Here is a 72089-nt window from a genome sequence, read left to right on the forward strand (position 1 = left end):
TTAGATATTGCTAACGAATATTTTGCTCTTGGTGAGAAACTTGAAGAGAATGTTTTGGTTCGAAAAATTGTTAGAGTTCTCCCTGATAGGTTTCAGACAAAGCTAACGGCAATTGAAGAAGCAAAAGATCTGGACAAAATAAAAGTAGAAGAATTGATGGGTTCACTTCAAACTTTTGAACTAAACCAACAAATTAGACAAAAAGGTAAGACAGAGGAAATCAAGGAAAAATCTATTGCCTTGAAATCGTCTAAAGAAAAGAAGGAAAGTTTGGATGATGAGATGGCTCTGTTGACAAAAAAATTTCAAAAATACATAAAGAAATTGGGAAACAAAAAGGCCATATCCAAAAATCCAAAAGGTAATTTTTCTAAACCCTTTGAAACTAATAAAAAGGGTATTCAGTGTAGGGAATGTGAAGGATTTGGACACATTCAATCTGAGTGTGCAAATACCTTAAAGAAAAAGAAAGTCATGACAGCCACGTGGAGTGATCAAGACTCTGAATAGAGTGATGAGGAGGAAAATAGTGTTGCCTTAACCTCTGTTCACAAAGGTATGTTTTTCTCTTCAGTTAATTGCAAGGATGTGTTATGCCTTAATAATTCTGTTCAGAATAATGAGAATTCTGACAGTGATTCTGATGATTCTGACTTAGATGAGGAGTCATTGAAAGAGTCTTATAAAATAATGTATGATCAATGGCTGAAAGTGTGTTCTGAAAATCGTGTAATGGCTAGCAATAAAAAAAATTGTTGAAAAACTTGAGATGATTATTGCTTGCAAAAATGATGAAATAAATTCTTTGAATAAAGAAATTGATTTTTTGCAAAAATGTGTCAAAATGCTTAATCCTAGATCTGGAATATTGGATGATATTCTTTCTGTAGGAAAAAAGGTTGGTGATTACAGTGGATTAGGATCTAATGGATCTGAGTCCTCAAGAAAAATGGTTTTTGTAAAATCTATGAATTATCCGTCTGTTGTGCCAACTAACCGTTTTGCAGGAACAAGTCACGCTGCTGAGAGCACAAAGTTGTCATCTGTTGCAACAGATCTACAACTAAAGAAAATTTCTCCAAAAAGAAACATTGAACAATTTGTACCAGTTTGTCATTTTTGTGGGATGAAAGGACACATAAGACCTAAGTGCTTTTCTCTGTTAAATTTGTTCAAAAAGAACTATGTTAAACACTTTGGTAGCATGAATCAATTCTTGACCAAAAGAAATTCAAAAAAAAAACAATATGGGTCAAGAAAGTTAACTTTGTTTGCTTAGCTACCTTTACCTATCATAAAATGCATGCATCTAGTTCATGGTACTTTGATAGTGGTTGTTCAAGACATGTGACAGGTAATGCCAACATACTTACCAACTTCAAATCCTTGAAGTGTGGAGTAGTAACATTTGGGGATGGAATGATAGGAAATATTTTAGGTAAAGGTACTCTAAACATCTAAGGGTTACCGAAACTGAAAAATGTACTTCTTGTTGATGGGCTGAAAGCCAACTTAATTAGCATAAGTCAAATTTGTGACCAAGTTTTTCTTGTTAATTTTTTGCATGATGAGTGTAATGTTTTAAATCAAAGTGGTGATATTATTCTCAAAGGTTCTCGTTCTTTGGATAATTGTTACACTCTCACACAAAAATTCACATGTCATGCATCTTCATCAAGTTTTAATATTACTGACTTGTGTCATGAAAAACTTGGACATATAAATTTCAAGAACTTGAAAAAGATTGCTAATGTAGGTCTCATCCGTGGTATACCCAAGCTGGGTAAAGAATCGCTTGGTAAGTGTGAATCATGTCAATTGGGAAAACAGTTGAAAATTCCCCATAAAGCATTATCCGATATTAATACTTCAAATGTGTTGGAATTATTGCATATGGATCTCATGGGTCATATACAAGTTGAAAGTATTAATGGTAAGAGATACATTTTTGTATGTGTGGATGATTTTTCTAGATTTACTTGGGTAGATTTATTAAGAGAAAAATCAGATACATTTGAAGCTTTTCAAACTCTATGTACAAGATTGAGAGTTGAAAGAAATTGTAACATTGGAAAGATTGTACGAATAAGGAGTGACCATGGTAAGGAGTTTGAAAATTCTTATGATGAATATTGTAAATCTTTTGGAATTTTGCATGAATTTTCTGCTCCCAAAACCCCTGAACAAAATGGGGTAGTGGAACGGAAAAATCGTACCTTGCAGGAAATGGCCAGAGTTATGGTTAATAGCAAAAAAATCTCAAATAAATTGTGGGCAGAAGCAATTAATACATCTTGATACACAATTAATCGTGTTTTTCTGCGTCCAGGTACAAATAAAACTCCTTATGAAATCTGGAAAGGTAGAAAACCCAATGTCAATTATTTTCATGTAATTAGGTGTCTGTGTTATATTCTTAGAGATCGTGAGAATCTGGGTAAATTTGATGCCAAAAGCGATATGGGAGTTTTTCTAGGCTATTCCACCAATAGTAGGGCTTATCGTGTCTATAACATGAGAACCCAAACTATTATGGAATCAGCTAATGTGGTTATAGATGATTTAAAAGATTTTTCTGAGTACTCCCATGAGGAGGAAATTGACAGGCTCATTGATGTTCAACATCACAAAGAAATGGCAGATCTGACAGCACAGCCTTCAGAGGGGACAACAGCCACTGCTGACATATCAAACGCCGATTCTGTTGAAACAACAACTGGGCAAACAGAGAAGGAAAATCCAGTTACTTCCTCTGACTCTGTTCAAAAAGAAACATCAACCAGAGTAAAAAAGAATCACCCTTCTGACCTTATTTTGGGAAATCTTGAAGAGAGTATGGTCACTCGAAAGAGGTATGTGAATTTGGTTCAATTTGTTTGTTTTACTTCTACTTTGGAACCAAAAAATGTGAAGGAGGCGTTAAATGATGAATCATGGATCAATGCCATGCAAGAAGAGTTAGATCAATTCACAAGGAATGAGGTATGGATTCTTGTCCCTAGACCGAGTCATACTAATGTTATAGGTACAAAGTGGATATTTAAAAATAAAACTGATGAATTTGGGACCATAATAAGAAATTAAGCTAGATTAGTTGTACAGGGGTACACTCAAGTTGAAGGAATTGATTTTGATGAGACATTTGCCCCTGTTGCAAGACTTGAATCCATAAGATTATTACTAGCTATTTCATGTGTTCTTGGTTTTAAATTGTTCCAAATGGATGTAAAATCCGCCTTTTTAAATGGATTTTTTAATTAAGAAGCTTATGTGGAACAACCCAAAGGGTTTGAGGATCCTTACAATCCTAATCATGTTTTTAAATTGCAAAAAGCTTTGTATGGGCTGAAACAAGCCCCACGGGCTTGTTATGAGAGACTAACTCATTTTTTTGTCTCAAAGGGGTACAAGAGAGGGGGAGTAGACAAAACATTTTTTATCAAAAATGTTGATCAAAATATTATGACAGCACAAATCTATGTTGATGATATAGTGTTTGGTTCTACTAATGATTCTCTAGTGCAGGAATTTGTGAAACAAATGCAGGAAGAGTTTGAGATGAGCATGGTAGGAGAAGTCAATTTCTTCCTAGGAATTCAAGTGAAGCAGTCAGATGAAGGAATTTTCATTTCACAAAGCAAGTATGCAAGAAGTCTAGTGAAAAGATTTGGACTCGATGCATCTAAACCTGCTAAAACTCCAATGGGTACTACGGTCAAATTATCTAAAGATGAAAATGGGAAGAAAGTTGATCCAACTCTTTACAGGAGTATGATTGGGAGTCTCCTTTACTTAACTGCAAGTCGCCCTGACATCAATTACAGTGTTGGAGTGTGCGCTCGTTTCCAAGGGAACCCCATGGAGTCTCATGTGACTGCTGTAAAAAGAATTATTCGTTACATCAATAATACTCTTGATTTAGGCATTCGGTACTCCAAAGAAACAAATTCTAACCTTGTGTGTTATAGTGATGCAGATTGGGCAGGAAACACTGATGATCGCAAAATTACAAGTGGTGGTTATTTTTACTTAGGAAACAATTTGGTCTCCTGGCATAGTAAAAAACAAAAATCCATCTCCTTGTCAACAGCCGAAGCTGAGTACATTGCTGCTGGAAGCTGTTGTACTCAACTTTTGTGGATGAAAAAAATGTTGGCAGACTATGGGTTTGATATTAAAACTTTAACCATTTTTTGTGATAATACAAGTGCTATTAATATCTCCAAAAATCCTGTTCAGCACTCTCGCACCAAACATATTGACATTCGTCATCATTTTATTAGGGAACTTGTTGAAAACAAAATATTGATTTTAGAATATGTTGAGACTAACAAACAAATTGTAGATATTTTTACTAAAGCCTTAGACACGGTCAGATTTGATTCCCTCAGGAAATCCTTGGGGGTTTGTTTTATTTGAAATTGCCAATAAATTGATAATCTTTTCTTTCATATGTGTTTGTGTAAATCTCTTGTCCTATTTGGAAGAAATTTGATGAGCATATTTTTTGTATTTTAGAAAATGATCGTTGTAAGTCCTATACTTTGTTGGAATAAAAAACCATATTTGAAAAATTATAGACCATCCAATTCATATTTGATTAAATCATTATCTTTGTATGAGCATTCCTAATCCAGTTTCTTTTTCAGGCTCCATTTTGGAAAAGAGCTACCTATACTGATGTGTGAAAGCCGACACTGAGTAAGTTGGTACCAGGTAATTAGCAATTATATTGGAGGATACTCTACCAGCGTAAAGGGCTACCATCAATATAAGAGTTATAGCCTCCATTATGGTTACAATTTGAAAAAGGCTAAAATCGCCAAATATGGGCAATGACCTTAGCTTTAAAAGGCCAAAAAGAAACGCCAAATTGATTACACATGCACACACATATGCATGTTGATTAGACTGTGTAAGATTGTTGTAAGACTCATACATATAATGAATTGATTCAAATATGTTTTGTGATTGGTATATTTTTCGAATTATGGTCTCTTAGTATTTGAATTATAACTCATTTCTCTAATTTGTGAAAAATATGGTTATCTTGTTTCTTTTGAACAGGACTTGGCATTTACATGGACACATATGGTATGGAAATTTACACTCTATTTTCGGCAATTTTGTAATAAGAAAAAAGTGTAAAATAAAATCTGTTTTGTACCATGTACTTAAAAAAGAAAAAGGAAAAAGGTTTGAAAAATTAATTGATGCAATTTATTTGTTTTATCTCAATATATTCTAAAATATTCTCCAATTTTGAGGTGCGAAAGAATTTGTTTTAAAAATGAGATATTTTGGCATTTATCACTTAAAATTTGGTTACCCATTTTTGAACTTGCCTCATTTGTGCACCGAATACTTTATATATTCAGATTCACTTTGGTTGTTTCATAATCAGTGTTTTCTTGTTGTATCTCTCACATATAACCGAAGTGTTTAGGGTTTTTTTCTTTGTGTGTTTCACTTGTTTCTCTCTTAGTAGCCATGAAGACTCGAGGCCATGGTTCATCTTCCAAGTCTGTGAAGTCTCAGCAAGAGACAATTCCTGAATCAGTTCCCACTGCCAATCCTCCAGTCCCCGCATCTATCCCTGCTGTCTCTCCCACTCCAGGCCGTCGACCTAAAAACCACAGCAAGAAAGAAGGTTCTTGCTCTTTTAGGTCCTATAGGATCTTCTGTTCTTGGAGCTTCTAGTAAAGGAGTTACGTTCCCAAACTTGGATGCTGAGCCAATCCTAGCTTCGGCGGTTTCATTTGCCTCTCCTGAAGGTCAAGTAAAAGCCAAACCGGCCTTGGGAACAAGTCAATCCAAATCAATTTCCACTGAAGCTGTGTCTGATCCATCTGATCATGACTCTAAATCCTCGCTATCTCCTGATGTGTTGACACCCAAGGCAAAGGGCAAACGTAAGACCAAAGGTGTTGGAACAAAGAAAGGGAAGAAGGCCAAAGTGGCTCCATCAAAAGGTACCAGCTCCATCTCTGATTCATCTCCTTTACCTCGTTTTAAATTGAAGGAAAAAATCAACCCACCTCCTTGCACCTCATCGGAGGATGTTTCTCCTGAAACGGAAGACTCTCAACCTGAGTTGGACCCTTCTTTGACCGAGCCAAATCCTGATGTTCCTCTTGATGATTTGGGTGAGGAGACTGAATCTGAAGAAGACCCATCCGAATCCTCTCCTGTTGCATCTGACCCAAAAGGCAACACCCTTTTGGCATTTCCCAAATTGTCTTCCAAACTCTCTAAACAAAAAGGTTCTCCTGTCCGTACCTCAGGTTCTTTCAAAGCCCATTCTCTTACTTTCTGTTTTAATGATAATGAGAAGAACATGCAATTTTATGACCATCGTCATTTTATTAGTAAGCAAAATTTTAGTTTTGCTCCTCATCGTATTTTTGGGGTATTACTTACTTTAGAGGAAAGAGGTTGGTTGCGTTCCTTGCCTGGGTTTGATGGGTTTGTTCCTCGGGTTGTTAAAGAATTTTATGCAAATTTGAATGATGAGTTATTAGACCAATCTTCTTTTATGTTTCATAAAGTGTATGTTAGGGGACATTGGTATAAGTTTTGTTCGTCTGAAATTGGTAAGGTTCTCAATCTTGTTCCTGTTGAGATTGATGATTCTGTTGAGTTGGCAAAGGATCAAGTTTTGTCTGAATTGGTTGGTCAAGCTATGGTGTGGGAACCAGGCACTTCTCTCCGTGTCTCGGATCTCACTCACTATTATGGTGCTCTTTTCAAGTTCTTCATGTTTAACTGGATGCCTACCACTCATTCCTCGACCATCACTCAAGACATGGCTTTTCTATTGTTCAAAATTGGGACTGGAATCACCATTGATCTTGCTGCTGTTATTTTTGACCAAATCATGTCTTTGAGTGGTGCCAAACGCAAGGGGCAACACTTGATGTTTCCACAAGTCATTTACAAACTTTTGGACTCTCAACGTCCTTTGAAGAAATCCCATGACCTTGACTTCTCCTTTGATTGGTCCCACCTATACTGTCAAAGATGATCATGCTCCGTCCACCGCTCGAAAAGTCAAAGGAATTAATCTGGCTGGTCCTGGTTCTGGCAATGTTGTGACTGACACTCCTGCTATCCCGACTGATCTCACTTCTGTCCAAACAGGAATTACAAGTCTTTCGGACTGGTTCTCTCTCATGGAGGAGACTCAGCACCAAATTCTTGCTTCATTGGCCATTCTCAATGCATCCAGCTCTCCGGCTCCATGATGGTCACAGTACCTTTGATCTATTTTTATTTTGCTTTTGTTAGATGTAAAAGAACACTTGATGTGTCTTTCTTTTGGTTTCATTTACTTTGTTCTTTGGCATTTTTTTAGACAATGAGGGGGAGAGAGAGTAACTCTATTTTTTGGTACATCGATATGTTGACTGACCTGTTGTTTCTTATTAATAGTTTTATCTTGTGCTTTGGTTATCTTTCGCAAGGGGAGTCATTTTGTGACTCTTATGTTTTTGAGCACTTACTTGTGTTTAGCAGGGTCCTTTTAAAAATAGATATTCTTTGTCTATAAAATTGCCAAAGGGGGAGATTGTAAATCCTATAATTGGCATTTTTATAGAAATATCTTTTTCTTAAAAGATAAATTGGTTGTTTCCCTTTATTATAATTTTCGGAATTAGTTGTTTCCCTTTATTATAATTTTTGAAATTGTTTGTTTCCCTTTATTATAATTTTCGGAAATCCACTTTCCCATTTTGTGAATTTTGGATAATTGTGAGCTTCCTTATTTAGCTTATATTGTCCCATTTTGTTTATAAAGGGAAAATTTATATTGCAAATATTCAGTACTTAACCAAAGTTGTTTCTAGTTTATTTGCTTATATATTTTCGTGGAGCTCAAGAATTAAAAACAGGAAACAGGTTCCTTAATGTCCTTAATTGTTGTTTCCTTTTTGAGCTTGTTTTTTATCCGACACAGGTCTAAGCTGTCCCCACCAAAATCATATCTGTCGGATCAGCATCTTCTAAAATAGGCAACTCTTCATCAATCAAGAATATCTTCAATTATTCTTGCCTTTATTAGAAGAATTCGTTCTCAGCCTTTATGAGCACGAAAAAGGACTCTATAAATAGGGCTCTAAAGGCAGTGAGAAAAGTGAACTCTTTGGTGCATTATTCATGAGAATAATTGTAATATTTGTGAGAGTTCCTCTTTATATTCAAGATCATAAGTATTCACGTGATCTTGTAGTAATATGTGTGTTTAGTTTTTAGTGGTGAGTTTATACCATGTTCATGAGTGAATACACATTGTAATTTGAACACAACATTTATAGTCTTCGGGAGAAGATTTTTACAAGCCTTGCATCGGGAGGATGCAAGCACTCGCTGGCCATTGAAGGGAGTTCAAGTGGTTGAGTGTTTCAATCTGTTTACCCTAATTTTGGTCAACTGACACGGAGTCAAAAATGCTTGATGTGGACAGATATGTTAGAATGGATATAATGACAAAAACAGTAAAGCACGCAAGAATTTATAGTGGTTCGGCCCCAGAAACTGGTAATAACCTACGTCCACTTGAGCTATTATTGATATAGGATTCAAAGGAGTGATCAAAGAACTAGTGTTCTATGAGTTTCACCAACCTCTGAAGAATAAACAATATATCGTAATGTAGAAGCTCTAATTCTCTCGTAAATCTATATTCTCAAGTAAGCAAAAAGCCAAAAAGTCCCCTCCTTGAACTATCTTTCTCTATTTATAGGCTCAAGGAGGATTACATCAATTTGTTACAAATATTCTGTCCTAAATAATCAGGTCATCAGGAATTATTGGAGACAATCTCGGGATTGACTTAGATCTTTACAAAATTATCTTGAGATATGCGGAGTGTACGACCAGTCTGGTCGTAAGAAAAGCTCAACCGTTATGCATGCAATATCTAGCTGGTCGATACTCTAACAGAATTCTGCCAGGTGTCAGCCACGTGTTCAGAAATCACTTGCCACGTCATCCGTGCCTGTTTTTTGGATAACATTTTCCCCCCAACTTTATTTATTACGAGCAATAAATAAACTTTAAGGAAATGACCCTTCGATTACCCTAGCAAACCTGTCAGAGGAGTTCGTGCAATCTTGGGAAAAGTAACCTACCCTTGTCTAATCATGACTTTTCGGTTCCCAAGTAACCTTTTGACGGCTATCACCCTTCCCCATGCCTCGAAAAAGAGGAAACTGATGATTACTCCCCTTTTATGCCACGGACAAAAATATATATAGTCTCTCCAAAGTCTTCTTTTCCTTTTTATGCAAGCTATCACTCTTTCAAGAAACCCTAAAATCAAAGCTTCCATTTTCTTCTGGAGACCATTTTCCAGCGTTTCAAGATTCAGTCCGTGAGCTCTCCGACGCTCGAAAACTCTCTCAAATCTCCACGGTCTTTTTTCTGGTAAGTCTCAAAACTTTTATGCTCTATATTTTTGCCGTGCCTGCTTCTATGGATTGACTGTTGAGTTCATTTGTTTTTGGGTTGAGATGCATGACAGTAGGGGGTTTAATGAGTGACACTATATAGGATGATATTTATTTTCCATCAAGGAGTTACGAGTTAGTTTGATAGTTGAGATCACGACTTTAGGACGTAAAACCGAAGTAAAAATTCGATTTTTATGCCAGTTGAAAAACCAAGTTTTTCCCGCCCTAAAAGGAGTTGAAAAAGCTTTTTCAAAAAAAAATTTGCTTTCACTTCTTGATCTGTTTCTCAAACTGTTCGTGTGAAAAAATTAGTTTTTTGTTAGAATGCTACTGTATAAAAGCTTAACTTTTATACTCGACCAGCGCTACTCTAAAAAACTTTCAAAATTCTTCATCTTCACCTCCCTATTCTTCTGTTCGCAGATTTTGATGCCAGATTTGTGGGGAGGTGAGCGACCCATCGACGACGATCTTCTTGCGCAACTACTTGAAGGCGAAGAATAACCAGCCGACCGAGTTCACGACATTCCATTTTCCAGAGTTTCTCCTAGACCTCAACCATCACCACCTCAAATGGCCCGTTCTAAGTCTCCAGGCAAGAAAAAACCAAACCCTGAAAACAATCCAAATTCACCTGCCCAGCCTGATTCGCGGGCTAGGGTTCCCTCGACTAGTGGTCGAGAAAACATTGCCCCGGGGTATTCAAGTTAGGGCTCGCCCTCGGTGTCAAAACCTTCCTGATGTTGAGTGGTATCTTTCTCCTACCAGCCAGGTGACTCCCCGGATGCTTGCCAATTATCTCAGGAAGTATCCTCTTACCGGGGTTAATCTCAAAATCCCTGAGGCTGACCAAAGAGCTAACCTGCCTGGGGGCATCTATAGCGCTTGGTCCAGGTATCACATAGAGGCGGGGGCTATCCTCCCTCTACATCCATTCTTCCAGGGGGTGGCCAACTACTTCGGTGTTGCCCCCTTTCAAATCACCCCAAACGGATATAGAATGTTGGCCGCACTCTATATCCTTTACAAACTCAAAAAATGGCCAGAGCCCACCCCTCATGAGGTCAACTTTCTCTTTGACCTTAAGTCCAACCCTCAACAATATGGGACGGGCTTTTTCCATTTTTGTCACTAGGAAACAAACCGAACGTTCCTGAGTGACACTACTCACATTTCCAACGTGGGGAAGTACAATCAAGAGTATTTCCTCACGCCGGACATGACTACGAACAACCTGGCCTTCGCTCGAGGAGGTAAATGTCACTTTTCACTGGTCGCTACTTTTCCTTCGCAAGTTTTTCTACACTTTATTAAAGTATATTGTGCCTTTCAGGACCATGGTTACGCCCGAACCCAACACCAGACATGGTGTTGAGGTCCAACGCATTGACCAGGATGGCAGACGCTAAAAAAAGCGTTAAGTCCCTGGTCACTAATGAAAATCTGAGGTTATCTAGCCTCCTGGCTCCTTGCCATGAAACAAGAGGACCCGTGGTGGCAGATGCCACTGCTGAGGGGGAACTCGAGCAGCAACCCCCAGCTTCTCCTCTCCGAAGGAGGCCAACGGGGGTTACGATCAGGGAACCCACTGGCGACCCTTTAGCAGAGAGGCCTTCTGCGCCCCAAGGCAAGGGGAAACAAAAGGCAACAGAGTCTATCATAGACCTGGATGAGTCTTCAGATGAAAATGGTATTGTTATCTTGCTTTTAGATAGCTTGCCAATTCCCTGTCACTTGTTTGACGGGGACGGAAATTTTACGTATACTCCAAATCTAGGGCTAGACTTCTTCGTGCCAGATAGTGAGTGTATGACTAATAGAGTCAGTAGTATAGCGACCAGTAGTTGTAGCTCGGGTATTAAACTTTGTGACCTCTTTTCTGATTTGCCATGATTTTTTATCTACCTTTGTCTTACTGCCTGCATGTTTTTCTTTATCTACAGAGATGGCTTCCCCCAACATTTTTGATCTGTACCAGACCCAGGAGGAAGAGGAGGTCCCCCTGGTCCGAAGGAGGAAATCAGCCAGGAGGCATGATGGCAAATCAAGCCAAGCACCCTCGGCCAAGAAGGGTCGAACAACTGATCCTTCCAAGGATGGGCCTACTGGCCAACCTTCTGACCAACCTCCTGCTCCTGCTGAAAAGGAGACTACCCCTGCTACCAACCCTTCGCTTGCGGTTCAAAAAGAACAGGCCCCGCAAGCAGTACTTCCCAGGGCTAAACTCTCGAGTCGTTCCCTGCGATCAGCTAAAGATCGCCTTGCTCATATTCTGACGCATGAATGTTGCAGGGAGGCAATGGCTGAAGCTGAGAGCATGGGGGTCGATCAGATCCTTAACAGGGCTCTTAACGAAGTGGCCAGTGTAAGTATTCTTTCTCTCGACCTTTATCTTTTCTTCTTGTAATATAGCCTAACTTTTATTCCTTGATTGCAGGCCATGCTGACCATGACTGCTGCTTGCACCCGCGCCACTGCTAGCATCGAGCAGTCCCGGGCAAAGGTTTCTAAGGAGCTTAAGGCCACGGAGGCTAGGCATGCCGGGGAGTTAGAGGTAGTCACCCAGCAGAGAGATGCAGCGGTAGCTGAACTGGCAGAGAAGCAAGCTTCTCAAGAAACTCTGAGGAAGCAAAGGGATGAATACATGGAGTCCAGCCGAATCCACTGGCGTGAAGTCAAGAAACTTAGGGAGGAGAATCTCACTAAGGACACGACCAACGTCGTCCTCAAAATCCAGGTCGAGCAGCTTAAGCTCACCAACACCAAGGATCTGGAGAGGTATAAGAACGCGACACTTTGGTGTTTCTACGATTTTTGGAAACACAACCAAGGTGCCGACTTCAGCTACCTCCTAGATGACGCCAGGAATGCCGAGTTAGCCCGCTGTGCTGCTCGATTGGCTGCCGAAGAGGAAAGGGCTAGAGTTCCTGCTTCCCCAAGCATTCAGCCAGCTGCCGGAGCGGAGGGAGGAGAAGCCACCGGGGACGTAGTCGACCAGAGCACTAACCAAGATCCTCCTACTCCTAATGCTCCTTAAAATTTATATTCTTTTTTCCTTTCTTTGATTACACGACCCACAGGTCGTGATGTAAAGACTATATTTTTATTTTTTAATTTTATTGTATGGGTAGTAAACTTTCCTTTTACTTTAAACAATTACATCCAAGCAGTACTGCTTGCGGTGTAAGAGAATGCTTTTTTGATATTATAATATTTCTGCTTATTATAACATCTGTTCGCATGACCGAACTTAGCATAGTACTTTGGCTTGATTTAACAAAATGTAAATTTTGAAAAATACTCTAAGTACCGTAGCATGCTTTCACTCATTTTGTTCGTGTGTTTACATACCTCTTGGTATGCTTTGCTATTGATGTATCTTATATGCCCCCCAAGTGACTGAGGAGCTTTAGGTCCTTGGTCACTTGCCTTGACCATGACCTGTACGAACATTACTGCTCGGTAGGAAATGCAACACTTATAATACAGCAAAACAACACACGTAATGAACAAATACTTGTAAACAAAAAATTTACAAAGGTTGGCAAGAATGGCTGGCTGTGCACAGTCCCTTATAATTCTCGTATTAAAAATGGACTAAACATGTCTTTACGAGTGATCTTAAAAATATCTTACACTTATAAGCGATTAGCCATATAACATGGCTAACCCTTTTTCGAAACTTGTAAAAAGTAAAAATTCATACAAGCCAGTCCTTTAAAAAGGACTATTTATTGGTAATACTTGCGCAGGTGTTCTCCGTTCCAATAGCGTGGAACGAGATCTCCATTTAAGCGTGCAAGCTTGTAGGTGCCTGGATGAAGGACTTCTTCAATCTAGTAAGGTCCTTCCCAGTTTGGTCTGAGTACTCCAGCAGTTGGGTCATGGGTGTTTAAGAAAACTCGTCGAAGTACTAGATCTCCGACGTTGAACTTTCTTTCTTTCACCTTTGAGTTGAATTACCGGGCGAATTTTTGCTGGTACGCAGCTACTCAGAGTTGGGCCCTTTCCTGTTTCTCTTCAAGTGAGTCTAGGGACTCCATTATCAGTTGGCTATTCTGGTCCTGGTCGTATGTAATTTGTTGATGTGAGGGCGGATCTAACTCGACGGGCAACATAGCTTCATACCCGTATGCTAAAGAAAACGGGGTATGACCTGTCACTGCTCAGTGAGAAGTTCTATACGACCAGAGTACTTCAGGCAGCTGTTCTGGCCATGCTCCTTTAGTGTCTTCAAGTCTTTTCTTCAGGGTGTATTTAAGTGTTTTGTTCACTGCTTCAACTTGCCCATTTTCTTGTGGATGTGCGACTGAAGAAAAGCTTTTGACGATTCCATGTCTTTCGCAGAAGTCTGTGAATAAGTCGCTGTCAAACTGGGTGCCGTTGTCTGAGACAATTTTTCGAGGCAAACCATACCGACAAACAATGTTCTTGATGACAAAGTCAAGAACTTTCTTGGTCGTTATGGTAGCGAGCGGCTCAGCTTCGGCCCATTTGGTGAAGTAGTCGACTGCTACGACTGCGTATTTTAATCCACTCTTCCATGTTGGCAAGGATCCAATCAAGTCTATACCCCATACTGCGAAAGGCCAAGGACTCTGCATCTGTTTTAACTCATTGGGCGCTGCGCGTGGGATCTTGGAAAATCTTTGACACTTATCGCATTTCCGCACAAACTCCATTAAGTCTTCGTTCATAGTCGGCCAGAAATAACCCTGCCTCAGAATATTTTTCGACAAGCTCTGCCCCTCAGCGTGGTCCCCACAGAAGCCTTCATGTACTTCCCTCATTAGCTCTTTAGCCTTTTCTGGTGTAATACATCTGAGGAGTGGCATGGAATATCCCCTTCGGTACAAAACACCATCGACCAGTATAAACCTAGCAGCCTGTCTTTGAAGAGTTCTGGCTTTGTTCCTATCTGCCGGTAATACACCATTCGTGAGATACTCCAAGTATGGTGCCATCCATGTATTCTCCATCCGGATTTCCATATTGGTTTCATCTACTCGTATGCTCGGCTCGCATAATCTCTCTACTGGCACTAAATAAAGTGCCAGCGTCTTTTGCACTCGCGAGTTTGGCTAAAGCATCTGCGTTTGAATTCTGATCTCAGGGAATTTACTGGAGGGTATACTTCTCGAACTGCGCCAAAAAATCTCTAGTTTTTTTTAAGTAGGCCACCATTTTGAGGCCTCGTGCTTGATACTCCCCTAAGACCTGATTCACTACCAGTTGTGAATCACTGTATATATCAACCACTTTTATACTCATGTCTTTGGCTAACCTTAGTCCTGCAAGGAGTGCTTCATATTCGGCCTCATTGTTTGATGCGGTGAAATCGAACCTAATAGCGCAGTGAAATTGATGCCCTTCTGGCATTATCAATATCACTCCTGCTCCTGCATGAGATTCGTTGGACGATTTGTCCGTGAATAACTTCCACGAAGGAGCTTTGACTAGGGGCTCAGACGCACTAGGTTTTTCGCACTGCTCGTCGTCTGGGAGCTTAGTGAATTCAGCGATGAGGTCAGCCAAGACTTGTCCTTTTACTGCTACTCGCGGTGAATATGTGATATCGAACTGCACGAGTTCGACTGCCCATTTTAATAAGCATCCAGCCGCCTCTGGCTTTTGCAGAACTTGCCGAAGGGGCTGGTCAGTTAAGACAGTGATGGGATGGGCTTGGAAGTAAGGACGTAACTTCCTTGAGGCCAAGATTAAGCAATAGGCTAATCTTTCGATTGGAGGATACCTCAATTCAGCCCCGATTAACCTCTTGCTTACATAGTAAACCGCCTTTTGTACGCCTTCTTCCTCTCGCACTAGCACCACACTGGCAGCAAATTCGATGATCGCCAGGTAAATGAACAAAGTTTCTCCGTCTATGGGTTTTAATAAAATAGGAGGTTGTGCCATGTGGGCCTTTAAGGCTTGGAAAGCCTGTTTGCAGTCTCCAGTCCATTCGAACTTCTTGTTGCCTCTAAGTAGATTAAAGAAAGGGACACATTTATCCGTCGACTTGGAAATGAATCTACTTAATGCGGCAATTCTTCCAGTTAAACTTTGCACATCCTTGATTTTCATCGGCGATTTCATGTCGATCAGGGATTTTGTCTTGTCGGGGTTGGCCTCGATTCCCCTTGAATTGACAATGAACCCCAAAAATTTCCCTGATCCCACTCCGAAGGAACATTTGAGAGGGTTTAACTTCATCTGATATTTGTTCAGAATGTCGAAACACTCTTGTAAATCCTTTACATGTCCTTCTGCCTTTTTTGACTTTACCAGCATGTCGTCCACGTACACCTCCATGTTTACTCCGATCAACTCCTTAAACATGTGGTTAACCAATCGCTGGTAAGTCGCACCAGCGTTTTTCAGTCTGAAGGGCATTACTTTATAACAGTATAACCCTGTATCGGTCTGAAAGCTAGTGTGATCCTCATCAGGGGGATGCATACTAATTTGATTATATCTTGAGTATGCGTCCATGAAAGAGAGGATCTCATGTCCTGCTGTTGCATCGACCAGCTGGTCGATCCTTGGCAGTGGGAAACAATCTTTTGGGCAGGCTTTATTAAGGTCTGTGAAATCCACACAGGTTCGCCATTTTCCATTAGGCTTGGGAACTAGTACTGTATTAGAGACCCACGATGGATAAAACGCCACCCTGATGAACCCATTCTCCTTCAGTCTTTCGACTTCCTCCTTTAAGGCTTTCAATCTATCCTTATCGAGCAGCCTTCTTTTCTGTTGCACGGGTGGAAAATTCTTGTCAACGTTCAGGACATGGCTGATAACTATAGGATCTATCCCAGCCATGTCTTTGTGTGACCAGGCAAAGACTTCCTGGTTCTTTCGCAAAAATTCCACCAGTGCATGCTTCGTGGTTGCTTCTAAGTTTTTCCCGACCTTTACAACTCTGGTCGGGTCTTTTTCGTCAAGTTGGACCTCTTCCAGATCCTCGACGGGTCCAACATCTTCCTCAAAATCCCCAAAGCGAGGATCTAAATCCCTATCCTCGCTTTGGGCAACACCCTATTTGGTGATTCCATCACTGGATTGGGCTTGTGTATCAATAGCCATTTGCAACCTACCTGGGGGAGTGCTCTTCGACGTTCCTTTCTTCGCCTTTGTAACTGAGGCGTTGTAGCACTCCCTTGCTTCTTTCTGATTTCCCAACACGCGTCTTACCCCTGCGTCTGTCAGGAATTTCATGGCCAAGTGCCATACTGAGGTGACGGCCCAAAGATCAACCAGTATGGGCCTTCCAATGACAGCATTGTACGCCGAAGGACAATCGACTACTATAAAACTAGCGAGCAATGTCCTGGTAGCAGGCGTTGTACCTACTGTGACTGGAAGTCTGATTGACTCTGCTGGGGCGAGTCCCTCGCCTGAGAAGCATTAAATTGTTTGGTTACAGGGCTCCAAGTCCTTGACGGACAACTTCATGCGTTCCAGCGAAGATTTGTACAGGATGTTAACTGAACTTCTTGTATCAACTAGTACTCTTTTCACCATCATGTTGGCGATTTGAACGTCCACGACCAGCGGATCGGAATATGGGAACCGGACATGCTGGGCGTCGCTATCAGAGAAGGTGATCTCCCTATCCTCTGACCGAGCCTTCTTTGATGCCCTGTCCTCCACAGTCATCATCTCGATGTCCTGGTCGTGACGTAGGGTCCGAGCATATCGTTCCCTCGCCTTTCCATTGCTTCCCACGAGGTGCGGGCCTCCACAGATGGTGAGTAAAGTGCCAGCTACGGGGTCAGGCTGCAAAGGTGGCGAGCGTTGGCGTGCGGCTGCATGCTCGTTGCCACCTGGAGCCTCTCGTTGGGAATTTCCCGAGGCCCGTACATAACTTCTCAAGTGTCCTTTTCTAATAAGGAACTCGATTTCATCCTTCAGCTAGTTGCATTCATTTGTATCATGTCTGTAGTCGATATGATAATGATAGAACTTGGTAGTGTCCCTCTTCGAAATATCTTTTCGAATGGGAGCAGGTTTTTTATAAGGCACACTAGAACTTGTGGCCTGATAAACCTCTCCCCGAGACTCAATAAGGGCAGTGTAATTAGTGAACCGCGGCTCATAACGATTGCCCTTGGCTCATTTATTGTCAGAGGTGGAAGGCTCATTATGTGGTCGTTTCCCCCCATTCTTGCCATTGCCATTGCCGTTCCCGTTGCCTTTGTCGTTCCCGTTGGATTTTGACCCATTGGCGGCTTTGGTGGGCTCGGCAGTCCCCTTATCCTTGCCTGGGGGCTTTCCTTCAGAGGCGATGGCATCCTCGAGCTTGATGTATCGATCAGCTCGATCCAAAAATTCCTGGGTAGTCCTGACTCCATGCTTTCTGAGGCTATTCCAAAGAGGCGTGCGGCGCTTAACTCCTGACGTTATGGCCATCATCTTTCCTTCGTCTCCCACTATTTTGGCTCCAGCAACTACTCGCATAAAACGCTGGACGTAATTCTTCAGTGGCTTTCCATCTTGCTAGCGTATTTTGACCAGCTGATTTGCCTCAGTTGGGTGCACACGACCCGCACAGAATTATCCATAAAATTCTTTTACGAACATCTCCCAAGAGACAATACTCGTAGGGGGGAACTTAAAGAACCACTCTTGTGCGGCATCAGAAAGTGTTGCAGGGAAGATCCTGCACCGAGCGTCTTCGGACACTTTCTAGATGTCCATCTGTATCTCACACTTGTTAACATGAGATACCGGGTCACCATACCCGTCAAAATTCAGAAGCGTGGGCATTTTAAACTTACTAGGAGTCTCTGCCACAGTTATCCTCTGAACGAAAGGAGTGCCCTTTCTCCTATCGTGATCGATAGGAGACGTTCTTCCCCCGACCAGTTGTTGCACTGCCTGGTTGAGGGCATCTATTTGGGCTTGCACGGCACCAGGAATCGCTGGGGCCTCTGCTGCTGGAGGAATGTACTCAGCGTGCCGTTCCCTGTGATCGTTGAGTACATCTCTTAATTCTCCATCTCTTCGCCACTGCTCGCTAGCTCCAAGACGGTTAAAGACGTTATTTTGCTTGGGCTGCCCCCCAGCATCATGTCTTTCGGGTTGGTCATCCCTAGGTGGTGGGCTTCTGTCCCCACCTCTTTCTTCATTTCTCCGACTGGCATTTCCTCTGTCTGAGTCAGCCTCATTGTAACCATGGCTATCTCTAAATCTCTACTGGCTATGGTGGGATTGACTATTCCCTCGGTTGCCTCCTCGGGCTGGAACTTCCTGAGCGTTAGAGGGTGGCCTGCGTTGGTCGGTAGGTCCCCATGCATTATGATGCCGTGGGGGCCCCCGGACAGCAGAGCTTATCTTTGAGTTCCTTCTGTTACCAGAAGGACGCTGTCGTCTGCTCAGAGGGTTCGGCTCTTCGGCCCTATGGCGTCTAGGACTGCGAGGCTGTTGCCCGGCCCTATTCTGCCTTGGCTGTGGGGGAATGTCACGACTAGCCTGGGATGGAGGCTGTGCTTCAGGATCCCTTAGAGGGACATCGTCTTGAGGCATTGGTGGCTGCTCGGGCCTTTGGGGGCTCGAGGGCTGGATAGGCAGGCTAGGATTAGGGCCCCTTTGGGGTGGCCCATTTGTAGGTTGATCAGGCTGTGAGGCAGGTGTAGCCTGATTCCTAGCCAACTGTAAGGCTGCTTCGAGGGCTGCCATGGCCTCCCTCTGGCGATGGTCCATCTCCACCTGCCTCTCACTCAACTCCTGGCGCTGTCGCTCAATTTCTTGTTGCTACCGCGCCATAATCTCAACAGCACTTTCCTGGCTGGCCCTCGGATTGGCCAGTTCATCCTGTAATACCCCCAGGGTATTCCTCAGCGTCTCAGAATCCAGCTCTTCCTCATCGAATTCCAAATGTGGCTCATCTTCGGTCACATTTGGAGGAGGAGGCGGTTGAGATGGTGCAGCGCCAGTCGCCTGCCCAGTCTTCTTTGTGGTTTTCGCCATTACTATTTTAACAATATCGTATCAAGCTCTCAATGAAAGCACTAGAATGTTGACCCTGATTTTGGTCAACTGACACGGAGTCAAAAATGCTTGATGTGGACAGATATGTTAGAATGGATATAATGACAAAAATAGTAAAACACACAAGAATTTATAGTGGTTCGGCCTCAAAAACCGGTAATAACTTACGTCCACTTGAGCTATTATTGATATAGGATTCAAAGGAGTGATCAAAGAACTAGGGTTCTATGAGTTTCACCAACCTCTGAAGAATAAACAATATATCGTAATGTAGAAGCTCTAATTCTCTCGTAAATCTATATTCTCAAGTAAGCAAAAAGCCAAAAAGTCCCCTCCTTGAACTATCTTTCTCTATTTATAGGCTCAAGGAGGATTACATCAATTTGTTACAGATATTCTGTCCTAAATAATCGGATCATCAGGAATTATTGGAGACAATCTCGGGATTAACTTAGATCTTTACAAAATTATCTTGAGATATGTGGAGTGTACGACCAGTCTGGTCGTAAGAAAAGCTCAACCGTTATGCATGCAATATCTAGCAGGTCGATACTCTAACAGAATTCTGCCAGGTGTCAGCCACGTGTTCAGAAATCACTTGCCACGTCATCCATGCCTGTTTTTTGGATAACACAATCAAAATCAGATTAGTGAAGAGAAGTACTACAAAGTTGCGGCAAATCTCAAGAGGGAGTCTTGTTTTGTTTAAGCCAATATTTTTGTACTTGTGATTCTTTATTAATTGGTTTTATTCTCTGGGCATGGCCCCAAGGAGTAGGTTATCCGAAAGGGTTTCTGAACCTTGTAAAAATTCGTTATGTTCTTTATTGTTTTGCACTGCCTTTTTATTGTGTTCAGTTTCTGTCGTGACAAGTTCAGATTCTGTCCCGACAGAACTGTTATCTGTGTAAACAGTTAATTACCATTCCGCACTTTAATTAATTCACATGGTTTAATTAATTTGGTAATTACTAAAAACGGAATTTCAATTCTTATTTGTGCATTTTTTTATATTAATGGAGAATAGTAAGTAGTGCAGGCATATGGAAATAACCGGTTATGTGGTTAGTTGGTGAGAATTTGATATGCATAAAGTGCTTCAATTATTTTATTTGCGAGTTATGAGTAAATGAGCTTTGACGTTGATAGATTGCAGTGAAAGGGTGAAGTATTTTGACTGAAAATCTAGATTAATATTTTAAATAGCATGATTGTTTTTCCTGAGAATTATATATGCATAGCAGTCTTGAGTGTTGGAATTGGTTGGTTATGTCAACTTGGTTTGTTTAGGTTTAAATCTAGTTAGATTCTTTACTCGAGGGCGAGTAAAGGTTCAGTTTGGGAGAGTTTGATAAACGAGTTTTAGGCTCGTTTAGGGATTAGTTTTTATGAAGGTTTTCATTAGTTTAGGGCTATTTTATTGCAGAATTACGCTCGTTTGTTCATGTTTCAGGTTTTTCATGCTAAGATGGTGAAAAGAGTTGAATGAAGTGAAAGTGGAAGAAAATTGAGTTATTTTGGAGAAAATTGCGTCTTTCGAGAGCATTATGTTTGAGTAATGACTCTGTAAATAGCGCTACAGCACTAACAAAGTAGCACTATAGCTCTAGAAAAGGGAAAATTGAAAGTGTTGAATCTATAAGTAGCACTACTGTGCTATCAAGAACTGAAGAGTAGCACTACAATGCTATCAAGAACTGAAGAGTAGCGCTACAGCGCTAGTGCATTAAATTTTGAGGCAATTTGACTCTGTTAATAGTGCTACAGTGCTCAAAACCTAGCGCTATCGACAAGGTTTTGAGATTTTTAGCCACTTTTTGAAAGACAAAACGGTCTTTTCACTTGGGAGCCTTGGAAAACTATTTAAGGGACATTATTCTGCGAATTTTTAGGCATTTTTAGTTTTATAAACCCTAGATTTAGAAAAGGTTGTTGTAATTAGATTTTTCACTTCATCTGAATTCTTTAGGTTATTTTCTATGAATAATTATTTGAAGTTTATTTTCATTATGTTAGCTATGAACTAAATCTTTTATCTAGGGATTAATGTAGTCACTTGAATTTCAATTTAATTTAATGATGATGTTCTATTGATACTTCTTCTCTATTCTAATCTATATAATGTTTGTTTAATGCTGGTAAATACTTGATCACTATTTACATGATTTAATGGTTTTGATTCAAAAATTTGAAAGATGAGAATTGAATATGCTATCATTATATAGACATAGGTTGCATATTTGATGAAAGTACCTGTACGACTTGTGTAGTAATTAGGTTTCCATGCTTAATGCCTTCTGTATGTTTAAGTTTATCACAGAAATGTAGAAAAGCTACATATAGACTGAGATCTTATATCTTGAAAAGAATAGGAATCGATTATGTTAACCTGCTATTAGAATAGGAAGAATAGATTTAGACTTGATTAGTAAAATTAATAGAATGAAAAGTTGATGAAATTAATTCCTAGGCTTTTTATTATTGGTTTTTTAATTCATTGTTTTGTCTACATTTATTTAAATTATGTTCGTAGTTTAGAGTATTCATTTTAATTTTAATAATTCATCAAAATTTTATTTCACCAAATAGAATTTGAAAATAAATTATTGGTAATTGGTTAACAACCCTTGTGGGAACGATACTCTATTTACTATCTATATTACTTGAATCGATTGCGTGCACTTGCGTATACATATTTCAAGATCAAGTTTTTGGCCCCGTTGCCGGGGACCAAATAGTCAATATCAAATATAATTGTTTTTCAATCTACTTTAGTTTTATTTTAATGTTTTATCAATCGAGTTGCTTTTAAATTTCTCAATTTCAGGTGTCCTATTTTTATGCGACATAAGGGGTCGAAAATACTAGTACCTGTTGATCTTGAGATTCAAAAGACCTGCAAAAGAGAAAGAAAACAGAAAAGACTTGAAAAGATGGCCCAGAATGTCAATAATGTATCTAACAACAATCTGAATCAGGGTAATGTGGGGAATGTTGCAGCTGAGGATGACTTACCTTTGAGGGACTATGTCAAATATCCAGATATAAGGCATTCAGTATGCTTAATAAATAGTCACAAGCATAATTATAATCATGCACAATTACAGAGACTCAAGCTCTGGTAAATTCCATATTTCACCTTCATGCCATGCCATAATCACTTATACTGCATGCATCACATACTGGGTGAGGGTTTCTTACCTTTGGGGCAAGCACAGATTACCAATAAACGACCATCAAGCATGATCATGTTTCCAAGCCCCTAGCGATAACCTAGTCACAACCATAATATAAAACCTCATCAAAATGAGTAAATAAATACTTCCAGACCCGAACCTAGCCTCTGGGACGTCGAATCCTACTCAACTGGGTAGTAGGATCGATCCCAGGCCCTTAAAATTAAGTTCCCACGGTTAAAAACAAAATCTGGGCAAAAATGCAGAAGTTAGTCACGACTTGGCCCTGAGGGTCGCGACTTGCCCCCAAGTCAGAGATCATTTTTCTGGCCTTAAGGTTGCGGGCCGCGACTTGGCCCCTCTTGGGTCACGGCGCACCCCCCAGGCAGAGCCTCCTTGGCTCCTGGTTCATCCCGGTCACGACTTACTAGAACAAGGTCGCAACTTGACCACGAAACCAGCTATTTTCTACGGCTTCTCCCACTTAAAACCTTCCAAAAAACTAACCAAACATATCCAAATCCCAAAATCAAAGTCCCCCAAACATCCCAATTATCCAAAACTAATAAAACCCAAGTCTCAAACCATCTAAAAACTCATCAAAACATAAAATCCAATCATTGCCTAAAACTTATAACTTAAAACTTAGATTACCTCTGATTAAGTAGTTTCCCAACTAAATCCTCCGGCTAATAAGCTTCTTATCTTCCCTAGAATTGCTATGCCTCAATCCTTGCTTGAATCTGAGTCATAAAACTCGAGTTTCCTTCGAAAATGCGAACGGGTGTCGAAAAGGGAACAGGAGGGAGAGAGAACGATCTGAACGTTCTTTTATAATTCTGACAGGTTACTTCAAGCTTAAGTAACCTCAAGCAAATCTGAATGCTCAGAGTCCCAAAAACGCCCCCCGTTGTTAAATAGTCAAAATTCCCATAATTTCCCCCTAATCTCACTAACTCCTAATTTATCATCAAATATTTATTCCTAATACCCAATATCCCGGTAATGTGCTAAATACCACTTGACTCACTCCGAGTCAAGTTGTAACGACCCAAATTAGCTAATAAGGCTTAAGGGCCTTGATTAGCGTGCCAGGAGGGCATGATGGGATTTATGTGTGATTTTTATGAATTAAATGCATGGTTATGATTTAAAGCATGTTATATGACTATTTGTTTATCTGAGATGCATGACTATGTCTATTAGTATGCATGTAGGCCCGGTTCGTGCTAGAAGGGCATAATTGTAATTTTGGCCATGTTGGGCATAACTGCAATGATATGTGATGATTGTGGAGACAACAGTGGTATGTGGGTGTATCTGTGATTTGTGACTCGAGACGATCCCAGTGAGCAGGCTAGCGGAAAAGTCATGACGGGAATTTATACCCGGCTCGGGGCGAGCCTGGGGGTATGAACAAGAATTCGGAGAAGAGATTGAGATTTATTTTGATGATGGGGGATACTTATTTGGTGGTTTATCAGGTGTTGGAAAGCAACGGGAAAATATTAGAGACACTTGAGGATTAGCGGGAATTGAGTAAAATGACTAAAATGGCCCTATTTGGACAAAAGAATTTAGAATTAATAGGGTGGGCATTTTGGTCATTTGGCTTTTAAAGATAGATTTTATAAGGCTTTATATAGTGAGTGGGATTGTTAGAGAGTGAGAATGCTGAAGGAAAGAATGAAAAGAAAAGAGAGAAAACAGGGGGGGTTTTCTCAAGGAATGGTTTGTGCATTCTTGCACCATTCCTCTCCGTTTTTCTTGGGGCAAAGCTCGATGGAGAGCTAGGATAGGCTGAGCATCAAGAATCTTAAGGTTATACTTGAAGATTTGGCAAGGATTAGCAAGAACACATCAACTTTTGAGGTAAGTTTTAGAGATTTCAGTTTTAAGGGTTTTGATGGTTTGAGCTGTGTTTTGAGCTGAGTTGATGGGAATTTTAGGGAATTACTGGGAAAACTTTGAGGATGAACAAGCTAAGGAGGTCTAGGGTTGAATCAAGGTCGAAATTTGCATCAATGGTAAGAATTCTAAGCCTTTAACTTTGTTGTTGATTGAATTTCTGGGTTTAGGGTTGTTCATGGGGAATTTTGAGATTTGGGTTGATTGTGCTTGGTTTTTGAGTTCTTGGGAAGCTTGGGATGAGTGTGAGGTGTTTATAAGCTTGATTTTGGGTTTGGAAAAGGTTTGGACAAGTTTGGGGTTGAATTGGTTGAAGGAAATCGCAAGATGCGATTTTCGGGTTCTGCTGGGCTGCAACTAGCGCTACAGCGCTAGTCAGTGGGCGCTGTAGCGCTAGCCCCTGTTCTGGGGGGTGTGTTCTGCTTGTAGCGCTACAGCGCCCTCTTTAGAGCGCTGTAGCGCTGAACTGTTCACAGAGGTGGATTTTTGGGTTTTTGATGAGGGATTTTGACCTAGGGTTCGGGGCTCGATTCCGCCACTTTGCTTTGGGGATTTAGGACTTCCCGGGGGCTCGGGATTGGTCCCGACGCTAGGTATTCGGACTTGGGGTTCGGTGTTGACTTTGACCTATGTTTGTGCCTAGGTGTGCGCTAAGGCTCGAGTGGGATCGTGCTCAAGGAGTCAGGTGATCTAAGCTATTGAATGGAAAGGTAAGAAAACTATAACACCCGTAGGATAGGGCGTGGGCCCATAGTGTGATTGCGGGGCACGGCCCTATATTGCATGATGAGATGATTGCCGGGCACGGCCCTATATTGCATTACATGTTAGGGTGCAGATTTAAATGAATTGATATTTGTTTGAATGTTGTTTGATTTATGCTATATATGATTATAGTGAAATGAACGGCTATGGCCGAGGGCGGCAAGGCCGAGAACGGCAGCGGGGCCGGAAGTAACACTTAGCACATGGGATGCTTATAGTCAGGGTAGGACCCAGGGGATACATATGATATCCCTACGGTGAGGACCGAGACCCCAGGCTTTGGTAAGGGTTCTGGGGCGGCATGGCCATGTTTGCTTAGTCTAATGGTTGACTTGTTTATCTATGGACTATCTGATATGATTAACTGTATATTTTGCATATGTTATGAACTGCATGAGTTTTCTTGCTGGGCTTCGGCTCACGGGTGCTCCGTGTTGCAAGTAAGGGCAAAGACTGAGTCAACCAACCATGAGTACGGAGAGCGTGAAGCGACGCGTACATGTTTGGCCTGCCCGACTTCTTTGGTTGGGGGTTTATTCGAAAATGGCTATAATAATCTATGATTTTTATAACTGATCAATTGTAAACTTATTTTTTGATGTAAATAGTTTTCAAACCTTATTTTGGGATCCCAAATGTTTAATACTAGAAGTTTTATTGAAACAACGCATTTTTCTAAGATTACAGCCTTAACTTTTAATTAGTCACACTTTTGTTTCAAAACCTCGGTTAGCGAGTTCATTGCACACTGTTTTGTCTTAAAACTCACTTGGTAACGGCTCTAAGGTAGTAGGGCATTACACAAGTATGGATCCCGTTGTGACTTTCCCACTGGCTTGCCTCCTAGGATCGTCTCGTGCTGAGTAACCCAATCATAACAAAACAATAATGAAGTACCACACACACATACCACATATATGCCAAATATACCCATTACAGGCCAAATTATGAAAATTACCCAATTAAACAGAAATGGGCCCACATGCATATTTAATACACCTAAACATGTATATCAAGTCATATTATAATATAACTCACATAATCACATAATGATACACATAAATATCATATAATCACATAATTCCAAAATTTACCATCATGGCCCCCTAATCAAGGCCTTAAGCCTTATTAGGAAATTTGGGTCGTTAGAGTCACTCTTGTTGGTCGGGGCCTTTGGGGTTTTGACACTTCTTGTTGCTGCTCGGGTTTTTCTTGTCCTTCAGTGGCACTCCCCACAGTTGATTTCCTCACTTCCTAGTGAGGCTCAAAAAGGCCGACTAGCTTCAAATTGCTCTCTGTGACCATCACATGGATGGGCTTGGGCTGAATATCTAGTGGTGCAAATTTTAAGGGTTGAAGGTCATTGGAGGGACACTTGGTATTGGCTGTAGGCTGGCTGGTAGGTGAGTTTGTGGGTTTTCTTTTCTGATGAGCAATGTGTATGACACACCCCATGTTCGATTGGCTCTTTGGAAGATTGTGAGGAAGGCTGGTCGTAGGGTTTGGATGTGGTGCTAGAGGTTCTGGAAAAGATAGAGAAGGTTGTTCTTGATCCTCGAACTGCAAAGCAAGAAGATCGTCGTCTATTGGTCTCTCACCTCCCCAGGGATCATGCATGAATATGTGAGAAGAGCAAAGGGGAAGTGAGATTCTGTTAGGAGTATGTCCTAAAAGCATGTAAAAGAGATTTATTATTTCAATGAATAAATAAATACAATGGTCTATTATTGTTATATTTAGATTATTAAATTGTTGTTTGAATAATTTTGTAAATATTAGAAAAATTCCATATTCATTATTGAGGATGTGATCTTGTATTAGTATGAGAGAATTAAGATCACATGAATGAATAAAAATAGTCAACAACAGCAACAAATTGAAGTTATGGAATTCTTTAATTGGGGTTGTAAGTACGGTTTGTTGAGTATCATGTTGATACAAATAATCTAGATTCGGATTATTGATGTGGTAAGACATCTTGGTAAAGGTGCTTTATATAATATGAATATATATGACATGGACCGATATGAATTGTAACGACCTGAATTTGCTAATAGGGCTTAGGGCCTTGATTAGTGTGCCTGGAGGGCAATAAATGAATTATTATGTTGATATATGAATTAATGTGTATATATGATGATGATGCATGTTTAGTTGAGTTAAATGTGCATGTGGACCCCGTCTAGATATTAGGGGTATAAATGTGATAAATGCTATATATATGTGTGATATGTCTGCACAGCACGATCCGAGACAGTCCTGGGAAGTAGTTAGCCAGAAAGTCACAACGGGGTTGAGAATCTGACTCGGGGCGAGTCGAGGGGTAATCGGGTTATGAAAATAAATATTTTGAGATATATTTGAGGTTAGAATGTCTAGGAGGAAATATTTGGGAAATTTACCATTTTCGCCCTCGGGGACGTTTGGGTACCCCGAGCCTTGAGGTAACCACATAGACTTAAGTTGAATAAAACAAAAAGGAAGAATTATTTAGAATCTTAGAGAAACCGACATATACTCTCTTTCCCAGCTGAGGATAGCTTCTCATTACTCTCCCTCTCTCACCTTCTCTTCTCTAAGGCATATCAAGGAGAACTTTGGTGGAACTAGTCAAGAATTGAGGACTTTGGGCTGTTGGAGTTAAGGAGCTAAGGGCTAGGCATTTGAGGAACCAGTTCAGAAGCATAACACAGCAAAGGTAAACTCTAACTATGGGGATTATGCTTGAATTTCAGTTGTGTTTTTAGGTTATGCATGTGGGTAGAATTTGATCTGTTCTTGGGTACTTTAGCTGAGTTTTGGAGCAGGTTTTAATGGGTTCTTGATGCTGATACTGAGCTGGAATGTTTGTGTTGATTGCCTGGGATTGTTAGCTAAGTTTTGGGTGAATTGGCTTAAGGAAAATATAGAAAAATGATGAAGATTTATGGGTTGGAGGTGAGGGTTGCAGGCCTAGGAGGGCATGTCGCGGCTCGTGTGTGCACGCGGCCATGGGAGGCCGAGACGTTTCATGTGCGCCGCGGCGCTTGGGGTGCGCGCCGCGGCCCGTGTGTGTTGCAGGAAAGTGCTAGCCTCTGTTTTGAGGCTAGCCGCAGCGCTTGAGGGTGGGGCCGCGGCTCTTAGAGCTAGTTTGTGTTTTTAAGGGTGTTTAGGTTTGGGAACTCAATGGTTAAGGCTCGGGATGGATTTTATCACCCGGATTGATAGAATTCAAGGTCCCGAAGGTTAGAGTTATGGCTCGAAGTTATTTAATGGATTAGAACTTGATGGATGGATATGGTTATTGTGTTGTGACTAGGGTTTCGGCGAGGCTCAAGTTAGAGGACTGTGCTCAGGACATCGGTGCATGGTGAGCTCAGGACTCAGGTAAGAAAACCCTTGTTCCCATAGAGCTTGTATGCAGGGCTGAGCCCAATGTGTTTGAGTTGCAGGGCGTAGCCCTTTGATTGTATTTGTTAGTATCCTGTACTTGTTTATTATGCTATGAGTGCAATTATGTGAATGATCGGCAAGAGCCGGGAACAGTGTAGGTCGAGGTCGGCAGGGGCCGGGAACGGCATAGGGCTGGGAACGGCATTGGGCACGATGAGTGCAAGGCTGAGTACGGCAAGGGGCCGGGAGAAGCGTTGAGCACGTGGAGTGCGAGTTGCCAGGGCGAGTCCCTAAAAGGATACCTGGGACATCCTCACGGTGTGGACCACGAACCCAAGGCCTGGTAAGCGCCTGGGATGGCTAGGTCGTATGTGTTTAACCCATTGGTGGCCCGCTTATATGCTTGGTGTATGTTTTGCATATGTTATCTATTTGTGGGTTTTCTTACTGGGTTTCGGCTCACAGATGCTCTGTGGTGCAGATAGGGGTAAGGAGAAATCCCAGGTGTCAAACTTTTATGTTTTTCATTGAAATGGAATTATTTCTAAAGTTTTTCTTCTGTTTATGGCTTAATTACACTATTTGACCTAAAATCTCGATTAGCGAGTTGAACGCACATTTTTAAACTCACTTAGTAACGGCTCTAAGGAAGTAGGGTGTTACATGAATAAAAGTCTTTATCCAAAAACCATTTACTAATAAAGACTTGTAATTCATATAATAATTGATGATTATTTATAGATCAACCTAAATCCTGAGTGTTCATGAACTCATGTTCATGTTTATTAAATCTTTTGATTCATTTGTTAAGGTCTCTTCACAGAATGAGGCTAATGACTATTTTTTTTAGGATTTAATTTCATGGATGGCTGGGAACATGTATCAACAATACAGAATCAAATCTTTCCTAACGGATCGTATATTGGTTCCCTTAAGGGTTAATTCTGGAACTGAATAATTTTGAGCTCAAATCTATAATTAGATTATAGATTAATTATTCACTAGTGAATTCATGGTACTTAAGGAATAAGAAGTAAATTAGAAAGGTAAAATGGTAATTCTTCCTTTCTAATTTCTGAACTAATTAATTAGAGGGTTAAACTATTATGGTTATATCAATGAACAACTTAAAATAAGATTTCTGTAAAAGTATATCTATAACATAAAGAGTGAAATTCTGAATTTATAGTGGAGAAATATCATAATTAATAAATTAACTATTATGATTAAAGAGTTTAATTATTTAGTTTCAATTTATTGGAGCTTAATGTTATAGGTCCATGGTCCCCAAAATGGCTCAAACAAACACTGACAAAGATAAATGCAAAAATGGGCAAAATGACTTATTTGATAAGTAAAATATTTTTCTATGCACTAAACATAATTATTGTATAATTATGTGTAATTAATTAATTGAGAATTAATTAATTATTTGATTTAACAAAAATATAATTAATTTTGAATTAATTTATTTTGGGATTTTTTGTATTTAAATAATAATAAAATTTGGGAAAAACAACATGTTATACCCAGATTTCGAGCCATAGTAAATATGACCTCGAAAGCTGAGTTCGCAACAAATGGTCCCGTGAGGATTAGAGTGATCTAGGATTGTAAGTCGAGCCTGCAAAGTATGATATATGATCTCGAATGCGGTGATCTCGAAATGATCTCGATCTCGAAAGGTAGCTCCGAGAACACCTTCTTCCTCAGGAACTTCGGAGCATGGGTCTTGAGCTCGATGTCCCATCTCGAAAGCAACGTTAGCTCGGGAGATGTCAGTGGCTCGCACAATGACATGAGACCTGAAATGTTGGAGCCTTGAAGATACGTTATAACCACCTTGAATATCTACAAGTATTATAACTATGAGATGTAGCCCTCATTAATTGATGTAAATCCCCAAGAATTGTGGATATTATTTAATTCAGTTATACGCCCCCTGATCTTTGGGGGACGTTTCCTTTTATATCTGATTATTGGCATTTAAAGCCATTTATTTTTATTCACAAAAGAGTAACTACCCAAAATATGTGGGATAGTATTCTGCATCCTTCTCTATAAATAGAGAAGCCATGCACCATTGTAAAGGACCGAAATTCTGATCCTTGAGAGAAAACTCTGGAGAATTCATGCTAAAGAATTGTTCAGAGATAATCTTGAGATTAATAACAGAGACTCGTGGACTAGGCAGATTTAACTGCTGAACCACGTAAAAAACCGTGTGTTTGATTCGTTTGTTTCTTTTGGCCATTGTCTTTAATTGTTTACGTGCTCTCTTCTTTTATCTGTTGACGAAAAACGGCGTCAACAGTTTGGTGCTTTCATTGAGAGCCTCAAGCATCCATCCCTGAGAGATTCATGGCTGCAAACAATCAGAACACTCCTGAAGAAAATTACACAAGGCGTCCTGGAAAACAGCCAATGGAGAACCCAAACGCTGATGAAAGGAGTGGGTCCTCTGATTCCCGGGGACCACCTCCACAACCAAGGGATGAGGACATGTACTATAACCCTGAACGTTATGTCCCTATTGTAGAATTGGAGAATCGGCAGCTGAAACAGTTGTTGGCAGAAGCCAACAAACGTAGCGAGGAGTTGACGAGGATAGCCGCAGAGGCGTGGGTGGCTCAGCCCCCGCCTCCGCGCGAAGACCAAGTCCCTCCTCCAAGGGACGTGCACGTTCCTCCCCAGGGGCCCCGTAGACGTCCACGAAAAAATGCTGCCACAAGGAGGCCGGCACAACCTCTGGTACCAGCAGAGCCATCTGCTCCTTCTAGGCCTCAGAGAAGTACCCGAGCTCGGGTCCCGCCTAATCCACCTATGGAAGCGCCTGCAGGAACTGAGAACAACCGAGCTCCTGCCGAGGCTCGGACTCAGGTTCCTGGTAGTGCACCGAACGCAACTGGCCCATCTCGGGCAAATTCTGGACCCTCTAGGCCGAGGCAAGGACGACAACCACCGTCACCTATACGGTTCCCTCCGTCTCCCATAAGATATCCTTCACCTCCCCGCAGAAATGCTCAACCTGGTTGAGATCAGGATCAAGGGCGTACAGGGGAAAGACAAGGAAACAGGGAGACGTTTCAGGAGCGGAGAGGCGCGCCATCTGAAAGAAGTCAGACGTCCCGATCTCGCACTGCGGAGACAAGGCGACGTAGAAAGGATCCACCACGAAATGACCGATCAATGAGTTTCACCAGTGATGAGTCCGGAGAAACTAGGTCCGTCAGTAAACACGACAGGGGTCGTAAAAATACTGGAAATCACAAGAGTCATCCTGACCTGCGAAATCATCTGAATCAGAGCAGGGGGAAAGGAGATCAGACAAATCCAGATCTAAGGAATCATCTGAATGGGCGTAGAGATCCCTCACGGAGACGCGAGCCTGGGATCGCGATTAATGACTATCAATTCCAGGCACCACCTAAGGACCCAGTCCAAGAAAGGATTGATCAGCTCGAAAAAGCCTTTAGGCTTTTGAAGAATGAACGAGGGAGTGGTCGATACGAGGACTCTGATGAGGAGCTCAAGCCGTTTGCTCCCAATATTTCTAACACTCAGTTTCCTCAAGGGTTCCGGATTCCTCACGTCCCAGCGTTTGAAGGAAAAACCGACCCATGTAGCCACCTAAGTACATTCAACACTATTATGAGAGCCAGTAACGTAGGTTACAAGCTCAGGTGCATGTTGTTTCCGACATCATTGACCGGACCTGCCAAGAGTTGGTTCGAGAAGTACAAGAGACACTCGATAACTTCGTGGGATCAATTGTCTAGAGACTTCAAGAAGCAGTTCCGGGCTATGATGGGAGTCAGGCCAGAGGCGTCCACTTTGACTAACGTCCGACAACAACCGGGCAAAACACTGAAAAGCTACCTGACAAGATTTAATCTAGAGGTCGCCCGAGCCCGAGATGTGGATGACAGTGGGCACTTGATGGCAATCCGAGCTGGTGTGTTACCTGGAAGTGCCCTGTGGGATGACATGCAAGGGAAACCGGTGAGGTCAATAACCGAGTTTAACAAGCGGGCGCAGAGATTTGTCAATGTAGAGGAGGCGAGGTCAACGCTAAAAGCGACCTCGCAAGCCGAAACTACAACGATAAACATTAACTCCGCCTCAACCTCGGCTGACCCAGCAGCTTCACAGCCTACCTCAGAGAATCCCTCTAAGAGGAAAAAGAGCGAGGGAAATAACCCGGAGGCTGAAGGGGGAAAGAAAAAGAAAGGAGAAAGGTATTACTCCGTATATAAAGTACACACCGAGCTCAACGAGTCTCGGGAAAATATATACCTAGCTAATGAAAACCAGGTCCCCTTCAGGCGTCCGGACCCTATGAGGAATCAAAAGTCCAAAAAGGATTCCAGTAAGTATTGCCGGTTTCATAGGGACACCGGACACACAACTGATGAGTGCCGACAGCTGAAGGACGAAATCGAAGGGTTGATCTCGAGAGGATATTTCCGGCAGTATGTCAAAAACCAGAGTACTGGACAGACTACTGCCAGCCAGAGAGTAGCCGCGCTTCCAGCAGCACAGAATAATAACTCTCGATCTCGGGAAGAAGACAGGCCTCCGCCGATAGATGGAGAGGACGTAATAACCATCTCGGGAGGTCCTCATCTCGCAAGAGGGGGTAGAAATGCTCAAAAGCGATATGTGAATGAGCTGAAGACAGGGGACGGGTCTCCTTATGAACCCGAACCAAGGGCACCAAAAAGCCAAAGGGTTGAAACTCAGCCTATAACCTTCACCGAGGAAGATGCCTCCCATGTCCAGTTCCCTCATCATGATCCACTTGTCATCACCCTGCAGCTTGCCAACAAAAGAGTGCGCCGAGTTCTCATAGACAATGGGAGCTCAGTTAACATTCTTTATAAAGCAACACTAGAGAAAATGGGACTCTCCCTTCGCGACCTGAAGGCTTGTGCAACCACTTTGTACGGCTTTTCTGGAGAAGGAACCGCCTGTATGGGGTCCATCGAACTCCCTGTGACCTTGGGAGACTATCCAGTCTCGGTAACCAAGATGATGGAGTTCGTGGTAGTAGAGTTACCATCTGCCTACAATGTACTGCTCGGGAGACCCGCCCTGGTCGGGCTGGGGGCAGTTTCATCTGTAAGGCATCTAGCCCTTAAGTTCCCAACTCCAAGCGGGGTCGGAACATTGAAAGGAGATCAATTGGCAGGAAGGGAGTGCTACAGCATTTCCTTGAGGGGAAAGAAACAAACGAGCGCTCAAGCACTCGTTGTCATACAAAATAAAGATGGGACAGTTTTAGAAATTGATGAGGAGATCGATCCAAGGATTGAGGAAAAAGTTGACCTCCAACCTTTGGAGGAGCTCGAAGAGGTTCAGCTCGATGAAGTTGATCCCTCAAAGAAGGTGAAGGTCGGGAAACACCTCCAAGACGAATCAAAATAGCAATTAATTTGCTTTCTGAAGAAAAACCAGGATGTCTTCGCGTGGTCACACTCCGACATGGTGGGAATAAGCCCTAATGTAGCGAGCCACGCATTGAATATAGACAAAAGCTTTCCCCCGAAGCAGCAAAAGCGAAGGCAGCTGGATGAAGACAGAAAGAAAGCACTAAAGGAGGAAGTGGACAGGCTAAAAGCAAATAATTTCATAAGGGACACTTTTTACCCTGACTGGGTGGCCAATCCAGTGTTGGTCCCGAAGCCCAATGGGACGTGGAGAACGTGCATTGACTACTCGGATCTCAACAAGGCCTGCCCAAAAGACTGTTTTCCCCTGCCGAGAATTGACCAGCTCGTAGACGCCACGGCGGGGCATGGTCTGATGTCGTTCATGGATGCCTATTCTGGATATAACCAGATTCCCATGCATGCCCTCGACCAAGAGCATACGAACTTCATCACAGATAAAGGGCTCTACTGCTACAATGTCATGCCATTCGGACTCAAGAATGCCGGAGCCACGTACCAGCGGCTCGTAAACATGATGTTCTCAGAGCAAATAGGGAACAACATGGAAGTTTATGTTGATGACATGCTTGTAAAGTCTCAACTTAACAAGAACCATGTTGATGACCTCGAAGAGTGCTTTGGCGTGCTCAGAAAGTACAACATGAAGTTGAATCCTCAGAAGTGCACTTTTGGGGTGTCTTCAGGAAAATTTCTGGGTTTCATTGTCAATTCTCGTGGGATCGAGGCTAATCCCGACAAAATAAAGGCCCTGCTCGATATGCCTTCACCTCGGAAGCATAAAGATGTTCAAAGCCTGACTGGCAGGATGGCAGCTCTTAGCAGGTTCATCTCGAAGTCAACGGACCGCGGTCTCCCATTCTTCAACTTATTGAAAGGAAGTAAGAAGTTCGAATGGACAGATGAGTGCGAGCTAGCCTTTCAGGAGCTCAAAAAGCACTTAGCCGAACCGCCCATCCTATCGAAGCCTGAGACGGGAGAAGTACTGTTCCTATACCTCTCAACTACCGAACACGCGATAAGCGCGGTGCTCGTTCGAGAAGAAGAGAGAATACAGAAACCCGTCTACTATATCAGTAAAAGATTACTGGGGGCAGAGTCAAGATATCCACTGATGGAGAAGCTCGCCCTCAGTCTGATCCACTCATCTCGAAAGCTCCGCCCTTACTTTCAGGCACATCCTATCCATGTACTAACAGATCAACCACTAAGGCAAGTCTTGTCTAAACCAGAGGCGTCTGGTCGACTCCTAAAGTGGGCTGTTGAGCTCGGACAGTTCGAGATCACCTACCATCCGAGAACGACCATCAAGGCACAAGCGTTGGCGGATTTCATAGTGGAGTGCACCGGTATCGCCGACGACGAGGTAACAACCACGGCCCACGAGCTGTGGAAACTTTACTTCGACGGGTCGTCAAATGAAAATGGAGCGGGGGCAGGAGTTATTCTGATCACTCCTGCAAGGAGCAAATTTCACTCTGCGTTAAGGTTCGGCTTTAAAGCATCTAATAATGAAGCTGAGTACGAGGCTTTACTTGCGGGACTACGAATAGCAAAAGAGCTCAAGGCCAAAGCTATACATTGCTACAACGACTCCCAGCTCGTGGTTAATCAAATCTTGGGAGAATACCAGGCTCGTGGCACAAAAATGGCAGCTTATCTGGAGAAGGCAAAGTCCGCATTAGAGTTTTTTGAGTTTTATGCAATCGAACAGGTTCCCCGAGAACAAAACTCAAATGCAGATGCCTTAGCTCGGCTCGCCACCTCCGCCGAAAATGAGGAGCTGAATGTTGTACCCGTAGAACACCTGTCAGCACCCAGCATTACTGAGCCTGACGAGGAAGATGTGTGTATGATCGAGACAGAGCCGACCTGGATGAGCCCGATAGTTGAGTATCTCGAAAATGGAATTCTTCCAAAAGATCGAAATCAGGCTCGGAAACTAATGTATCAACTTCCTCGTTACACCATCCTGGACGGGAGGCTATACAGAAGAGGGTATTCCATGCCATTGCTCAGATGTGTAACTCCTCCCGAGGCAAAGAAGATTATTGAAGAAATTCGTGAAGGGTTCTGCGGAGACCATACCGGGGGGCATAGCCTGTCCAAGAAGATTATACGCCAAGGATATTTCTGGCCAACCATTAAAGCGGACTCTTTCGAGTACGTGAAAAAGTGCGACAAATGCCAGAGATTCGCCACGATACCCCGAGCTCCACCTTCCGAACTGACCATGTTGATATCCCCATGGCCTTTTGCGGTATGGGGCATCGACCTCATAGGCTCACTCCCAACTGGCAAAGGAGGAGTAAAGTATGCTGTGGTCGCGGTTGATTACTTCACAAAATGGACGGAGGCTGAACCATTGGCGACCATAACTTCGAAGAAGATCCTAGATTTCGTGGTAAAGAACATCGTATGTCGATATGGAGTGCCAAGAAAGATTGTGTCTGACAACGGAACCCAGTTTGATTGCGACTTATTTACCAACTTTTGTAACAAGAACGGTATAATAAAGAGCTTTTCGTCAGTGGCTCACCCTCAGGCGAATGGTCAGGTCGAAGCCGTTAATAAAACTCTCAAAAGTTCTTTGAAGAAAAAGTTGGAAGAAGCAAAGGGACGATGGCCTGAGGAATTACCTCAAGTCCTTTGGGGATACAGAACTACAGCTCGGACATCAACTAGACATACCCCATTTTCTCTAGCATACGGCTGCGAGGCAATGTTGCCCATTGAGGTCGAAATTCCAACGATTCGAACTCAGATTTACGACCAAAGTTCCAATCATACTCAGCTCGAAGAAACCCTAGACTTGATCGAAGAAAAAAGGGAGGAGGCTCAGCTGAGAAATGCTGCTTACCAGCAACGAACCATAAGATATTTCAATAACAGGGTTCGAGATCGAAAGTTCAGAGTAGGAGATCTGGTATTGAGACGTGTATTCTTAGCAACCCGAGATCCAGTAGCAGGAGTACTCGAGCCAAACTGGGAAGGACCATACCAGATAGAATCAGTCATCCGCCCTAGCGTATACAAACTTGCGAGATTAGATGGGAGCCTCATACCACGAGCATGGAATGGCGAACACCTTAGACCTTATTATCAATAGTGTAGGAAAAGTGTTGCCTGTAACCATGATTTTCTATCTATGTTCGTTTGTTTTTTAATTTCATCAAATAAAATGTCTACTTTGTTTCACATGTAATTTATTTTTATTTTTGCAATCTCTCTTAATTTAATAACCTATGGTCACACTCATAGGATATTAAGGGGGCATCATTGGTATACATACCACCAGCTTAAAAAATAAAAAAATATATATAAAGTATTTGGATATAACCAAGTACGCGAGCTTAGATAGTTCGGATATAACCGAACCATCAAAAATATATATAAAGTATTTGGATATAACCAAGTACGCGAGCTTAGATAGTTCGGATATAACCGAACCATCAAAAACAAAGCATTTGGACATGACCAAATACGCGAGCTTAGAAAGTACGCGAGCTTAGATAGTTCGGATATAACCGAACCATCAAAAACAAAGTATTTGGAGTTAACCAGATGTGCAAACACAACAGGTTTGGAACAAACCAGCCAAATTATCGATCGATGATAAATGGGAGCCTAAACCTATTGCGAGATAAGTCAGAGTCGAGGCTGGAATATCTTAGAAATATAGTTTCGAACTCTTAACCTCGGAGCTAAAATACTGAGGATGAGGAAAAGTAACTAAAAAAGATATAACCAAATCATTCATATTACATACCATATAAGTACTTTCGAGTTCATGGTTAAAGTAATATCCGACCTTGATAAGTAACGAGGTCGGAAGCGGATAATTCGAATAAACTATGCATGAATGCATCGAATTTCGAGCCTAAATCCAAACTATGTTTGTATGCATAAATAAACATAACCGGTTCATCAATTATAAAAATGTGCAAAATATTTCGAGCCAAGAAATGTAAAGCATGTAAAAGAATTAGTTAAAGAAATTGTATCTGCCCCATGGGCATAAATTACAATAATTACATAAAGGGACGCAGCCCCGATAACTGATCTCCCCGAGGTCAGATTCAGTGAAGAGGAGTCTCCTTGGCCTTCTCAGCATCAGTGGCACCGGACCCCTCAGGACGAATAGCATGACTATCCTCCTGAGCTTCCTCCGAAACGGTACCCGGAGCAGCCTTTTCCTTCTCGAGCTGCTCAGCCTTCTCTTTCTCAAGCCGTTCAGCCTCTTCCTTCTCGAGCCGAGCATTCCATCGTTCAAGGAACGACGCCTCGTGGGGACCCAAAAAACTGGTGTCCAGCTCTTCGTTATAAGCCCACATCCGGTACATGGCTGAGTCGACCGCCGTTTCCTTCTTTTCTTTGTACTCGGCAGTAAGGCGAGCTTTGACATCCTCTTTAAGGTCGAGAGTGACGGTCTTGTCTTCCTCGAGCTTCTTATTGGTCTCCCGAAGCTGGATGTTATCTTTCTTTTGCTCCTCGAGTTCAGTTTTCAGCTTTCCGAGCTCCTTGGCCATTTCCTCACGCTCCTTAACCACTGCCTCGAGCTTAGTATTCGCCGCCTTCAGGTCATCATTTGCTCTAAGGTGGAGGTCCCTCTCCTCTTGGGCGTGGGTCCTGCTCGAATGGATCTCGTTGTTCAGCTCGTAATTGAGCTGGGCAGTGAAAGCAAGAGCCTGAAAAAAGGAAGAAACCACCATTAGCCTCGAGACAGTATGAATGTAAGCAAAAGGAATATAGAAGGATACTTACCGCGACAGTGTGCTCGATACTCTTCTCGTACAGGACAGTGCGGTCTCGGGTGCCAGTTAGGCACTGCCACTGAGGAGCCTCGAAACTGCCGTAGCTCTGGCCGATCCGGGACATGACATCCAAAATCAGCGTAGATCCATGAGGTCCGGCAGCGTTATCCACCACATACGAGTCCATATGGGTGGAGATGGTTAGCTTCTGAGCTCGAGAAGAAGAAGGTCTCTTGGCGAGCTGAGTAGAAGACGTTTGACCCGCCACAGGAGGTTGGGATTCGACCACGGCAGGGATACCAGCCTGCGAGGCCGGCGCCACCGCAGAGACGACTGCCTGCGAGGGTGGCATCGTCGTGGGGGCGTTAGTCTGGCCAGTCGACGCAGCAGCAGAGCTCGAAGCCGGCGGGGGAGGAGGAGGCGTTTTCCTAGATCTCTTGGAGCCTTTCCCAGGCTGGCTGGTTTTCAGTCCCCCTGCCCTGGGGCGTTTTCTCCTCTTGGCACCCGCATTGTCGATAAGGGCGTCGAGGTCGGAGTCCATATCGCCTGCACAAGTCAACACAGTGAGTCAGTAAAAGAGGTGTACAAGTTACTTCGGTACCACGTATAGAGTGGTGGTAGAAAAAACCTAACTGGAACTTTCCCCCGAGCTTGAGCTTGGGGACCATGAAATTCCCCCGTCTTCAGAAGAGGCGGGGGGAGTGCCTTCCCTATAAGTTGGTGATAACCTCGAAAGGTCCCTATAATCATTGGTCCCATACTGCACAGCTATCCCATTCCACACCTCGTCCGTGGTGTACATAGTGTCGTATTTCCCAAGCCCACTATCAAACTTATGGACACAGTCGTCTACCCAACTCCATATGTAGAAGTGGTATCTATCCTGTGGGCACGAGACTAGTCTATTGGGCCTGTGTTTTAGCAAAGTGGGGGACCACATTCTCGAAGTAGGAAGAGTTTTACCTTCATCTGAGTCCGAGCTCGAGGCTTCGTCGTTGGCTTCGTTCCCAGATCGTGGATTCCTCAAGTGAACCGGGAGAGGTGCCCTCTTTTCTCTCCTCGGAAGAAGGGTGTTTGTGGGCTGTGGCACCTCCTCCCAACGTTCGTATTTTTTATTAGACCAGTCAGAGGTTGACTGGCCTTCTCCCAACAACCCACAGGCTCGGAGCTGGTCCTCATGAAGAAGATATGAGAGAGACCTCCTGCCATAAGGAAGTCCGAGCAAGGTCTCTCTGTGTTCCCTCATTGTCTTGGAGGGGGAGGGACGCTAAAAATTAGCTGAAAGGCGAAGCACATTTCAGCTAAGTATGGTCTTAAGGGCTAAAACTCCGAGCTCAAAAAAAAAAATAGTAACAAGAGTACTTACGAATCCGCCTGAAAGAACGATGTCGAGACGGGGACAGACCGTCTGTCCAGAAAAAAGCCTTCTTGGAGTCAGGAGGGTGGTTTGGAAGATCTTCAAAAATCTTTGTCTCTTTGGGGTAGCTCGAAAGATAGTAAAAACCATCTCCTCCCCGGGCTCTGGAGGGATTACTCTTCAAACAAAAGAGATATAAGATCTCTTGGGGTGCAGGTCCTGTCCACCCCAGCTCGTGGAACAAGGACCTCAGGGCAGACAGCACCCTGTATGAATTGGTGTTGAGTTGGAATGGAGCCAACCCAACGAAATCAATGAAGTCTCTGAAAAAGGACTTCAGGGGCAGCAAAGCTCCTGCCCTTATATGTTCCTGGCGCACATGAAACGTCTCGGCCTCCCATGGTCCCAGGGGCGAAACAGCTCCGTTCGTGCCTTGTCGGAGCTCGACACTTCAGTGTGTCCAACGAACTAAGGCCATGGAGGGCCAAGATATCAGTTATTTGGTCGATGGTGGTAACCGAGCTCTGGTAGAATTCGGCTTCAAACATCTCCCTCCTAGGCTGTGAAGACGAAGGCTCCGTCATTAAGGAAAACTGGAGTTCCCCTGGGTGGTATGCAACCGTGACTTTTAACGCTGGATCGAGGGGAATTGGCCTAGGTCCTGGGTTGGGCTCCGGATAGATGGCTTCCCGAAGGACTTTTCTCTTCTTTTCAATGACCTCGTCTATCTGACGACGATAGTGGGCTCGAATGTCCTCCTGCTCGCGCGCAGGCTCGTATTCTTTTATCCGACGTTGGTTCCGGGCAAAGACCGATTCCGGGCTCGGAGATTTGGGCTCGTAGGGGATTGCTCGTAATGACCCCCACCGTCTTTCCAGATTCTGTGACATCTAACGAGAAAGAAAAAATGGTGAGGGCCATGCATGCAAGAATCACGAGCTCGATGGGATGAGCTCGGGGATCTAAGGGCAAGAAACTAAGTATTAAGACCCTCACTAAAGAGTCAGAGCGCGTGTTCCACAGGAAAGAAAAAGAACGTGGATGATTTTTTGAAAATCCCGAAATTCAAGGGAAAGAAAGGTGGCGGTTAGCCAGGAAAGGGCATTTTTGGGTTTCGTGTAATTGTCAAGAACAAGGGTTTTCACCCGAAAACTTAGTGTACAAGAAACATGGCCTAAAATTTTCAAAACCCAGAAAGTTGAAACTCCGTTCAAAGGACAAAACTGGGCATAAACCAGAGGCGAACATCCAGAAAGAAAATCCAGAAAACATAAAAGCCTATTGATTCAAAACCTCCTATCGTATCATTCTAGTAACGCAAACTAGCATACGCAACAAGTACGACATAAAAAAAAAAAAAAGCTAAAAACAAAAATGGCATACTTACACAGTGATGGTGATTGCAGCAAGATCGTCGTTCGGAGAAGAGGTTGCAAGAAAGAACTCACTGACTCGAATAGACCAGGATTCCTCTGTTTCTTGGGTCGAGAAAACATGCACGGGACGGAAGCTTCTTAAGAAAGTTTCTGGCTTTCTTGTTCTTTTTTTTCTTTCTGGTTTACGATGAACAAATGAGAAGAAGACGAAGAGGGGGTCTTGTATATATAGGTGGGAAAACTAAATTAATCAGGAGCGTTGATTAAAATCCTCAACAGATCGAATGGATGGGGATCGGTGACAAGATGGCGCCGAAAAGTTGTCAGACGAACGATCGTGGGCGTGTTCCCAAGGTACTCAAGTACCTAAAGTGAGCAATACCCATCTGGCACGTGTCCATTTTCAAGAGTGTGACGGTATGGTTCCCAGGAAGAGTAGTTCAAAAGTTTCCTTCTCTTAGGATTCGAACAAATACTTTTGAGGGGGCAAGATGTTATACCCAGATTTCGAGCCATAGTAAATATGACCTCGAAAGCTGAGTTCGCAACAAATGGTCCCGTGAGGATTAGAGTGATCTAGGATTGTAAGTCGAGCCTGCAAAGTATGATATATGATCTCGATCTCGAAAGGTAGCTCCGAGAACACCTTCATCCTCAGGAACTTCGGAGCATGGGTCTTGAGCTCGATGTCCCATCTCGAAAGCAACGTTAGCTCGGGAGATGTCAGTGGCTCGCACAATGACATGAGACCTGAAATGTTGGAGCCTTGAAGATACGTTATAACCACCTTGAATATCTACAAGTATTATAACTATGAGATGTAGCCCTCATTAATTGATGTAAATCCCCAAGAATTGTGGGATATTATTTAATTCAGTTATACGCCCCCTGATCTTTGGGGGACGTTTCCTTTTATATCTGATTATTGGCATTTAAAGCCATTTATTTTTATTCACAAAAGAGTAACTACCCAAAATATGTGGGATAGTATTCTGCATCCTTCTCTATAAATAGAGAAGCCATGCACCATTGTAAAGGACCGAAATTCTGATCCTTGAGAGAAAACTCTGGAGAATTCATGCTAAAGAATTGTTCAGAGATAATCTTGAGATTAATAACAGAGACTCGTGGACTAGGCAGATTTAACTGCTGAACCACGTAAAAAACCGTGTGTTTGATTCGTTTGTTTCTTTTGGCCATTGTCTTTAATTGTTTACGTGCTCTCTTCTTTTATCTGTTGACGAAAAACGGCGTCAACACAACATGCCTTCCTTGGCATGTGGTACACATGTAGCACAGTGCACAGTCACTGTGCTACACGCACAAGAAGCTTATAGAAGTTTCTTTGTTCCACAATTTTAGTTATTTAAATATTAAATAAATAATGAGATATTGTAGTATGATTAAAATATTATTATTTAAACAAAATCTGATAACTGGTTAGCTATTTTTCAAATTGTTTAAAATAACTAATACTTTATTTTTAATATATTGGATATATTAAATATAGGAGATCAGTTTTTTAGAGCGATACTTTTAAGTGATAGAAAACATATCGTGAAATCTCCCTTAGAGAAACAGAACAGTGCTATAAGCATAGGTCATTGTTCTTCACAAACTTAGGTCCAAATTTTATCAAATCTTTATCAGATCTCATGTGTTGAGAACATCTGATAAATAGATTTTGCCTATTATTTTGTATAGCGAGCCCACACTCGTTCTTTGTGTGCTGAGAACATTTTGGAAGATCCTGGTGTGAGATCTCAATGATTTTTGCCGTACAAAAAGATAGCAGAAAGGAAGGATTTGAGGTAATTTTCTATTCATATCTTTGATTCAATATATATATGTATGTGAAGAAGTAGATCTAGAAATCTTGTGGGGTTAAATTAACAATTTTGATTGTTGTTTCGCTGCGTATAATCTCTGATTTGATTTACAAAAACCAACAAATGGTACCATAGACATCTTCACATATATGTATATTGAATCTGTGTGGGTTTAGTTTTATGCATTTATTTATTTTTTATGAATGAATAGATGGCTTAATATGATTGAATGCATGGGAATGTTGAATCGTTAATTGTATGGTGTTTTTGGGTTAGGATTTGTTTATGATTAGATCATTGTGTGAGCTATTAAGGGGCATAGGATTTATGTAATTTTATTTGGTTTTTGACACCATAAAATTGTAATTCCGATCACACAAAGTCAAAACGGAGCCCGGGATTCAGAATTCAACCACTGTTCCTACGAGGCCACCCTCCGAGCCGCTGCCAGGGACGTCGTACGGACGTCCGTACGGATTCGTACAGTGGGACCCCCGACAGCAATTTTGATGCCACATGTCCCCGTCTTGCTGGTCCAATTTTTTTTTTTTTTCTAAAATTAATCTATTATTTTTTTAAAATTTTTAAAATGTTAAATATCCTATTTGTTAGAAATTTGATATTTAAATATTGAGATAATTTAGTTATCTTAACAAACTTTTTTTAATATCTTATTTAAAAATTTATTTTTAAAATAACAGATTTTAATTAAATTCATTTCTGTTTTTTAATTAAAAGTTATTTTAATTAGAAGGAAAATAAAATAATGATTATTTAAAAGTTTTGTTTTAATTAATCAAGATAATTATAAAATTGTTTTCTTATTATTATTATTATGGACCAACGACACATATCCTACCGAAAGTAAAGTAAAGAAGCCCGATGAAGATCAAGGTGGTTTTATTTTATTTTATTTTAATTTTATAAAGAGGTTGTAAAATTAGAAATACCCAAAAGCACCCGGTTCAACATTTATTGGTTAGTTTTTTATTTAAATAAATGTTTTCATGTGATTGATAATATGTTCATGCATTTTGTGCCATACATAAAAAACACACTAGTTATTATCATGCATCTCATTGGTAGAAACATGATTATTAGGATTGTCCTATATGTTTATATGATTTGTTTTGCGAAACCAATTGCATATAAATTACTTAGTTTTATTCTTTGAAAACTTGGTAAAATATCACACCGTTTTTTTAAGTCTTTATGACTTAATTTCTTTAAACCAACTTTATTTTAAAATTATTTTTTAGTCAAGTTTGGATGAACATAATTGGTAATTTAAAATTGGATATGGGCCTAGAAACTTACTTTCTTACCAATTTTAATTATGTTCATAAAGTTTAAAGAATCTATAATTAATTTGGAATTAATTAGGTTAAAAACATTTATTTCAAAATAGTGAGTGGGAGAGGGTTGATAACTCAACATAACCCGTGGTCTCCATTATTAATATAACACCATGAGATATGAATAGCGCCTCGCGACGGCTTTGTTTTCGTCCCCCTAAGGAAAGTGTCTAGACATGTCAATAGCAAGGTTATATTTCTTACACAGATAGGAACTAATGATGTATTTTAGGTTTGACCAACCCTAAGGCGGCATGTCCTAAGTTAAGTCATGAACTCCGAAATAATGGGTTACACTCACAAAGTTATGATTAAGCTTTTGCAGTGGATAATCATAACTTGACCAAACTAAGCGGTACTTTAATGTTTAAAAGAGAAAATAGTGAGTTATTTTAAGTTATAAACAATAAAGATAAGAATGTCTTATAAATTCTCTAAGATTAATTTGACTGACCCTAAGGCGGCTCTTTAATTGTTAGAAAATTTTATCGTGGAAATTAAACTTTATTTTATGTGTTTTAATTGTGCTCATGCATCACGTTTAATTTCTGAAACTTTGATATTTATTTTTCTAAATATAATAATAATATTTGTATTTTTTTTATTCAGAATATGTCTATCTCTGGTAATCCAATTACTGCTTTAATCGCACAAGAAAAATTAACTGGTGATAACTTCATAAAATGGAAATCAAATATGAATCTATTGTTGATTAGCGAAAACCACAAGTTTGTCCTAAATGAGGAATGTCTTGAAGAACCTGGCGCCACCGCCCCGAAACATGTTCGGGACAAATTTGATGCATGGATTCAATCCAATAACAAAGCTAAGTGCTATATGCTTGTAAGCATGAGTGATGTCTTACGAACAAAGCATGAATCCATGGAAACTGCTTTTGAGATACTAGAATCTCTTAAAGAAATGTTTGGGCGCCCATCTGATCAAAGTCGTCATGAGGCTACTAGAACCTACATGAATGCTAAGATGAAGAAAGGTCAATCTATGCGTGAGCATGTCTTGAACATGATCAGTGTACTCCATGAAGCTGAGACGCACGGAGCAGTCATGGATGAAAAGACACAAGTAAGCATTATACTTGAGTCTTTAACTCCTGCTTTTTCTACATTCACAAAAAATTATGTCATGAATAAATTAGAATTTAACATGACACAATTGTTGAATGAATTACAAACTTTTGAGTCTTTGAACAAGACAATCTCAAGTCAGGCTGAAGCAAAACCATCTTTTTCTAAGAAGAAAAGGAAAAGCAATAACAATGACTGCAAACCTAAAAAGGACAATCCGAAAATAGCAAAGAGGTTATCCAAGGCACCCGAGAACAAAAAGAACAATGACCCCAAACAAAAGGTACCCAAAGGAAAGTGTTTCCATTGTAATGTCAATGGTCATTGGAAGAGAAACTGTCCAAAGTATCTCGTCGAGTTGAAAGAGAAAAAGAAAGGTAAATTAGATTTACTTGTACTCGAAGCTTGTATGGTGGAACAAGATAAATCATCATGGATAGTTGATTTTGGTTCCACTAACCATGTTTGTTCTTGTTTCCAGATGCTTGAGTCTGCAAAGCAGTTGGAGCAAGGAGAGATGACTATGAGAGTGGGAAGTAGAGCACTTGTTTCAGCTAAAGCATGTGGAACAGTCCGTTTAAATTTTAAGATCAATTTTCTAGTATTGAATAATGTTCTCTTTATTCCTGAAATTACTAGAAACATTATTTCTTTATCTTTGTTACATGAACAAAATTTTGGCATTTCTTTTTATAATAATGGGATTTTTATTTCAAAGAATGGGAACAATATTTTTCATGCAAAACAAAGAGACGGATTGTACATGCTTAATCCAATTGAAAAATCGCTCAATAATTCTGAATTATTCAAAGTAGCTAAACCACAAAGTAACAAAAGACAAAAGGTTTCTAAAGAAAATGGCACGTATCTTTGGCACTTAAGATTAGGTCATATTAGTCTAGATAGGATAAACTGGTTAACTAAAGATGGACCCTTGAGGGAACTAACAGTTGGAACCCTATCGGTTTGTGAATCCTGCTTAGATGGAAAATTGACAAAACGACATTTCACTACAAAGGGAAATAGAGCCAAAGAACCACTAGAGCTTATACATAGTGATGTGTGTGGTCTAATTAACATTCAAGCTCGAGGTGGTTATGAATATTTTGTCACATTTACTGACGACTATTCTAGATGCGGTCATGTTTACCTAATGCTTAAGAAGTCAGAAACTTTTGATAGGTTTAAAGACTTCAAAGCCTTAGCTGAGAAGCAATTAGGTAAATCATTAAAGACACTCTGATCAGACCGTGGTGGTGAATATTTGGATTCTGAATTCAAAGATTTCTTGCTGGAGCATGGTATTCTATCCCGACTCACAGCACCTAGAACACCACAACAAAATGGAGTTTCAGAGAGAAGAAATCGGACCCTGTTGGACATGGTCAGGTCTATGTTAAGCTACTCTTCACTTCACTTCCCTTATCTTTTTGGGGATATGCACTTCAAACAGCTAATTACATTTTGAATGTCGTTCCCTCCAAAGCTGTGACAAAGACACTACTAGAATTATGGAATGGAAATAAACCTATTTTATGACATTTTCGTATTTGGGGTTGTCCTGTTCATGTGCTAAGACCTAAATCTAGAAAATTGGATTCAAGGTCTGAAGTGTGTATATTTGTGGGCTATGCTCCAGAAACAAGAGGCGGATATTTCTATAGTCCAAGTGATCAAAAGGTATTTGTTTCGACGAATGCAGCCTTTTTAGAACACGACTATATGAATAATTTTAAACCTCGGAGAAAAGTAGTTTTACAGGAACTAATGACAGAAAAAATTTCACCTCCTTCTTCTTCATCAGTTAATGATAAAACAACCAAAGAAACCACAATTTTTTAAAAGGAAAAACTAGTGCAACGTCGTAGTGGGAGGATTGTGAGACAACCTATTCGCTACAAACATGAGGCACACGTTCTTATATCAGATATTGAAAAGGACGATCCATTGACTTTTAAAGAAGCAATAGAAGACCCTGATGTTGATAAGTGGCAAGCTGCCATGAATCAAGAAATGGAATCAATGTATTCCAATTCAGTCTGGGAACTTATAGATCTGCTTGACAATGTCAAAGCCATTGGATGTAAATGGATCTACAAGAAGAAAAGGGGTGCAGATGGAAAGGTAGAGACTTACAAAGCAAGGCTTGTGGCCAAAGGCTACACACAGAGATAAGGTGTAGATTATGAAGAAACATTGTCTCCTGTGGCCATGCTTAAGTCCATTCGCATACTTTTATCCATAGCTGCCATCTATGATTACGATATCTGGCAAATGGACGTCAAGACAGCCTTTCTAAATGGCCAACTTGATGAAACCATATATATGGAACAACCAGAAGGGTTTATTAAGAAGGATCAAGATCAAAAGGTATGCAAGTTGTTGAAATCCATTTATGGATTGAAACAAGCATCAAGATCTTGGAACTCAACCTTTGATGAAACTATTAAAACATATGGTTTCGACCAAAATGTTGACAAAGCATGTGTTTATAAATACATCAAAGGTGTTATCCAGATTTCCGGATAGCGTTTAGATTGATGACCTCGGGGAAGCAGAATTATCGATGTCTTTCACGGAGGGTGACCAGAGCTTGCGGATGGACAGAAAGGCTTCGCCTCTCCTGTCTAGTATCCGGATTACTCTTCCAAACAAGCACAACACGGAAACTCGTCGACTCTCCCGGACTCCCGAAGGATACCCCTCGGGGAGGCCCCTTCCAGGAGAGGCTCTTCGAGTGGTCTCCGCGGAAACAGTTCCGTGCCCCGCACAGAACAAAACCGAACGGTCGAGTCCGGGAGAGGGCATATTTGGAATGATATCCGTCTGACACAGGATCCCGCCTGACACGCCCGTCAGGTCAAAGCCGCACACATCCCAGCACGCCTAAGGGTACCTTTTCGCCTACTGTTCCGCTGACAACTTGGAAAAGACGGCTGACTTTGTGTGTTCCCCATACTTTCACGTAAATATACCCACATAGAGTCTGGTAGCCATGCTACTACAGTAATTGTATCCCCTATTTATGGCTGGTGTAATTAAGACTCATGTACGTAGAGAAAAACCCTAATCTGAAACCCTAGCTATAAAGACCCCTTCCTTTTACAAGAAGGGGGACAGAGAGATCACATAGCAAAAACTCTACCAAAATCTCTCTAGCTTCATCTTCTTCAAGAGAACCCGAGAGAAACATTGTGAGTGTGTGAAGTTCTTATGCACCAACCATCTTACTGTAATCTTTTCCAAGTATAATAACACCGACTCGTGGACTAGGGCTTGTTAACGCCTGAACCACGTAAAAACACTGTTTGTTTAGTTACATTTCAGTATTTCTACAGTTCTTATCTTTTTATTATTCTGTTAGTTATTCGTTTCCGAAAAACTCGGTAAACATTTTGGTGCTTTCATTGAGAGCTGTAGGAAGTTGTTAGTCAGCTCTTTTTCTGTGTACGTTTTTTGTATTCACTTCGTACTAAAGAGATGGTGACTACGCGAAAATCCGCTGTTGACAAAAATGCTACGGTCAACCCCGATACCGTGATGGAAGATGTGGTGCAAAGCGAACCCTTAGACTACCGAGGTGAAGACCCGACATCCCGCCAGGATCAGGTCAGTACCGAAGATACAACATACTTAGAAGACGAAGAAGAGTATGTCCAAGACGGTTATTACAAGGACGGTTGCTACTATGAAAAGGACCCAGAACTGGTCCAAGTAGCCGAAGAACTGGTGGCCACTAAGGCCAAGCTTGCTGAGCAGGAGCGCGTCTCCGAAAGAATGCAACGCATGATGGAACGCCTCCAAAGTAAGTTTGGAGATCTAGGCGACTCGGACGAGGATACCTCTATTCGAGGTGGTGCTGATGCCCCCATGCCGGATCCAGCCGCTGCTGGACCATCCAAAGCCGCCCCTAGCAAGGGCAAAGAAAAAGTTGGAGAGCCTGTGCACGCTGACGCCCCTGTACCTCCTAAAGGCGTGAATCACCAGGCCGACTGCCCCCCCCCCCCGCGCGCAGAAGGTCTCTGGCGCTCCTAAGCCCAGACGCCCTTCAGCCCCAAGGGGGCACTCTGTGCCTAAAGGGCCCGGTGCTAAGGCACCCAGGCCTAGGGGAAGGAACAACCGCCCCAGTGATTCCGTCAATCAGGACGGTCGGGCTGCGAACTCGCACTCCGAAGATAGCTGGTCCACGGTGGACCTAAGAAGAAGGTTGGAGGCCAAGTATGAGAAGGCCAAAGGGGAAAAAGCCCGGCCTCGCGGAGATGACCTCCGAAATCATATTAATGACAAGCTCCGGGGACGTGACCTCCCGGAAAGTGATACGAAGAGGCTCGAGGAACAGATTGCTGCCTTGACCAAGCTGGTCCGGAAGCAAAGTGGGGCCCTGTCAGATTCTGAGGAGGAAGACCCGGAACCATGTATTAGGAGGATCGCGGAAACGTCCCTCCCGGATAACTTCAAAATGCCTCACATAGAATTATATGATGGGAGGACAGACCCGCGTACCCACCTAGCTAAATACAATAAAATGATGCAAGTGGCGCGCGTCAGTGAGGACGCCAAATGCATGTGCTTCTCACTCACCCTTACCAAGTCTGCGGAGGACTGGTGGAAAAGATTAGCTCCCGGATCAATCCACAGTTGGAAGGAGCTACAGTCCGCGTTTAGGAGGCAGTTTATTGCTGCCCGCGACCACGACATGGAGGTTGGTTCCTTAACCAACATCAAACAGCAACCCACTGAGAACCTCAAAGCTTTCATTCAGAGAATGATGGAAGCTGCTGCAAAAACCAAGGTCAGCGATGACATGAAGCTGATCGCCCTTCAATCGGGCCTTACTGTCGGCTCCCTGCTATGGGGGGAAATGCAAAGGAGACGGGCAGAAACCCTGTCCGAATTCATGTCAAAAGCTCAGGGAATCATCAACCTTGAGGATGCCTACCAGCAAGCCTTTGGAGTTCCCCCGGCTCCAACCCCTTCCGTGACTGCGCCGAGCTTTGCTTCGCAAGCTCCCGCACCAGTCCTCACGCTTCCAGGAGCCCGATTCACTCCGAGTGTGTATGGGCCTTCCGCGTCTGCTCAGACGCCGGGTCAAACCCATTTCTCTGGGTATGGAGCGGTACAAACCGGATGTAGTATCGCTCCTAGCATGCCGCAGCCGCAAGCGGAAGCCCCGGAACGAAGTTTGAGCCAATCGCGGAGCAAACGAAGCGGAAGAAACTCCAACTGGGGAGACCATTCAAAGAAACCCCGAAAGGATTATGAGCCCAAGTTCACGGAGTATACCAGTTTGATAGACTCGCGAGAGAATGTCTATCGGGCGACCTGTAATATGGTCAACTACAGGAAGCCCTCGAAAGTGTCTCACGGAGGAAGGCGTCCGCGAGACTCCAATAAGAGGTGTTAGTTCCACGGAGACGTGGGGCACACCACGAATGAGTGCCTTCAGCTGAAGGATGAGATCGAGTCCCTGACAAGAGCGGGACACCTCGGTCAGTGGGTGAGAATACCCATAATCTATCCCGGACAGGGGGTAGTTCACGGAGCTGCGTATTCACCGGGACAGAGGGGGGCCGCTAGCGCTCCTGGAGCCGGTCACCCCCAAGCTCCCGGGTCTCAGTTCCCAGCACTTCCTCCTCCACCTGCTCCAGCGCCCATTGCCTTGTTGGCTCCAGGGCCAGGCAACCCATATCCGCCCGGCCTTGCTCCGCCACCCGTTGACGGACACGTCGCCACCATTTCCGGAGGACCACACCTTGCCGGAAGCACCCGCAATTCCCAGAAGAGGTACTTGAGGGAGTTAGAGCACGCCGAGGAGATGTGCGCCTTGGTCCAATCACCTGCTCAACGTCCCCGAATGATGGATCTTCCCATCACCTTCACGGAGGACGATGCTCGACATGTGCACTTCCCCCACAACGATCCCCTCGTGGTGGAAGCCCAGATTTCCAATAAGAAGGTCTCACGGGTCTTGATCGATAACGGAAGCTCCGTGAACATCCTCTTCAAAGCGGCCTTCCACGCGATCGGATTGACCGAGACGGACCTGGCCCCATGCCCCATCTAGCTTCAAGGTTTCAATGGGGACGCACTCATGCCATTAGGCAAAATTCAACTTCCGGTCACCCTCAGAGGAGAAAGCGACGCTTGTGCCTTCAAGCATATCACATTCGTGGTGGTCGACTGCCCCACGGCGTATAATGCCATCTTAGGCCGACCGGTCCTGATCGATTGTGGGGCCATAACCTCGATACGTCACTTATGCTTGAAGTTTCCCTGCGACGATGGGCGTATTGGCACCCTCCGAGGAGACCAGAGAAGTGCACGGAGCTGTTATAACGTCTCCGTCCGAGCCGTCTACACGGTCCGAGAGACGTTTGCTGCCATTCCTTTGGCGGAAGTATTGCCAGAAACTAGGGATGCTCAGGAGGCATACTTTGACGAACTCGACCCAAGAGTGGGAATCGAGAAAGCAATAGAGCCGATGGAGGAAGTCGAAGAGGTGATCCTCAATCCGGGAGAACCCACCAAGGTCATTCAGGTGGGGAAAAACCTGCCGTCGGCCGTTCGAGATAAGATCGTGGCCACTGTGAAGGATAATCAGGATATCCTGGCATGGTGCCACGCTGATATGACGGGGATTAATCCCAATGTTGCGTGCCACGCACTCAACATAGACCCAGCTGCAACTCCAATTCGCCAAAAGAGGAGGCCGCTGGACCCAGTGAGAGCTGAAGCCGTCAAAGCTGAAGTGGACAAATTGATGTCCATAGGCTTTCTCCAGGAGTCGCACTATCCCGTGTGGTTGGCCAACCCAGTTCTGGTCCCGAAACCCGATGGGTCCTGGAGAATGTGCATTGACTTCACGGACCTAAACAGGGCCTGCCCGAAAGATTGTTTCCCTCTCCCGCGAATCGATCAGATGGTGGACGCTACTTCCGGGTACGAACTCTTATCCTTCATGGATGCGTACTCCAGATAAAACCAGATCAAGATGCATGTCGCGGACCAGGAACACACCAGCTTCCTCACGGATAAGGGTGTCTACTGTTACGTGGTCATGCCTTTCAGTTTGAAGAATGCTGGGGCGACTTACCAGCGTCTGGTAAACAGAATGTTCAAGGACCAACTGGGGAGGAACATGGAGGTGTACGTGGACGACATGTTGGTAAAGTCCAAGACCTCCGGGGACCACAGTAATGACCTTGAGGAAGCTTTCGCCGTGATCCGAAAGTACGGGATGAAACTAAATCCAAAGAAATGTACTTTTGGGGTCTCGTCTGGGAAGTTCCTCGGTTTTATTGTCAGCTCCCGCGGCGTGGAAGCCAACCCTGAGAAAATAAAGGCGTTCATAGATATGCCTTCCCCCCGGAAGCATAAGGATGTCCAGAGCGTTACCGGAAGGATAGCTGCTCTCAGTCGCTTTGTATCCAAGGCCACCGACAAGTGTATCCCCTTCTTCAATGTTCTGCGAGGGAACAAGAAGTTCGAGTGGACCCCCGAATGCGAAGCGGCCTTCCAACACCTCAAAGAACATTTAACCCGAGCCCCCATTCTGTCCAAGCCGGTCGAAGGAGAGGCGTTGTTCTTATACCTAGCTGTGACTGAGCACGCAGTAAGTGCCGCTCTCGTCCGGGAAGATGGCCGTATCCAGCTCCCTGTGTATTACGTAAGCAAGAGGTTATTGGACGCCGAGTCCAGATATTCGATGATCGAGAAACTCTCCCTCTGCTTGCTGATCGCTTCACGGAAGCTGAGGCCATATTTCCAGGCGCACACCATCAAAGTACTCACCAACCACCCTCTCCGACAAGTCCTGCAGAAGCCCGAGTCTTCTGGCAGATTGCTTAAGTGGGCCATGGAACTAAGCCAGTTCGACGTCCACTACCAACCGCGTGTTTCCATAAAAGGTCAAGCTCTCGCGGACTTTATTGTGGAGTGCTCGGGAATGAATGACCTCCCAGAAGATCCTGTCCCGGAACTTCCCACCTGGAAGGTCTACGTAGACGGAGCCTCAAATGAAAAAGGAGCTGGAGCGGGGGTTATCCTAATATCTCCCCAAGGGCATCAGCTCCAGAGCGCCATCCGTTTCGCATTCCCAGCATCCAACAACGAGGCAGAACACGAAGCCATGTTAGCTGGGTTACGACTGGCCAGAGAAGTCGGAGCCCAAAAAATCGAAGTGTACAGCGACTCCCTACTTGTGGTAAACCAAATATCCGGGGAATACCAGACGAAAGGCGAAAGGATGGCTGCCTACGTGTCTCTCTCCCACGACCTACTGCAGCATTTCAAAGGCTACCAAATCCGCCAGGTCCCCCGGGACCAGAACTCACTCGCGGACACGCTGGCCAAGCTTGCAACGGACCCGGAGATTGAACAGTATGGCTTAGTCCCCATCGGGCACTTAGAAGCCCCCAGTACTGAGACGCGAAGGATAAACGCCATCATCGACCATTCCCACTCCTGGATAGGACCCATCCTCAGATTTCTCACCACCGGAGAACTCCCCACCGATAAAGCTGACGCAAGGAAGCTCCAGTATCAAGCTCCCCGATACGTGGTTATGGATGGAAAGCTTTACCGCAGGGGGTTGTCCATACCCTTCCTTAGGTGTGTTGCCGGAACCGAAGTCAGCACCATCATCCATGAGATTCACGGAGGCTTCTGTGGCGATCATACCTCCGGGTTGAGCCTCTCCAAAAAAATCCTTCGACAAGGATACTTCTGGCCCACCATGAAGAAGGATTGTGTGGATTATGTCAGGAAGTGTGAGCAGTGCCAGAGGTACGGCAAGGTTCCGCGAGCGCCGCCTACGGAAATTACCCTAATGACCAGCCCCTGGCCGTTCGCCGTTTGGGGCATTGACCTAGTAGGTTCCCTCCCCACTGGAAAGGGTGGAGTGAAGTACGCCATAGTCGCGGTAGACTACTTCACCAAATGGGCTGAAGCTGAACCTATGAACACGGTCACATCTAAAAAAGCACTGGATTTTGTCATCAGGAATATAGTGTGTCGTTTTGGGCTTCCACGGAAAATTGTGTCCGACAACGGAAAGCAGTTTGACAGTGAACACTTCACGAACTTCTGTGCTTCGCATGGAATTATCAAAAGCTTTTCCGCAGTCGCCAGACCCCAGGCTAATGGACAAGTGGAAGCTGTAAACAAAATATTAAAGACCACGTTGAAGAAAAAACTCCAAGCCTGCAAGGCTCACTGGCCGGAAGAACTTCCGCGAGTACTTTGGGCTTATCGCACAACAGAGAGAACTTCGACGGGGCACACGCCTTATTCCATGACCTTCGGTTGCGAGGCCGTCATCCCAGTAGAAGCTATGATCCCCTCTCACAGGCAAGACACCTACGACCCTACTCGGAACCATGCCCTCCTCCAGGAGTCCTTAGACATGATCGAAGAGCTCCGGGAGCAGTCGCAGGTCCAACTAAAAATGTACCAAGGCAAGATAGCCCGACACTTTAACACGAGAGTCCAGAGCCGTGCATTCGAAGTTGGGGACCTTGTCCTACGGAGAGTATTTCCTGCTACGCAGGATCCGGGAGTAGGAGTCCTCGGACCCAACTGGGAAGGCCCCTACGAAGTCCAAGAAAAAGTGGGCCATGGGACGTATCACTTAAAGAGACTCGACGGATCTAAAGTCCCGCGCGCCTGGAACGCGGAGCACCTCCGCCGTTACTACCAGTAAGCCCCGGACCATCCAGTCGGAAGTCCTTGGTGAAAATAACAAAAGTGAAAAATGTGGAAATAATCCTCCCTGTTGTAAAACTAGCGCCTAGCAGGCTATTTTAATGAAACACGGAGGGATTCACTCCGCTTTTACTGCACTTTTTATCCCTATGTTCAAAGCTGCGTTTTAACAAGCGACCACGCGGTCCGGAGACGTCCGGACCCCACGCTCACTTGGGGGGTATACATGGCTAAGGCTTAGCCATACGCCCCTTGAACAAAACATACACAGAACACCAATTATGTGCTAGCATTGTGTTTGAAGTTTTTAAATTGTTTTGCTCTAATTGTTAAGCTTAGGTTTATTTGTTGCCATGAACATGCTTGCATTACGTGTCATATGTGCATTATGTGCTTAAGTGAAAATTGCCACAGAAATGCCTGCCATTATGTATCATGAGAATTATCTCTTGTGTAGCCCAGCGATGGACGGGACTGGGGGTTGAGGCACGTTCATAGAGCTACGCCAAAACACCCCCAGCTCCTTGACAAGTCCTTTGCAGAATTCTCCGCGAGCTCTGTAGAGCTTTGCTTCGCAAGCTCCAGCTCCGGGTCCCGCAAGGCGAAAGATGGCAAGATCCGCGAGCGCTGAAGAGCTTTGCTTCGCAAGCTCCAGCTCCGGGACCCGCAAGACAAAAGACGGCAAGATCCGCAAGCGCTGAAGAGCTTTGCTTCGCAAGCTCCGGCTCCGGGTCCCGCAAGACAAAAGATGGCAAGATCCGCGAGCGCTGTAAAGCTTTGCTTCGCATGCTCCAGCTCCGGATCCCGCAAGGCAAAAGATGGCAAGATCCGCGAGCGCTCTAAAGCTTTGCTTCGCGCGGATCTAGCCTCGCAGGGCTCCATGCCAGGTCCCTGAAGCCAGCCACCATGAGGTTCGCAACAACAGTTAGTTTTGCTTCGCAAAGATCTAACCTTAAGTCTAGCGACGCTCACCAAAAGAACTCCCGTTCCAAACAATGGAACGACTCACCTTAGCAATCCCAGCGAACAGTATAACTACAAGTCCCGGGATTGGCTATTTGCCTCAGGAAAGATAAAGTACGGTGAAAGGAGCCTGGCCGTTGGAACCAGAAAACCTTCGTAACCTAGAAACTACGTGGGGAAAGACATCATCCGTTAAAGCTTCAACTGGGAAGTGCATAAGTTTTGGCCGTTGGAACCAAAACCCCATACGCCCCTACAACAGTTTCTACCGTATAAATGTCTACCCTAAGCGCAAAGATAAATAAAGAACTCGGCAGAAAAAGAAAGGAGAATGCTATGATTATGGCAAAATTGTCCGCAATGAAAAACTCAAAATGAAAAACAATTAAAGATAAAACCCCTTCAAGCATTGGGGGTAACTACAGCGTCCACGACTGCAGCTTCGGGGGCATCTGTTTCAGCTGAGGCTGGCGGAGTCGGCTCATTGGAAGGAGGGATTTGGTCATGAGAAGGTTCAGAGGTCCCCGCCTCTCCGGGATCTCCCGCCTCAGGAGCTTCAGCACGTTCGTCAATGTTATAGGTTTGGACGTACGCCTCTGGGCCCTGATCCCACACGAGTAGCTTCTCCCTCATGGCTTCGGCATCATCTCCCAGATAGCCTAACACCTCCGGGTTCACTTTCCAGAGTTGATGCATGAGGACCACATGCGATATATTAATAGTCCTGTTCAGTATCACCTCAGCATCCTCCTTCTCCTTCAACCGCTCCGCCTCGGAGGTTGCCAGCTGTGCTTCCGCGGCAGTTAGTTGGGCCCTCAACCTTTCCATTTCGGCCTTGGAGGCATCCCGCTCCCCCTTAAGAGAATCAATCGCCTTGCGCTGCTCCCTATTTTGGTTCAGCACGGATTGCTTCTCGGTCACATGCCCCCTGGCAGTGAATTGCAAAGCCCCGATCTCTTTATCCTTCTCGGCGAGCCCCAACTGAAGCATAGACACGAGATCCCTGCTCCTCTTATGGAGTTGCTCCTCGTCGTGCAGCTTACTCTGAAGAGTGGAATATTCCTCTTGCCGCTTAAGGAGGAGATCGTTCTTTGATTGCAAGCGGGCTTCCAGGGTATCTTTCTCCACCTTGGCTTGGGACAGCTCTTCCCGGAGCTTGGAGTTTTCGGTCTTAATCCCATCCGACCGCTGTCTAAACTCATTCTATGCCTTGGCCCGGTACTCTTGATATTTGGCAAGATATTTCTTCTCCGCCTCTTCTTCAGCCGTGCGCCGGGCCTGATCAATCTTCTCCGAAGCCCCCAAGGCCTGTTGGGTCAGTTTCTGTTTCTCCGCTTCCAAGGCCTGGCGAGCCAGTTGGCTCTCCTCCAGCTGAACCAGAGCTGCACCAACCTCCCGGAACGAGCGTTCCGCGATCATAGAGGCCTGCAAGGAAAGACTACAGAATGAGCTAAAGCAGGACCAAAAGACAGGTGATCCCAAAAAATAACAACTGACGGCTTACCCCGGACAGTTGCTGCTTCACAGCGTGTGTCAGCAACAGCGGATCCTTGCTGCTGCTGATGGCCCATTTCTCAGAATTGAGCTCGCATAAGCTCAGGGCCATGTCCTCCATCATCTCAGCTCCGAACGGCGCCAATGCACGTCCGAGCCTAGGCACCAGCCTCTTCTCCAAGGCTGGACCATTCAGAACCGCTCCGGCCGGGTGAGGAGATCTCACCCCCTCGGCCAGCTCAGCCCTCTTCACGGCAGACAAGTTATCTGCCCTTCCCTGAGTAACGGCCTTCTCCGCCTCTAGCCGCCTCTTCAAAAAACTATCGGCCCGTCTTACACCCTCCAGGAGGGCAGCGGGAAAACTGGTTGGCTTCCGCGGAAAGTGGAACTTCAGGCCAGGCAGGGGAAGATTGGTTGTCTGAGAAGACGAAGACCCCGGAAGGGTGGACCCCCTTTGGGCTGGAGGAGGAGGCAGCCGGGGTATTAAGGCCCCGGTCTGTTGCTTTTGCTGCTGCGGTAGCAGAAGTAATTGCCCTTGTTGCTGCTGCTGGTTTGGATGTTGCTGTTGCTGCTGCTGCGGCGTTGGTGATTGTCTCTCTTGTTCCTGTTGCTGCTGTTGTTGTAGTTGTGATTGCTGTCATTGCTGTTGTTGTTGCCTTCGACCGGGAGAAGAGTGTCTAAGGCGTTTGTTCTTAGCACCCTCAGCATCTTCTCCGGGACGCTTGCTCACCCCAGTTGTCCTCACGGGGAACACAAGCCCTTCCCCGTCGCTACTGCTACTCGAGACCATCATAGTCTCGGAAGGCCCTTCAGCAGGGGACTTCTCTACCCTCGGAGATGCTTGCGCCTCGCCACTTGTCTTCTTGGGGGAGGCAGCCTTACCTCCCCTACCAGCCTTGGTCTTCCGTCCTTTCCCCGTGGGCGGGTCTTGGCTGGTGGCAGCCTTCTTAATAAGCAAAGTAACCCTCCCCAACATCTTGGCTTCGGGATACTCTGCAAGAAACGTACAAAGCAAGGTTAACGAACCAACAAGAAATGAGAAAGAAGATAAGCGGAAGACAAGACAATCAGCAACATAAAAGTACAAGCAAGCCCGCCAGCAGGGAACAAAAAAAAAACAAGAAAAAGAAAAGTTTGAAAGGGACGACCATGCACGAGAAACGTGGATGGCCTTCCCCGAGCAAAACAAAACATCGCTTCCTGCTCCAGGAAGCTCCCGTACTCCTTGAAGTCCGGGAAAAACATGCTGAGAGAGGAAGGGTCAACCATGATGACACCTTCTGGCAGACTACCATCACTCAGACACCAGAGGAGCTCATCTACCCTATCACAGTACCTGTCGAAAGGTATCCTACGCGGATCTAGCCTAAGGAAACGGGGATCAAACCCCATCTGAGAGGTCTGGGAAACCTCAGACAGGCTGGGGGTGTGGATCAATCGAAAACTAGTCTTACCTCTCCCGGAGGAACTAGCCCCCGGAGCCCCTTCGTTAGGGTAAGCCGCGGCGTGGCGAGCCTCGATCTCCTCTCCCTCCGGCTGGGGGTCGGGGAACCTCTCCGCCCAACTAGGAGATAGAGTATTTTCGTCCCGAGCGGCTTGGGTGATCACCTTAGACAGCTCCAGGTCAATCTGCTCCCGGATGTCAGCCGACACCTGAGTCTGCCCCCTACCACTTACTGGCTCGATATTTTGGAAGGAGGCGAGTAACCCATACTCCCTCAACGATTCGGAGGTCACAAGTCCCTCCACTCTCAACTCTTCCTCAGAAAGCCCTTCGTAGAACTTGGACCTCCTTATCATCTCCGCGCAGCGAGGTGTCCGCGGAACGACTTCTGCAAAAATCAAATACAAGCGTTAGAGATCCTCCCAAAAGGCAAATCAAACACAAAGAAACAAAGTTGAAAAGGAAAAGAAGGAACACTTACCAGGGATTTTGAAGTCCAAAGATAGAGCTGGCACCCTCTTTAGCGGGAAGCCAGTCGTCAGGAACCAGTATTCCCGGAGGTCTGGAACCCTCGCGGTATGACAAGTGGGGCACATCACATCCGGGTGCCTTTCTAGCCTGTAAAACCCCACCTTGTCTGAGTGACCCCTCATAGGCTGAGACTTCAACCCATAAAAGTACAGCACCTCCTCCGGGGTAGGAGCTTCCAGTCTCCGGGACTTGCAAAAGATGAACCACCCCGCTAAGAGCTTGTAGCTGGGAGGAATCAACTAGAAGGGGGCAATCCCCACCTTCACACAGAAATTGGTGAAGTAACTCCTTAGGGGCAAGTGCGCTCCGCACACTATGTGTGCCCAGCTCCAGGCACCAAAGCCCTCGTGGCTCTGGCTAGCTGACTCGCCCAGCACCGACAGACGGTGCCACATCAGACCTGGGATGTTCTTCAGGCCTGCCTCAGAGGAATACAGCTCCAGCATGCCATAATTCCTGAAAAGGTTCGGTTTTTGGTCCATCTCCCAGATGGAACTATTGGGGTTGGTGGGCTAGCCGCGACCGCTTTAGCCTTTCCTTTCCCCTTTCCCCCAGCGACAGGAGAGCCCTTCTCTTGGGCAGATTCAGCCTCCCCCGCAGCAAGGAGTTGTTCCTTCGAGATGTTCGTCACTGGACAAAAGAAAAGAAAGAAGAAAACACTCTAAGCAGTCAGCACCCTTGTCATACCCTAGTGGTATCAAAGGCGTCGGGGAGACCCTCCCCGAAAACTGCTTGGAGAGGCTCCCACCGAGCTTGCCGAGGGATTGGCACCATGCCACCCGAAGGACAGCAAGGAACCAGACTCAGACCCCGAGCCTAAGCCCACCAAAAGAAGTGTTTTTCCAGAGAAAGACACCCTAAAGGCGTTCATGCTTATGCCCTAAAACAGCAAAACAAGGGACGACTTTCCAAACGCAAATCGCCAAAACACGCAGAAAAGGCTACTTATCGACTCACAATCAATCACATTCCTACCAAAGCCCTATTCACACATGCACATAAGCAATAATGGCAGAAACCTCTACTCTAACAACTACCAACAACCTAAGGTTTGGGAGGAAAGAGCAAAGTAGAAATACTTACTGATATTCGGGTAGGTGGAGGTTGAAGGAGTACCTGGATCACTGCACAGCACGATCGCGAGAAGTAAAAGCTGCAAAGATGAACGGCGATTCAAACCAGGAACTTCGGGGAATAAACCCACTGCCAAATCAAAAAGAAAAGTTTCCAGATACTTACCAAAAGAAATGGCAAGTTCGGAGGGACGTAAGCTGGGAAGCCTGAGAGTTCGAAGGTTTGGAAATCTGAAAATCCTAAAGATGGAGAATCTGAAAGCGTAAAGAGGAAGAAAGGTCCTTTCCCTCGTTTTTATAGCAGGGAAGAAGCCGTTTCGAATTCCTCGAGTGGACGGTCCCGATCTTCCCATTCCATGTGCGTCAGATCCAACGGCTGGAGAGGAAGCGACGATCCTATTTATGACTCCTCGGATGGGAATAAAGTATTTATTTCCCATCATTACACCACCTCGGGCCCTAAGTACCATTAAAAACCGTCAAATAGTCAGATGACTGACGCACGCATCCTCAACCAGTCGCCTCACGCACACGTCTTGGTCGCAGAACCATTCCCAGAATGACACGTGATCCTTGCCGCACTTGAGTACTTGATCTCAAACAGAAGAAATTCCTTTTCTCTTTCATACTAATACTCAGGCGGGAAAAAGGAACCCTTCCGGGAACACAGAAGGTGCCCCCTCGCCTAGTCTAAGAAACCGATTGTACAAGCTCCCGGATCTCTCAAAGCTCCGCGACCTTGGGGGGTAAATGTTATCCAGATTTCCGGATAGCGTTTAGATTGATGACCTCGGGGAAGCAGAATTATCGATGTCTTTCACGGAGGGTGACCAGAGCTCGCGGATGGACAGAAAGGCTTCGCCTCTCCTGTCTAGTATCCGGATTACTCTTCCAAACAAGCACAACACGGAAACTCGTCGACTCTCCCGGACTCCCGAAGGATACCCCTCGGGGAGGCCCCTTCCAGGAGAGGCTCTTCGAGTGGTCTCCGCGGAAACAGTTCCGTGCCCCGCACAGAACAAAACCGAACGGTCGAGTCCGGGAGAGGGCATATTTGGAATGATATCCGTCTAACACAGGATCCCGCCTGACACGCCCGTCAGGTCAAAGCCGCACACATCCCAGCACGCCTAAGGGTACCTTTTCGCCTACTGTTCCGCTGACAACTTGGAAAAGACGGCTGACTTTGTGTGTTCCCCATACTTTCACGTAAATATACCCACATAGAGTCTGGTAGCCATGCTACTACAGTAATTGTATCCCCTATTTATGGCTGGTGTAATTAAGACTCATGTACGTAGAGAAAAACCCTAATCCGAAACCCTAGCTATAAAGACCCCTTCCTTTTACAAGAAGGGGGACAGAGAGATCACATAGCAAAAACTCTACCAAAATCTCTCTAGCTTCATCTTCTTCAAGAGAACCCGAGAGAAACATTGTGAGTGTGTGAAGTTCTTATGCACCAGCCATCTTACTGTAATCTTTTCCAAGTATAATAACACCGACTCGTGGACTAGGGCTTGTTAACGCCTGAACCACGTAAAAACACTGTTTGTTTAGTTACATTTCAGTATTTCTACAGTTCTTATCTTTTTATTATTCTGTTAGTTATTCGTTTCCGAAAAACTCGGTAAACAAAAGGGAAAGTTGTGGTTTTCTTAGTCCTTTACATTGATGATATCCTACTCATTGGGAATGATGTAAAGACATTATCAAATGTAAAGAAATGGTTGGCTGACAAATTCCAACTGAAAGATTTGGGAGAAGCGAGCTATGTTCTAGGCATTAAAATTCTAAGAGATAGAAAGAACAAGCTCTTGGCACTTTCACAAGCAAATTATATTGATAAAGTGCTTGAAAGATTCTCTATGGAAAATTCCAAAAAGGGTCAATTGTCGACTAGACATGGAATTACTCTTTCCAAAGATTAGTGTCCAAAGACACCACAAGAGCAAGAGGAAATGAGAAAGTATCCCTATGCATCAGCTGTAGGGAGCCTAATGTATGCAATGTTATGTACTAGACCTGACATATGTTAGCAGTAGGGATTGTCAGTTGTTATCAGTCAAATCCAGGTTTGGAACACTGGATTGCAGTGAAACATATTCTCAAGTATCTCAGGAGAACGATGAACTATATGCTAGTATATTCGGGTAGTGACCTTGAACCTACTGGATATACTGACTCAGATTTTCAATCAGACAAAGATAGTAGAAAGTCTACTTCTGGGTCAGTATTCACTCTTGGTGGTGGAGCAGTTGTCTGGAGAAGCATTAAGCAATCCAGTATAGCTGATTCAACAATGGAAGCTAAATACATAGCAGCTTGTGAAGTAGCTAAAGAAGCAATTTGGCTGAAAAAGTTCTACACGGATCTGGAAGTGGTTCCAGAAGTTGAGAAACCACTTGTTCTTTACTGTGACAACAGTGGAGTAGTGGCTAATTCTAAAGAACCAAGAAGCCACAAGAGGGGAAAGCATATAGAGCGCAAATACCACTTAGTCAGAGAAATCGTACATAGAGGAGATGTGTCCATTTTGAAAAATCGCATCAGAACACAACTTGGCAGACCCGTTTACGAAGACGCTTCCTGCAAAGCAATTCGAGGGTCATGTACGTAATATGGGATTGAGAGAAATGTCTTACTTGCTTTGAGTACAAGTGGGAGATTGTTAGGAGTATGTCCTAAAACCATGTAAAAGAGATTTATTATTTCAATAAATAAATAAATACAATGGTCTATTATTGTTATATTTAGATTATTAAATTATTGTTTGAATAATTTTGTAAATATCAGAAAAATTCCATATTCATTATTGAGGATGTGATCTTGTATTAGTACGAGAGAATTAAGATCACATGAATGAATAAAAATAGTCAACAACAACAACAAATTGAAGTTATGGAATTCTTTAAATGGGGTTGTAAGTACGGTTTGCTGAGTATCATGTTGATACAAATAATCTAAATTTGGATTATTGATGTGGTAAGACATCTTAGTAAAGGTGCTTTATATAATATGATTATATATGACATGGACCGATATGAATAAAAGTCTTTATCCAAAAACCATTTACTAATAAAGACTTGTAATTTATATAATAACTGATGATCATTTATAGATCAACCTAAATCCTGAGTGTTCATGAACTCCTGTTCATGTTTATTAAATCTTTTGATTCATTTGTTAAGGTCTCTTCACAGAATGAGACTAATGACTTTTGTTTTGGAGATTTAATATCATGGATGGCTGGGAACATGTATCAACAATACGGAATCTAATCTTTCCTAACGGATCGTATATTGGTTCCCTTAAGGGTTAATTTTGGAACTGAATGATTTTGAGCTCAAATCTATAATTAGATTATAGATTAATTATTCACTAGTGAATTAATGGTACTTAAGGAATAAGAAGTAAATTAGAAAGGTAAAATGGTAATTCTTCCATTCTAATTTATGAACTAATTAATTAGAGGGTTGAACTATTATGGTTATATCAATGGACAACTTAAAATAAGATTTCTGTAAAAGTATATCTATAACATAAAGAGTGAAATTCTGAATTTATAGTAGAGAAATATCATAATTAATAAATTAAATATTATGATTAAAGAGTTTAATTATTTAATTTCAATTTATTGGAGCTTAATGTTATAGGTCCATGGTCCCCGAAATGGCTCAAACAAACACTGACAAAGATAAATGCAAAAATGGGCAAAATGACTTATTTGATAAGTAAAATATTTTTCTATGCACTAAACATAATTATTGTATAATTATGTGTAATTAATTAATTGAGAATTAATTAATTATTTGATTTAATAAAAATATAATTAATTTTGAATTAATTTATTTTGGGATTTTTTATATTTAAATAATAATAAAAATTGGGAAAAATCACATGCCTTCCTTGGCATGTGGTACACATGTAGCACAGTGCACAGTCACTGTGCTACACGCACAAGAAGCTTATAGAAGTTTCTTTGTTCCACAATTTTAGTTATTTAAATATTAAATAAATAATGAGATATTGTAGTATGATTAAAATATTATTATTTAAACAAAATCTGATAACTGATTAGTTATTTTTCAAATTGTTTAAAATAACTAATACTTTATTTTTAATATATTGGATATATTAAATATAGGAGATCAGTTTTTTAGAGCGATACTTTTAAGTGATAGAAAACATATCATGAAATCTCCCTAAGAGAAACAGAACAGTGCTACAAGCATAGGTCACTGTTCTTCACAAACTTAGGTCCAAACTTTATCAGATCTCATGTGTTGAGAACATCTGATAAATAGATATTGCCTATTATTTTGTATAGTGAGCCAACACTCGTTCTTTGTGTGCTGAGATCATTTTGGAAGATCCTGGTGTGAGATCTCAAGGATTTTTTCCGTACAAAAAGATAGCAGAAAGGAAGGACTTGAGGTAATTTTCTATTCATATCTTTGATTCAATATATATATATATATGTATGTGAAGAAGTAGATCTAGAAATCTTGTGGGGTTAAATTAACAATTTTGATTGTTGTTCCGCTGCGTATAATCTCTGTTTTGATCTACAAAAACCACCATATTCTACGACCAATAGATAGAAGAAAAAGAAAAGCAAGAATAGCGCTGCTCGTGTATGGAAGTTAAGCTTTTATACGACCAGTAGTGTCCTAATAAAAACACAATAAATATGCGAGCAGGTTGGAAAAATAGATCAAAAAGTGAATTTGAAAAGTTTTTCTGAAAAACTTTTCAACTCCGAAAACAGGCTTGAAAAACCAAGTTTTCCCAAAACTCTCAAAATCGAATTTTCACGTCGATTCTGGACCCGAAATTAGTGTAAATATACTCCCTATTTCTTTCTAAACGTTTTTTTGTACATTATATTTCCCAAATCCCTATTCTAGCATAGTTATTCTATGTATTTTTGCCTAAACCTGATTACCCAAAAATTTGCCAAGAACAGAGTAAACCCAGTTATGGAAACATGAAAATCAGGGCCAAAATACATGAAAATCGCTACAAAAGTAAGAGGATGAATTTGAAAACTTTCTTGAAGTATGGATTGTTGAAGAAAATTTGAAGATGGGGCTTGAAGTTGATCGTAGATTCTTCGGACCGTACTAGAGTCTCTGGGTTTCTTGGAGATTTTTCTGAGTGTTCTTGAAGAGAGACAAGGCTCGGGTAAAAAATGAAAAGAAGTAATTGGGCTTATATTTATATTGCTCGGGGTATTAATGCAAAGTAATGATGATAATAGAGTTTCGATTCATGGGAAATCGCAATAACCATCAGAACGTGTCTAGGGAATCAAAAGGGTGATGATTATTTGATTTTTTGAAAAAGTAAGTACTGACAGATGTGACAGGTCAGCTGGATTGCTGATCGAATAAGTTTATTAAATGGTGCTCGCATTAAAATAAACTTGGGGGGCAAATATTTACCCAAAATATTTGCATGATGACGTGTCATGGTCGAGGTGCACATGAACAACGCGTGATTGTTTATTGATGAAGACCTGGTCGACCAACGACCAGGAGATCAAGAGGAAATTGAGATGCTCAATAGGTGCGAGGAATATGCTGAGTAACAGGGAAGTCGATGTGTTAACATACCCGATCAGAACTGCTAGTAGGACCGAAGCCAGAATTTAGAGACGGATATGAGTTAGATATTTCTAGGGTATTTAGTTCTCTTTATATGTAAATATCATTATTTATGTTATTATTTAAATATGCTTGTAGAACAAGTTAAGGATGGCCCATAGGCCCATAAGTACATCCGGGAGCCTATAAAAAGGACTCATGGGATTCATTTAGAGATACACAATAATTTTTATTCAAAGAGAACAAGTGCTTTTATACACGATCTTTGTATTCTACCTTGGAGCTTGTGAAACTTAGTGAACCCTAGTTCGCTAAACCTAGGTTTTAGAGTTTACATCAATAAAATCACTAAGTGGACGTAGGTTATTACCAATCTCTGGGGCTGAACCACTATAACTCTTTGTGTTATTTTAGTTCCTACATTCAATTTTATAATTCCTATCGTTTTTAGTGACTCCGTGTCGTTGACTAAATCGAGGGTCAATAGCCTCCACATTAGTCTTCTCTGAGTAATAAAGGATTTCAATGTGAGTCATTCCCCAATTTCCACCAATGCCTTATCTCACAGTTACCCAAAGGGTGTCAAGATGCTTTAATTTTTGTGCAAATGAACGCACTCCTTTTCCATAAGTGTCGTCACCTCATTCCAACCATGGCTATCTGGCATTATTGTCAACTAAACGCCTCATGTAGAACATTTATGTTCTTATCCCTTCATCCACTATGAAGCACAAACAATCACCTTCTTAGTCTACACACGGGTGCACTTTAGTCCGTGATGCACCACACTATAACCCCACATTTTAAGCAAGGACAGTGCCCATCGTACCGTCCTCCTGTATCAGTCCACCACAAGCTATACTGATACCTATAGCGTGACAATCAACCCTTATTTCAACTTCTGAAGTACGGCACGCAACTATACATTCAGACAAACTTTAGGTCCTTACATTACTTTATTTAAGGGTATGGCAGTCCTCAAAGATGCTTCAAGTGAAAGCCGATATGTTTCGCTAGTCTTACCGTGCTTTTAACCTCTAAAACGTTCCTTTAGCCAACTCCTTATTGTCTCTAACTTAATTAAATCATACGCAATCCCATCACTTACCATAATGTGACCTTAAATATACTCTGGAGAAATCGAAACTTTTCCCTTCTAGAACCTTTCCTGTAACTCCTCACTTCCTTTGCCTCGATAGTATCAACAAAAATGTTACTCGGTTTCTATTCTTAACCGGAAGAAATCCAAAATATTCTCGATCGACCAAGATACAACTTGTCCACGCCATTCTTATATTCTCTACTTGCTAAATTTACATGGGTCGCTGACGCATTGGCCAGTTCAAGAGCCTTCACTGATAATCCATCACATCATACTTGGTGCAAGCGGCAATTCTTGAAATGTCTCTTTCCTTGATCCTCAGCTAGTATAACTAGATTGAGAGTCAAATCCTAAGAGCATTGTCCTACCTTGCAACCAGGAAAATAAATCCTTCATTCTTGGCAATGGATACCTATTCTTAACAATTACTTTATTTGGTTATCCATATGGAGTACACATTCTCATTGACTTGACCTTCTCTTAACAAATGGTGTTGACATGTCCTATGATGAGGTGCTACGTCTGATCAACCCTCAAGTCAAATAACTCCTCCAACTGAACCTTTAATTCTTTCTTCTCAGCTAGTGTCATTCTTCATGATGTCCCTAATACCGATTTTATCCCTGTTTTAATCCTGTAGCACACTCAATTCCTTGGCGCGACAACGAACCTCGCGAATCCTTGTAAATCTATCTGAAACCTCAATGGCTGATCTAGTTTTCATCTGGTCTAACTGATATAACCCTAGTGGTACCTACCATAATAGCTAGGCATCCCATAAACGCAACCGGATCCTTTCCTTTTAAACTTATAAGTCGCCATCTTTTCTTACAGTCCATGGTTGTCCCTTGTTTGGAAAACTAATCCATACTTAGGATCATATCAAAATCCTCATAAACTAGCTCAATTAATTTTAATGCCAACTTTCCACCAATAGTACTCTAACCCATCTCTTGAAAATTACCAATTTTCCCTAGCATACACTAAAATTCCAAACCCCATAGAGTAACAATCATACAACATGTGCCATATACCTATGTCTCTTCCAATAGAAACGTAGTACCAAACTCATTCAGCAAAATATAAAAGATCGAGAACTAGAAAGCTAACCTGTCGCCTCTAAGGAACCAACCTCTGGCTCTAACTGCGTCAAGATTGACACTCGAGCTAGGATCGAGCTATCTGTACTCATTGGTTCTTCTGTCTTCGATTTCGGGCACTCCTTCTTGATGTGCCCAATTATCCCACATTGAAAACATGCATTTGCTCGACATTCTCCCAGATGGCATCTCCTGAACCTAGCGCATACTGGATAACTTCTCCAGACCTCATTGGTGCCCTCACGGACGCCTTGAGTGCTATGACCCCTCCTGTCAGGACCAGGGGTAATAGAACTGTCAAGGTTCTTCCTTTTCTGGTTACTAGGGCCTTCGCCCCTACCTGATCCCGCAAATCGAGGTACCATTGTCTGAGCTTCCTGCCCTATGACACTCTTACTCCATATCTCATCTTATGCATTATCTATAGCATGGGCCCTCCCTACCACCTGAGCATAGGTAGAAATATCATGTAGTGGAGCGACCTTAACTCTTTGGGTTATCCCATAGTTTAATCCTTGAACAAATTGTTCCTTCCGGGCCACATCTTTTGGTACCAAATCAAAAGAGAATTTGGCCAAGCCATCAAATTCTTTGACATACTCTATCACTGTCTTACCACCCTGAACCAAGTTCATAAACTCATTGGTCTTCACAATTCGAACTGCGTCACAGTAGTACCTTTCATTGAACAATTTTTTGAATTCCTTCCAACCCAACGTGACAACATTCCGAGTCTGGGTTACCACTTCCCACCATGTTCGGGCATCCTCCCGTAGCATGTACATGGCACAAGACACTCTATCATTGCCTACCACTCCCATATAGTCAAGGATGGAGCTAATTGTAGTGTCTCAGAAATTAACTTAGCTAGTAGTAGCAGTAGCAGTAGCAGCAGTAGCAGTAGTAGCAGTAGCAGCAGTAGCAGTAGTAGCAGTAGCAGTAGTAGCAGTAACAGCAATAGCAGCAGCAGTAGCAGTAGTAGTAGGTTGGTTCAATCCGGGATTTAGTTGGAAACTCATAGAAATAGTTATAGATTTTATAAGTTTAACCTATAGTTTAAAAATATTAATTTTAGCATAAGGTTTGATTAATATAGCTAGTCCTAGAAATATTATTTATTATAACCTAAGGTGTAGATAGAATTAATAAGAATGTGACACTTGTCACAAGCATGTTTATTTAAGGATTTAAGGATTTTAGATGAATCATTTAATAATTGATGAATCTAAAAGCTCTAGAACCTTCCAACAGCTGTTAGGATCACATTTTACTCAGTCAAAGTTGTTTAATCATTTTCAAATATGCTGAAAGAGTGCAAAAACATGTTTGATATATCAACGTATGCCGATATATCGCAGTTATAGGGGCCGATATGTCGCCTACGAAATATATGGAAAACACGTCAACTTTGCATGAATGAAACCACGGAGGCTCGGGAATATGGGGGAGGCGATATATCGCCTATAGGGGGCGATATATCAGCTCCACACTCATATTTTGAAAGTCTGTGGAATCCAAGCTAGAAATAGCCCTCAACCACTTGGACTTGCTCTTGAACGTTTTTGACCGAGTTCTGGGCATCTGTTGAAACAAAAATTCAAATCTTTTCAATTTATATTCATTTATTTATTCATTTTAAAAGGGGTTAGTTTCACTCCTTGAACTCTATAAATAGGATCTAGTACTCAGCCATTTCACTCATCATTCAAGCATTCATCATAGCATCCAAGCTGCTGAGATTACTCTAGAGAGAAAACACTTGGGTTTTGGGTTAAAAGCTTTTCCAATCTAAGCTTTTCTAAACACTTGGGAAGTAAGACAGAGTGTTATTTCGGTATCGAGGTGTAGATCAAAGTCATAGTCCATTCATGGTATTCTTATCCTCAGCTTTAATCCATCATAGTTCTTTTATTTTCTTCCATTTTCTTTCAGATCCTAACTCATTGTTATGACTTTTGGTTAGGTGTTTAAGTTCCTTAAAACATTAAGGTTTTTGGTAAGTTTCTACTTTGATGGTTTGGTTCTCTTTTTCATCTCCTTTTCTTTAGAAACTCATGGTTTTACTGTTTGTTTTAGGAGTGTTCCAATCTTGTTCTTGTCTCCATATCCCAGTTTTTGGTAAGGAAAATAGGTTAGATATATGTGTTATGATATGTTTATATGATATGATATGTTATATGTATATGAATATATGTTTTATGTTATAGTCGCTTAGGGCGTATAGTTGCTTAGATAGCAAACCCCAAGATTTTTATCATTATCGTGGTGTAGAGTTATGATTTACCCTACCTCGATTAGTAAATAGAGGACCTAGATGGGTTATCATATACTACCTTGTGATCTAACCTACCTCGATTAGTAGACAGAGGGCCTAGATGGTTTTATCATATGCTACGGTAATGAGTTAATGGCCATTAATATTATAGTCCTATATGATATACGTTTTTACGTCATATGTTTTATGTTATAGTCTTACAATTTATGATATATGTTTTAGTAGATTTTCCTTACTGGGCATTAGGCTCATTCTTTTTTATTTTAGATGGTGTAGAAAAATGAACTTGGAAGGCGGGACAGATTCATGGTAGCTTGGCATGTGTATTAGGGATGGATGGATTGAATGGACTGCTGGAAGATCGAGGATGACGTTGTTTTCAAGTCTTTTAATTTATGTTCTATGTATTTTCGCACTTAGTATTTAAACAATTGTATATTTTTATGTTTTATGTACTAAACAATGGGTACTCATACTTTATTTTGTATTTTGTACAGTATTTTGGATTTTAAATAAAGTTATGTTATTTCTTATGCATGTATTCCAAAATAGTAGTTATGTTTAGTTGCTTTTAATGGTCCGAGGTCTAGAATTAGTCAGGGCATTACACTAATCATGCCCATTTACTATTCAGCTATGAACGAATCCAAGCCTCCCTCAAAAACTGGAAAATAATGCTTCTGGAATCTCTCATACAGTAATTCCCATCTGTTCCCACCCTTAGGTTGAACCGAAACTGGTGCCATTGTTGTCAAAACATACGGAGCATCATTCCCTGACGGAACTCGCTGTCTCAACCACCTAATCTCTTCCTCTTGCTCTTGCAATCTTTCTTGCATGCCAACAAAGATCTGCTACCAATTTCAGGGGTGGATGGAGGGTTCTGGCCCCAATTATCATCTGCAACCCCAATATTAACAATGC

This window comes from Humulus lupulus, chromosome 6, assembly GCF_963169125.1.
Source record: "Humulus lupulus chromosome 6, drHumLupu1.1, whole genome shotgun sequence".
Taxonomy (NCBI): Eukaryota; Viridiplantae; Streptophyta; class Magnoliopsida; order Rosales; family Cannabaceae; genus Humulus; species Humulus lupulus.